General features: G+C 31.2%; 4 protein-coding genes and 1 long non-coding RNA gene across 7 annotated transcripts; all 5 read left to right on the top strand.

Moving 5' to 3' along the window:
* Positions 1-13,536: 13,536 nt before the first annotated feature.
* On the top strand, positions 13,537-39,467 carry LOC18103082 (auxin response factor 3). Of its 3 annotated transcripts, none has more exons than XM_052445260.1 (11): positions 13,537-14,349; positions 14,676-14,732; positions 15,130-15,312; positions 15,436-15,520; positions 15,666-15,756; positions 15,833-15,997; positions 16,987-17,106; positions 17,179-17,254; positions 17,910-18,075; positions 18,175-18,538; positions 39,076-39,467. In XM_052445260.1, the coding sequence occupies exons 1-11, from the start codon at positions 14,041-14,043 to the stop codon at positions 39,314-39,316; spliced, it is 1,857 nt and encodes a 618-aa protein (XP_052301220.1). In that variant the 5' UTR covers positions 13,537-14,040; the 3' UTR covers positions 39,317-39,467. The 3 variants fall into 3 exon arrangements, with proteins under 3 accessions (XP_052301220.1, XP_024437011.1, XP_006377428.1); XM_024581243.2 differs by lacking the exon at positions 39,076-39,467 and adding an exon at positions 19,730-20,073 and having other exon boundaries at positions 13,542-14,349; positions 16,993-17,106; positions 18,175-19,103; XM_006377366.3 differs by lacking the exon at positions 39,076-39,467 and adding an exon at positions 19,730-20,073 and having other exon boundaries at positions 13,544-14,349; positions 18,175-19,103.
* Positions 23,141-27,182, top strand: LOC18103081 (MLO-like protein 12). Its single transcript, XM_006377365.3, has 14 exons — positions 23,141-23,547; positions 23,675-23,732; positions 23,821-23,978; positions 24,069-24,185; positions 24,403-24,463; positions 24,996-25,084; positions 25,184-25,258; positions 25,373-25,461; positions 25,560-25,609; positions 25,717-25,757; positions 25,862-26,035; positions 26,236-26,271; positions 26,373-26,501; positions 26,652-27,182. Exons 1-14 carry the CDS (start codon positions 23,425-23,427, stop codon positions 27,006-27,008), a joined length of 1,557 nt encoding a protein of 518 aa, XP_006377427.3. The 5' UTR covers positions 23,141-23,424; the 3' UTR covers positions 27,009-27,182.
* Positions 39,468-43,883: 4,416 nt separating the features above from the next.
* On the top strand, positions 43,884-47,816 carry LOC18103078 (MLO-like protein 12). Its single transcript, XM_006377362.3, has 14 exons — positions 43,884-44,189; positions 44,317-44,374; positions 44,463-44,620; positions 44,711-44,827; positions 45,044-45,104; positions 45,637-45,725; positions 45,823-45,897; positions 46,012-46,100; positions 46,199-46,248; positions 46,357-46,397; positions 46,501-46,674; positions 46,875-46,910; positions 47,012-47,140; positions 47,288-47,816. Exons 1-14 carry the CDS (start codon positions 44,067-44,069, stop codon positions 47,636-47,638), a joined length of 1,551 nt encoding a protein of 516 aa, XP_006377424.2. The 5' UTR covers positions 43,884-44,066; the 3' UTR covers positions 47,639-47,816.
* A 7,934-nt stretch (positions 47,817-55,750) lies between these two features.
* LOC127903968 (uncharacterized) lies at positions 55,751-58,205 on the top strand. Its single transcript, XR_008056768.1, has 2 exons — positions 55,751-55,908; positions 57,455-58,205. It is a non-coding gene; the product is annotated as an uncharacterized LOC127903968 (long non-coding RNA).
* A 5,523-nt stretch (positions 58,206-63,728) lies between these two features.
* LOC18103077 (glutaredoxin-C9) lies at positions 63,729-64,529 on the top strand. Its single transcript, XM_006377361.3, has one exon. It carries the CDS (start codon positions 63,844-63,846, stop codon positions 64,300-64,302), a length of 459 nt encoding a protein of 152 aa, XP_006377423.1. The 5' UTR covers positions 63,729-63,843; the 3' UTR covers positions 64,303-64,529.
* The last annotated feature ends 7,560 nt before the right edge of the window (positions 64,530-72,089 follow it).

Genomic DNA, 72,089 nt, shown 5'->3' with positions numbered 1-72,089 from the left:
TTATAGGGGGAATGATGGCAAATTTGAAATTTTATGAAGTTTTTTTAATTATTGGACTTTTGAAAGGTTGTCCGATGTAGTTGTCTGTCTTATCTCCTACCGCTGAAAGTTTTTTATTGTATTTGTAAGTGGAGGAGAACTTGTCTTTTATGCTGACAAAAATCTTTGGACTGATAGTATGAAAGGCTAGAAGAAGATAGGCCTAGATGGACTTGCCATAAAGGCATGAGAAGATGTGCATTATAAAAAGAGAACAAAATTAAAAATGGGCTATAAATATTTTTGGCCTCTTAAAACTCCTTTTTTGTTTTTACATAGACACACTTATACGAACACAGGCACAAATGCCTAGGTTTTTTGTATAGGAGGGAGAATTCCAAAACAAACGTATTCGTTTTCATCTTATTAACCAATTATGGATTCTGAAGATGAAGAGGAAATAAAGCCATTTGATTTGGAGTCACTCTGTAAGAGCTTATTCATGATTTGAAGATATTCTTCTTTAGATTTTGCTGCAACAATAAAGGCTGAAGCATTCGATTTTTAAGCTAAAAACTTAGATTGGGGGTTTAAGTCCTTAATCTCAGCTTTTTGATTTTCTTTTAACCATTGTAAGACTGTAGGTTTGGAACTCTTAGATTCCGCAGCAAAAAGAATCTCACCATTTGACTTTAAATCTTATGATGAGAATGAGGGATCCATGTTATGTATTGTAATCAAAATACCATGAACATAGTCAATGAATAAAGAATTTTGAACATAAAAGGAGAAGTGGTGGAAATCGTTTTTTGCTTTTTGTGGCTTTGTAATTTTGTTTGAAAAAAGGTGTAAGCATTTTCAACCATAGGATGAGATTGACGAAGGTCAAATAAAATACCAAAATAGTCCTACCATTGGTGAAACTATTTTGGTAATTTTGAAGTGTTTATGGATTTGATGAAGTAGAATTCCTAAAAATGACTACCCTTTGAGTTTTGGAGAAGGAAAGTATTAAACCATGTTTGTTGGTAATCTCAATAGGTGTAGGAGCGACAAAGGTTATGTAATGCGACTTGAAAAATGAATTTTTTTGTGTAGATCTTCTTTCAAATCAGAAGAGTAAATGATTTTTTAGATAATACATGTAGAATAGATGGGTTGAGAATGATTATGCTGAAGTTTGAAGTGTTTAAATCTGGTTAATCCTGTTATTTCAAGGATTGTCATATAATAAGGTTGGGGTTTTGTAAAATCTCATGGTTTATAATTCCAACATGTAGGAAAAATCTTTAAAGTTGTTATTGAAGCATCAAGATGAAAAAATCCATCTTTAATAGATAAAACATTTTGAAAGTTTTGTTTTACAATATATTCAGATTCTTCTTTAAAAATCTTTTTGTTTTGAGATAAATCAATTTGAGAGTTTCATAAATATTGAAGCAGAGGTTTTTGAGAGGAAGATCCTACTTTAGTTTTGAAGATCAGTTGAGAAGATTTACCTTCCTATGAGGATCTCTGGCTTATAGTTTGTAAAGCCAAAACTAGTTTTAGAGAATTTGAAATGAAATCTAACCAATTTTTTACCTGAGAAGAATGATTCATTTTTTCTTCTTTGGTAACTATATCAATCCATGATTTGATTGGTTTTGCAAAAGAAATAAGTTTTAAAGGGTTTAGGGGTTTTAGAGATTCTAGTTTTTGGTGTAGGGGCTTTGCCTTTGTCTCTGGATTTTGGTGACATCATGACCTATTTCAGAGAAATTCTATGGTTAGTAAAACAGATATAGAATTGGTATCTCCTTTTCTAAATTCTATATTAAAATAAAAAAAATATTAAGTATAGCTTGCTATCGGGAAAAAATCTGTTTTGATGTAATGTTTTGACATCTTTTTTGTAAAACCTCTTTAGCTGATTTGCAATCAATACGCAAAAGAAACATTTGGTTTAGTAAATCACTCTAAAATTTTGTAATGCACATGAAAATCAAAATAATTTTTTTATGGTTGAATAATTATTTTGACAATTATTTCATTATGCAAATGTAAATTGAAGATTTTTTTTTTGGAATTTTTAACTTTCTTAAGGATACCACCATAACCCAACTCTGAAGCATCTGTTTCAACTATTTTAGGAGCTAGGGGATTTGTTATGTGTAAGCAAGGGATTTCTTGTACCTTTTTTTTATTTTTTATTTTTTAATATTTCTAGACTATTCATCAGACCATGGTACAAGATTTTTTCTTAACCTATCATGCAATGGTTTTGCTATACTGCTAATGTTTGGATAAAAGTTTTAAACATAGCTAAGACTCCCTAATAATCTTTGCATCTGGTTTTTGTCAAGGATTATGTTAGGAAATTTACAGGTAAAGGTGATGAATCTTTCTATAGGTGTGATTGTGCCTTGTGAAATATAGTGACCAAGAAAACGAATATGAGTTTGAAAAAGAGAAATCTTAGTTTTTGAAATAAATAATCCATTTTTATTTGCAAGATAGAAGAACGTTAGTAAATGTTTAAATTGTTGTTCTAAAGAGTTTGAAAAAATAAGAACATTATCAGTGTAAATTATGTAAAATCTTGAATATGGATTAAAAATAACGTTCATGATTCTTTGAAATTCTGAGAGAGCATTTTTCAATCCAAATGGCATTATGTTCCATTCATATTGGCTAAAAAGAACTGTAAATGCAATTTTATAACGATCTTTTGGATGAATCTGTATTTGCCAAAAACCTGATTTTATATCAAATTTTGAAAGTACAAATTTAGAATGTAATTTTTGCAATAAATCTTTCTTGTTTGGAATTGGATAACTAATCTATTTCAAAGCTTTATTTAAAGGTTTGTAATCTATGATGAGTCATGGTGTGCCTTTTTTTATTTAAGAATTTTTGTTGACATAAAAAGGTGCACATAACTAAGGTGATTTAATTTTTTGTATAAGACCTTTAGACTGTAAATCTTGGGTTTCAAGTCTACAATGTTGTTCTAGCTCAACATTTATCTGGATAGGTCTAACTTTAATAAGGATTTGTTTTTCATTAAAATTATCACCATAGGGGAGATCAACCACATGTTGTTTTCTTTTTCAAAAAGTATTTAGTATATCAGAACAAATTTATGATTCTATTTCGGTTTGGAAATCTGAAATTCTTTTCATAAAACAGGGTTTTGTAATTATTGTTCTATTTTTATTTTTATTTTTGTAAAAACACACCTTGTTTCAGATGCATAAGCTGAGTACGCTTTTTAAAAATTAAAGCATTTATTTGATGAGTATGAATAGAACATGCTTTGATTAAATTAATATTTATAGTTTTAGTTTTTCTAGGAATGGAAAAACAAGTTTTGAACCATTGAATTTTGAAGTAATGCTTTCATGACTAGTTTTGTAAGGACTGATCATATCAATGAAAGGAGTGTCAAGAATAACAATATGATTGATATAAAAACCATTGTTTGAAATGGATGCTTGAGTTTTGTTTTTTATTCCTAATATAGTACTGTTTGCTGCAAAAAGTTTTTCCAACTTTTTAAAAATTGTTTTGAAACTATTCCTTCTTTGATATAATTTAAATCTACACATGTACCAAATAAGACGATAGTATCTATTTGAAAATCATCTAGAAAAACCAAGGTGATTTTTATGAAATGTTTTTTTGAAGTAATTTGAGTTAAAACAAGGAGAAAATCTTCAAGAATATGCTCAATGTTTGTCAAAGCATGATCTCTTAGATCATGTTCTATATAATGATTAGAAATTAATTCTCTATCAGAATCTGAATCATTTCCTAATTCTATATAAAAAAAAGTTTTAATATGGCATCATCTTTTTGTTGGGCTTGTTTAAGGTTGCTAAGCTCAGTTTTGATGGTTTTGATTTCAAATTATAATTTTAGAATAGTAGCTAGAGGTTTAGATTTTTATTTTTTAAGGATTTTTGTAAGATTATAAGTATTTGTACTGGTTGAATGTAGAAGAGAATGACTTTGAACATACTATAGTAGCTCTAGTTTATCAAAAGTATTTAAGAGTTTGTATAAGTAAGTTTTTTTTGTAGTTAAGGATCATCAAGGCATTTGATGGCTTCAAGGATGAATTATTGGTCTCTAGTAAGGACATTTATTTGTCTTGAAATGTGGCTAGAAGAGTCTTCCAAGTCAGAATTAGATGTTGTTATCTCATCAATTTTTATAGGTTCTTCAAAAGTGTCTGAAGGGTTTGTTTTAGTTTCAAAGGCTTCAATTAAAAGAGAATGGATATGATGAATAACTTCTTCTTCTAATTGAAGTTCATGGAGTTTGGTATTTACACGATAAAATCTAGAAGTATGACCTTTTTTGCCATATTTGTAACAGGTAATGGTTTTGAGGTCAAATATGGGCTTGGATTAGGAGTTTTTTGTTGCTTTTATTTTATATATATAGGAGACTTTGTAGTAAGGTTCAGATTTGATATTAAAATATTTTTTGTATTTGTGGGCTAATTATTTGTGAAGTGGTTTAAGATGTTTTGATTGAGGCTTGGAACAGGTACCACCACAAGCTGGTTTTTTAATAGATAAGTCAAACTGTTGATAAAAACTTCATGATTCATGTCTGGTTTGTTTCATTTCCCACTTAAGATGTTTTTGGAGTTTAAGATTTTGACAGATTTTGAGACCTTCTATTTAGGTGAAGCTAAAAAGTTCATCATATTATGAGTGCTCATAGGGGATAGTTTTATTGCCAGAGGTGTCTTTGATTTTGTTTTTAACTCTCTTTTCTAGAAGGGTATGTAATCAAGCAAGAAATTTTTCTTTCCTAAAAGGTTGTTAAAGTCTTCTTAAAGCATAACACAAGTAAGAATGGTGTTTTTGTATAATTGGAAGTCACTAAGTTTTCTGCATCTAATATTTGAAAGAAGTTCAGCATTTTTATCCTTTAAATGGAATGGATCTCCTACGAATTGTAGAGAAATAGTTAGTATCAAGGTTGATACTACATCTTAGATAGTGTTACCAGATAGGTCAAGGATTGGTGTTTGATTTTCATAGGTTTGAATAAATTGTAGAATCTTCAATTATTAGGTTTCAGTGAGATGACAATACCACCATCCTTTTAATTGACCAGAAAATCCTGCAATTAAAAGTTTAGCTTTGGCTTTGTCTAAGGTTCTAGTCTGAGTTTTGTAAGTATTGGCAGCGATTGTCATTTGTTGTATGGTATTTATGATGTTGTATTTTATTATTCCATCAATTTTCCATTCATAAAGGGAAAAAGGCATTGAACTAATGATGGTTAATAATGCCCGACTCACTTTGGATTTCTATGTCTGGTGTAACAAGAGGTGTTCTGGGTATAGGGTTTCTCTAATAAAGTTTGTTTGTTTTAGGAATTTCTTCTTAGAAGGCTTCTTCTTCAGTAGAAGTTTGGTTTTGTCATGTTATATAGTGTTTACATGGCTTGTGAAGGTTTGAGGGTGGTTACTGATTTAGGTATGTCAGGAGCAATGAAGATGAAAGAGAAAACTTCATGGTGGTTGAGAGTCCTTAATAGCTTTAAGAAAATCTTTTTGTTATTTTGAATTTGATTTTGGCCAACTTTAATGACTTAGTAAGGTTTGAAAACTGGGTTTTTAAGCTTTTGTTCAATAGGTTTTGTAGTTTCAACAAGAAAAAATAAAGACTTATGGTATGTTTTTCTATTATATTAAGTTGTTATCCTATGATGTCGAGGTTTGTGTTTATGAAGTTGTTTTGTTGTATAATGTGTTTGGTATTGGTGGTAACATCTTCATTTGGGAATTTGTAAGGAGAAACTTTAACTATTTGGTCTTTATGAGGGATTTTGAGGTTTCTCAATGGAGGATGTTCAGATTCAACGGGAGAACCATTTGATAGTTTCTATATATGGGTTTTGTTCCTTGTTTTAATAAGACATACATATTTTATAAAAAGATATGCAATATGATTTTTAGAAGTATAATATAACTCAAACCAATCAAAAAACAAGATTTGTATTTTATGTAATGCAATAAAATCATAAAAACATTTTTGTATTTTTTATTGTTGTTTAAAAAAAAATTTGGAAAACCAAAATCTCTATTCAAAGTTATGTTTACTATAGAAATCATATATAAAATATTTTTTTATTAATGAGAAGTTCTTTTTCTAAAGCATTTAGTTCATTTTGGATATTCTTTATTATAGCTGAGAAAGTTGGAGAGGTTGGTGAAGAGGGGCAATCATTTTCTAGGTTTATATATAAAGGCTTGGGTATATTTGTGGTATAATCTATATTTTGAAAACTAGTACTAGGAATATCAGAGGTTGATTTTTTAGATGAATTTATATGGTAAGGTGTATTTATGAGAGAGGGGATCTCAAAGATTCTTCCTAAATTAAGAGTACTAAATGAAGAGGATTCATCTTAGAATCTGGAACTGGTTGAATGTCTGTGGAAGGTTAGTTTAACATTGTCATCACTATATTGAGTTATTTATTTATGTTGGATATTTGATTGTAAAGGTTGTTGAGGTTTAGATTGGGTTGCTCTTTAAAGGATCCAATCTTCTAGTAAGGTCACATATTTCCATTGGATGACTCTGGGTATAACTGTGTTTGATTTTGAAATGTCTGTTTGTAAAACTAAGGTTTCAGCTTTTTGAGATTGAAATTTATGTTTGCTAGTAAAAATAAAAAACATAGCTTTTATAGTGGATTTTGAAGATCAAAACTACTAAAATTAATCCTTCAAACGTATTGTAGTCATGAGTTTTTATTTGTTACTATGTAGTATGTTTTTTTTCTTGGAGAGAGATGATAAGATTTGGGTAACAATCAAATGAGACAGGACCACTACATAAACTAGATTTTATAAAGCTTAATAATGAATCTTGGAAATTATGGCATCTGACATCTCTAGGGACTGCAAGGATAGAAGTGTCTAAGCCTTATTTGGTACGGAGCTTTATTCTTACTTGTACAAAACCAACATGAATATATTTGTAGTTTATGTGTTTGTGTTTTTGTAAGGATTTTTGGGAAATAAACTGGATAGTTTCAAAAGGTTTTGTAAGTTGTATATCTTTTTCTTTAATTTTAATAGTAGAATCAATTTTTTTTTGATCAAATGTAAGAATTGTATAGATAAAAAATAACAAGACAAGCTTGCGGAACAAGCTGGAAACTAGCAGTACATATAGACATACATAGCCAGGCAAAGGGAACAGACTCCCTTGAACAAACCGTAGAAAGACAAGCTTGCGGAACAGAAAGCAAAGGGAACAGACTCCCTTGTACAACCTAAAATCAAAGGGAATAGGCTCCCAAATAGGTAATATGCTCTTGAACAAAAACCAGCAAGTAAGATAAGGTTGAATGGAGAAGTTTGATAAATCTTGTTCTTTTGGACTTTTAGTATTTTCTAATCATCAATATTTTTTTAAAATCCTCAATAGTAATTTCTTTACTATTAATAATGCTTTTGTTCCCAAAAGAATCAAATATAAAGGAGGCTAAAAAAAAACTAATGCTATAGAAAATAAAATCAATAAAAGATTACTTAGGCTATGTTTGTTTCCCGGAATTCACTTTCCGGGAAACCACTTTCCAAACTTTCTTGTGTTTGTTTGCCATTAGAAAAGTTAGTTTATTTCCCGGAATTCACTTTCCAGGAAACCAGTTTCCAAACTTTCCTGTGTTTGTTTGTCATTAGAAAAGCTTGTCAACGGAAAACATTTTCCAGTCATAGAAAAATTTGGCTTGGTTTCCAGGAAAGTGTTTCCTGGAAATTTGGGCGAAAAACACTTTCAGAAGTTGTGAAAAATTAAAAAATATCATATTATTTGCTGATTATATCAAACTTAGTCCTCAAACTTAGTCCTCAAACTTTTGATTGCTCTCTCTCTCTCTCTCTATATATATATATATATATATTTTTTTTTTTGAATATTTATTTTTCAATTTCATCTCTTAAAGTTTAATTTTTATATTAACTTTGGTCCTTATTTTTATAATTGTTATTTGTTTTTTCCTTATCATTTTTTTATTGAAATTTTTTATGTATCAAATTTGGTTCTCATTCTTTTGATTATTATTTATTTTATTTGAAATAATTTATGAAATGTTAATTATTATTATTTTAATTTCTTCATCTTTTATTTTTTTTATTTTTTAGATTTGATCTCTATTATTTTGATTATTATTTATTTTATTTGAGATAATTTATGAAATTATATATTTTTTTAATTTTATTCTTATTCAACTTTTTAATTTGTAAGATTTGTTCTTCATTGTTTTAATAAACTTGAGAAAAATAAAACATTAATAAGTTATTTTCCAGCTCATTTTCCATGACATAACCAAACACTGGAAAGTGTTTTCCAACTTATTTTTCATTACACTGCCAAATATCAAAAAATAATTCACGTTCCTGGAATTCGCTTTAAAAAAAAAAACTACTTTCCAGCAAACAAACGGGGCCTTAGAAAAATAGTCTCCAAATTATATTGGTTTATTGCCCTACTCCACTCTTATTTTTTCAGAATTTTAATGAAGTGAGAATCACATAGTAAAGAAGTGAGATTCAATTTGTCAGAAAAATCAGATAATAAAGAAGTGAGATTCACACACTTAATTGAGAAGGTAATTGCAATTGGTGACCAATTGGTTCTTCTATCTTGGTCCAGACGATTTCATGTGGAATTATGTGGAGAATTAACTTGGATAAACTCGATTAACTCGGTAAATTAATTTATTTTCAAGTTTATATGATTTTTAAAAAGAAGTATCAAAACAATTATTAAAATATTATTTTAAATTAACTCATATCATTCCAAATTTACCGACTCAAGCAGTGACCTTCCAGGAACACAGTTATAACTTTTCAAGAAACAAGCACCATCCCATTACTATGAGAGAGCAAGCTGACTGCAATCAAGGACAAGTGCCTTAAAAAAGCATTGTGTGACCACAGAATAGTAATGCTGAGCTGACCTCAATTTATGCATACAGACACAGTGAAAAGAGTATGTATTATGTTAACAGTTTCCCAACAAAGTGACTGACCATCATAGATTTTGACTTTGAAAAATGGGAAAAAATGGAAGATGAGAATTGACATGGAAACTCATTACCCATTGAAGATAATCTGCTTTTCTGTGGTGAAAAATATTAACGGTTGCGGTTAAACAAATTATCCGTTTAAAATTTAATTTTTTTCATTTTTTTAAATATTTTTATATGTATTAATATCAAAAATAAACTTTTAAAAATTATTTTATAATATATCTTTAAATAAAAAATATATTTTAAAAAACAATTTCTCCGAACTTCCATGCAAAAAGGACAAACAAATAAGCTTAAAGGGCAGTTTGAAGCTTTTAAAGCAGTCGAGCCGCCCCATTTATAAAAAAGCAAGGAGGTGCCCAAATAAGCAGGCCGGCTAATAATGAAACAATCTTAGTGCGGTGGGTGGGGCAAAGTGAAGGCAAAAAGGAAAGTTTGATAGACATAGGAACTCACTCTCTTCTGCAGCGCGTTCCAATATGCCTATGTGATCTTTATTCCCCGTTTGGCATTGTATTCCAAACGGGGTCGGCTGAAATTAAATTTTTTATTTTGTAATTTTAGATTATTTTGATATATTAATATTTTTTAAATAAAAAATATTTTAAAAAATAATTATTATCACATTCCCAAACATTTTTTTAATATACCTTATCGTTTGTCCATCCGTGAAGATTAATCATGAAAAAATATAAAATTAAGAGGAGAAAATCGAGGGATGCTCAAGTTTTATTTAACTGAATTTTATTTATTTAATAATACAACAATAGTGTATTCCTTAATAAACGAACAATCATGTATTGTTATATCCTTTTAAAAAAGTTAATGTTATGTGATATTTATTATATAGAAGATAATCCAAAAGTAAATAATTTGAATCTTATAGCATATAGTTATATAATAACAGTTGTAGAATGTTTTAGCTAATACATTAAAACATTAATTTCCACTAAAATAACTTATAAAAGATTATAATTTTCCTTGGAGAAAGGAACAAAATCTTAATTTAACGCATATGTAAATGGTACATTGACTTTTAAGCAAAATAGATGGAAAAAAACTAACTATAATCAGTAACTTATATGAGATATAAGAATTTAAATGTAGCTCAACTGGTCAGGTTTTAGGTTTGCTTTCTGGAGGTTATCGGTTTGAATTTTATAAATTTCAGGGTTATTGTAAACTTATATAGTTGCTAAGTTTAGGGTTCATAAAATTAGTTGAGGTACGCGTAAACTAATCCGGACACCTATGTTAATAATAATAATAAAAAAAATTTGTACCCACTTTAGAAAGAGGCTCTAAACGCTTGGAACGATAGAGGAGCAACTTGAGCTCCAAGAGAACCTGTAAAGATTCCATAATTGTTTGTAAGAGAATCATTATACAGTGTTTAAAGCTTATTTCAATATAAAATTTAAATTGTTAGGTTAAGTTTGAAAATAATGTTTATATATTTTTTTTAGTGTACTCTCTCAAATAATTCTTTTTTTAAATTTAAAGTTTATATAAGATACATACAGGCAAAAACTAATAGAACAACAACACGAAAAATATAGAAGTTTTAACGAGTAAAAATAGTTCATATATGAACCATAAATTTAAAGTTTTATTAACTAAAAAAAATAAGCATATGATATTTGCCATCTCAATACGTTTAGGATCTTTAAACAGGGCAAAAATTTTTATCTTTGTTAAAAAAAAATTTAAAATTTGAAAGTAATAAGAAAATTAAAACAAAAATATGAAATTCAAATAATAAATCCAAAAAATCCTTGGAAAATAATAAAATTAGTCAAAACAAAACAACTTCTAAATATAATTTTAAAACATTCAACATGTGATTAGCTAACATTAAGAATAAATTTTAAATAATAAAAAATTATTATTTTTAAATAAAAAACATTTTAAAAATACAGCCAAATGGGCATCGAGTTGTAGAGGGTGCTTGAGAGTGTGATTGCTATTGTTTTTCAAAGTGTTTTTTACTCGGAAATGCATCAAAATAAGTTTTTTTTATTTTTTAAAAATTATTTTGATATCAGCGTATTAAAATAATCTAAAAACACAAAAAAATATTAATGTGAAATAAAAAAAATAAAATTTTTCAAAAATATTTTTAAAATAAAAATACAAATAAGATCTAACCCTGTTTTGTCTGAATTATCTGGCTTCAACCTAATTTAAAAAATTTAACATGTGTTTAGCTTAACAATATTATTTTAATAAAAATATTATTTTAATATATTTTTAAATAAAAAAATATTTTAAAAATACAACTATTATTACCACCATAAATACACGCTGAGCGAGTGTAACCCGTTTTGTCCGGGTTATCTGGCTTCAACCTACGAAGCTTTTTAAGCAAGCCTACGTAGCCATAGGCCCAAGGGACTGTGTTCTATACATTCGATGGCTCTGATAAAGACCTGCCCCTTTCATTACCGTGACACATTTGTCCATCCGCCACGCATTTTGACTGATTTACCCTTGCTGCCAAGAGATTAGGCCACGATAAAGGACACGTAGCTTGCTAATAATAAAGCGTACAGGCCTGATTACCCATTTTAGTTCATTCTCCATTCTCTGAGCCCTATGCCTACAGCTCCTCCTAGGGTTCCTTTGAATTTAAGGGACTCCACAGAGTATTTAAGGACCATGTCTTCTCAATTAATGGCTTTCTGACACGTGCTGGTTCGCTTTGGGTGCACTGTTTGAAAAACTATTACCAACAGTTTAGGCTCTTGTGCCCTACATAGTCAACATACAGTTAATTTTGATTTTTTAGTGTCTCCTATGACCTACCTACAGTGTCTGCAGCCATTTCTGAATTGCAGCTAGCCTCTTTATGTTTTTAGATTTTTTTATTTTTAAAATTATTTTATTATAATAAAAACAAACCTAAAAAAATATTAATTTAATTTTTAAATAAAAATAATTTAAAAAATAAATTTAACGTGAAAACAAACACTACTTAATCGACTCATGTTAGGTTGGATATTATTTTTGTACAAGTAGAGAAATCAATATCGATAAAAATAAAGTTTTTTAAAATTAATGTGAAAACAAACACTATTTAGAGAATATTTGACAGTGTGGTTGCTTTTCAAATAATTTTTTCGTACTGAAATGTATGCTAATGATTTTTTTTATTTTTTAAAAATAATTTTTGACATCAGCACATCAAAACGACCTAAAAAATACAAAATATATTAAATTTTAACAAAAAATATTTTTTAAAAATTTTTTGGGAACGCGATTTGCACCGTATTCCCAAACATATTCTTATTCAACTCAAACTAATTTAGCTCAAACTTGAAGATGAACAAATAATATATTTATTTTTCATTTAAAAAATGTTTTTGAAATGTTTTTTATATTTTTTTTATCATTTAGATATACTGATAGTAAAAATAATTTTTTTTAAAAAAGTCATTTTAATATATACCATGAAAAATTACCATACTACCCTCCCAAGTAATTCCAAAGAAAGTTCACATGACAATAAACTAATCTGCTACGAGTATAAAGTAGACTAGGGCACCTTAAATTCACAGTTAAATAAGGACTGATTTCTACTGATTGTGGACTCTAGTTGGCCTAGAAGGAGACACAACTGTGAATGAAAAGAAATGAAATGAAACCAAATAATACAGATTGGTCCCTGCTACTCCTAACAAAGACTAGCCATGGATTAATGCCAATTATTAAAGACTATTATATATATATATATATAGCTTATCCACTCTTTGGCCAGTTGAGGCATAATGACAAGCAGCTAACGTTGCTTTTAGCCTAAGGAAACAAGTATAATTGCCTAGAGGTTCTAGTCCATAGGGCAGAGTCAAAACTTGAAGCAGCAGCAGCAGCAGCAGCAGCGCCATCATGACGGGAAGAGACTCCAGTTGCGCTAGATCTTCAAGGCCTTGGTTCCAGATTCGACCAATTGGATGCTCGAACAGACAACAGATTAGATTTGAGAAATGAAAATGAAAAGCTTGGAACACTAAAAGTGCTGTAAAAGTTCCACAGCAGATGGCAGCAACACTCAAGTTCGGCAAACTGAATCCATTCGAGCTTTCTGTTGTTACCTTTTTTCGATGACAAAAGCCCTGCAAAATGTTTATAAAATAATCACACATTTAAAGCCATTTAGCCTAATTTTTATATTTTAATTATTTTTTTATATTGTTTTGACGTTAAAAATAAATTTTAAAAAAGATTATTATTTTAATGTATTTATAAAAAGACATTTTAAAAGTAATCTCTTTCAAATTCCCTGTGCTCCCTGTAGGCAAGGGACATGAGGGAGATTTGAGAAGTGAAAGGGGACAGAATAGACATCCGCCCGGAAATACAGGGATCCGTACAGGAACTCTTTCACTCCTTTTACTGCTACAAAATTTATGAACTGTATTTTGTTTACTCCTATATTACATTTCATTTATTGTTATTATTATTATTATTATTATGGAAAGGAAGAAGCACTTGAAAAAGAAAAGATAAGAGAGACAGATATAGTTCCCATTAATATCTCTTTTTCTGTCTCTCTCTCTAACACTACTGCCACACATCGCATCCTTGCAGGGTCTTCACAGCATGGCAGCATTGCGGCAGGCACTGCATCTCAGTTTTGCAGATCATGAGCAAGGAAAGAAACCCATGAAAAATTGAGAAGAAAAATAAATAAAAAGTTGAAAGCTTTAATTTAATTTAATTTAATACTAGTACCCTTTAAAGCCTTTGATTTGATATCTTAAAAAAGCAGAGAGAGACAAAGGGTCTCTCTTTTTAAGAGTCTTGACTCTAATCTCCTTTTAGGCAATTGCCAAAGTTGCACTATAATGCAGTCATGAAATCTCTCCTCGCTCACAAAAGCACTTGTCTTTTAATAAACCTTCATTATTGTTATCAACAGTTACTCCTTGTTATTCTTCAAGAACTCTACACTGTTCCTGTTGTTACTGCCTTTGTTTAGGAAAGGCTATAGAGCTGATCAAGGCTAAAAATGGTGGGTATGATAGATCTCAACACTATTGAAGAAGATGAAACTACACCGTCTTGTGGGTCTTTATCTTCTCCATCATCATCCTCTGCTGCTTCTGCTTTGAGTGCTTCTGGCTCTGGTTCTAGTACCTCTTCTGTTTGTTTGGAGCTTTGGCATGCTTGTGCTGGCCCACTAATATCTTTGCCAAAGAGAGGGAGTGTTGTTGTGTATTTCCCTCAAGGCCACTTGGAACAACTCCCTGATTTGCCTCTTGCAGTTTATGATCTCCCTTCTCATGTCTTCTGTCGAGTTGTTGATGTCAAGCTCCATGTAAGTCTTTGCATCATTTTGTATGTGTATGTTATCTATATGTTGTTTTTATCGATGCAATTGTTGTGGCCAAACAAGGTGTTTTTATTTGATGATGCTGCTTGGTTTCATATGGAAATTAAAGGGTTGCATTTTTGGTAATCGGTTTTTGCAATTGCGGAGAATTTCATTTGTTAGTTGTCTAGCATTGTAAATGTGAGGATTTCTATACATGTATTTGGTTGTTTTTGTTTATTTTATTCTGGTTTTTGTTCAAGGGAAATGGAGTGCTATATATGTTAAAGACATATTTGTGGTAAAATCGTGGTTTTTTCCCCTTGTGTCAGGCCGAGGCAGCAAGTGATGAGGTGTATGCACAGGTCTCCCTGGTTCCTGAGAGTGAGGTGGGTGGTTTTCTAATCTTGCTTTACCTTCAGTTGTTGAAAAATGTAAGAAAATTTGGTAGATTGAGTTTTTGGATGATAATATTATAATACTGCTGAAAGGGATTTTTTTTTTTTTAATGTGGGCTTGTAACTTTAACTACCTTATTGATTTCAAAACGTTTAAGATATTAGATTTAAATCTTTATTTAATAAAAATTAAATGGTTCATTAACAAACAGAATGCTTGTCACTTGTAGATATGCATCATTCTTTAAATTTCAAGTGTTGAATTTTAAATTTCAACTACTTTGTTGCTGTAAGTGTATCTTTTGGCCTGTTTCTCTTGATTCATTATGGTGTTAACTGAGATTCTTGAGACGGGGTTCGTTTCTCCTTCAATTGTTGTTGTGCACAGGAAATTGAGCAGAAGTTGAGGGAGGGGATATTTGAGGGGGATGGTGAGGAGGAGGATGGTGAAGCCACTGTGAAGATGACAACACCCCATATGTTCTGTAAGACCCTAACTGCTTCTGACACTAGCACTCATGGAGGCTTTTCAGTCCCTCGTCGAGCTGCTGAGGACTGCTTCCCTCCTCTGGTAAATAAAACTGTATTATTTATTCATGTTCTCTTACAACCATTTATGTGTGTGATTTCATCTTCCGACTGTCCTACATTCTCAACATTGGATGTTGTTGACTTGAGTGGATTCTTACTATAGGATTATACTCAACAAAGGCCTTCACAAGAGCTTGTGGCAAAGGATCTTCATGGCTCTGAGTGGAAGTTTCGACATATCTACAGGGGTATGCTTGTGGCAATTGCACTTGCTTCTTAAGCTTCATACTTTAGTCTTTCTCTCAATTGATTAATAGTTTGCTGACTGATTTTATATATTTCCCTTCCCCTGTTTGATTGTTGAGTTTGCATTTTTCTTTATGGTTTGAGCAGGTCAGCCACGGAGGCATTTGCTCACTACTGGATGGAGTGCGTTTGTCAATAAGAAAAAACTTGTCTCTGGGGATGCCGTTCTCTTTCTCAGGTATGAATCTCTCTCTTCTTATCAATGGGATATAATAAGCCCAACTTTATGATTCTGTATTTGTATCTTCCATCAGGGGTGAGGATGGGGAATTGAGACTGGGAGTTCGAAGAGCAGCACAAGTTAAATGTGGCCCTACATTTCCAGCTCAATGGAATCATCAGCTGAATCAGATCTCTCCTGGGGATGTAGCTAATGCTATTTCTACTAGAAGTTTTTTCCACATTTACTACAATCCAAGGTAATTTTCTTCTTGTTTCGTCTAGTATTTATAGGAAAATAGAACCAACAATCTGATTCCAGTATGTGAAACTATCGGATTGAATTGTCCTAGTAGAATGCTTGTATGTAAATATTACTCAAAAATTTATATAGGGTGGTTGCAGCATCTTTAGATCTTTATGTTGGCTTGAAAACTTACATATTTTTTGTGGTGGCATGTGTTGCGTGTTTTATACAACATTTTGTTCCATAAAGCTCTCACCTCAGTTTTCATCATCTAATTCAAGCCATAACTGAAGATTGAACTGCAATTGAATACACTGTTGAATTTCTCATCATCTGATTGCCACCCTTTCACGGTGATGTTGTCTCCAGTAGTCTTTTTACATATCACCAAAGTCCTTACCCTTCTATTATGCATAACACCGCTTCAAAGGTTTTCCCATTGTTGTTCCTCATGTTTCCCCTCTTACCAAAAAAGTCGTTGCAGAATCCAGATTGGTATGTTGCACAAGGTGTTTTCAACTTTCTTCCAAAATCCTATGTAGTTATCACAAAAGTACTTCCTGTTCTCCCAAACCATTGTATTTTTCATCCATTACTTGAGAATGCACAACTCAATTGCTTATTGAATCTGTCGCTGGTTGGGTGACTTGAGAGCCATTGTCATCAAAACTTAAAATTTTAGTGCACAACATGATACATTTTATTGAGAAAAGTTTACCCTTGCTAGATACTGAGCATGTAGGGGTTGTGGACAACACATCATACTGCTTTTGAGTGTAAAAAAAAAAACTCAGGCGACATTCATTATTGCAATTATAGTCAATTACATCTCTTGATGAACTCTTTTTGGTTCTGAAATCATCTATTTGACTTGAGTTTTTTCCTGTCTTGGCAATTGATGAGTTTTTCAGTTGTTTCTTCTTCTGCTACCCGTATTTTATTACCGTGGATTTATTACTTTCTTCATTCCTGAATTCTCAAGTTCAATCTCTTACTTTGTAGGGCCAGCTCATCAGAGTTCATAATACCTTTTAATAAATTCTTGAAGAGCCTTGATCAATCCTTCTCTTCTGGAATGAGATTCAAAATGCGTTTTGAAACAGAAGATGCAGCAGAGAGAAGGTTCGCCATCCATGGGTTTGTAGCTTTTAACTAATTATGTAAACAAAACATTAACTCAAATACTTTTTGCAGATACACTGGAATAATAACTGGAGTCAGTGAGCTAGATCCTGCTAGATGGCCTGGTTCAAAATGGAAATGCCTGTTGGTATGTAGTTGTTGAAAATCATATTTTATGAAACTTACTTTCAAGTTCCTAAATGTTGGTGGAAACCTTTTTATTGCAAACAAGGTCTGTTTGAGATTAAGTTGTGGGGTTGCGCCTAGACTTGGATCTGCTTTTCTACGTTCCATCTATGTAGGCATTGATGCATTGTTGCCTCATCCTCAGTCTTTTATTATCTAAAGTTTGGAAGATCTACTGAACTGAAATTACAAGCATAACTTGCAATGGTTAAGATACTTTTCCACACTCCATCACGGGACCTTCAATATCTAACCATTGATTAATGTCTTGTTCTTTCTCCATGATATTAGGCCGGGTGTTCTGTAGTTGTACTTTGGGGTGATGATATGTTATGTAGCCATGATTATTACTGAATACCACATGTTTAAAGAATTTTTGTAATTATAGAAATGTAGAAGTGATTTTGCTTGGTTAGTTTAAAAGTGGGATATTTGTATTATTTTTCTGCGTGGCAATCTGGGCATTTTGTTTTGTTCTTTTCTTCTGGATTCCTTCTGTGCTCATGCTCCTAATTTTGCCTATTTCAAAGCATCTTTACAATTTTTGACATTTAATATGTCATGTTAATCGAATGATATGTATTCCGGTGGATCTTTTTTCTTCTTCTTAATCTCAGGTAAGGTGGGATGATATGGAGGCTAACAGGCTCAGCAGGGTTTCTCCTTGGGAAGTTGAGCCTTCTGGTTCTGGTTCTTTTTCCAGTTCCAATAACTTTACGGCACCTGGTTTGAAGAGGAGCAGGTCTGGATTGCCTTCATCAAAGGCAGAATTTCCAATTCCTGGTATGATCTGCTTTCCCTCAGATAAATGCATCACCATTTCCAACTTTTTCCTTGTTCTGCATTCAATGTTACTGACTGGTCTGCATGTTTTTCTAACAGATGGGATAGGAGCACCAGACTTTAGGGAATCTTCAAGGTCCCAGGAGGTCTTGCAAGGTCAAGAAATTATGAGTTTTAATGCTCTTTATGATGGTGTTGATGGTCAGAACCAGCACCCATCTGAAATAAGGAGTTGTTTTCCTGGTTACCACAGTTCTGGGATTGCTGCATTAGGAAGTGGTATCAGAGACTCGATTGCCACTTCAAATAACTCCTACAAGGGCATAGGCTTTAACGAATCTTATAGATTCCATAAGGTCTTCCAAGGTCAAGAAATTTTTCCAAGCTCACCATATGGAAGAATCCCAAATGCTAATGAGGCTCGTGAAAATTGTAGTCTTGGATTCTCTGATGGTGTCCAAAGGTCAAGCTCAAGCTCAAGAAATGGATGGTCTACATTGATGCAGGGCTATAATACTCAAATTCGACCTCCTGCACAAGTATCATCACCATCTTCGGTGTTAATGTTTCAGCATGCTAGCAATCCAGTTCCAAAGCCATCTTCCAATTTTAATTTCAATGATCATGTGCAGCAGACAGCTACCACCCGAAGTTGGTTTTGTGGTCCTGAAATGCAGGGGGGGGATTTCAAGTTGCCTGCACATTCTGAGCCCAGTGTAAAAAGAGGCGGCCAGTGGAGCAATAGTCCTTTTGGTCTGTCCCATGAGCATCTTCAACATGGTGTTTCACAACCTATTGTAGCTCAATCAGCCTTTAGGGGTAGTCAAGATTTGGTGTCGTGCAAAAGCAGCTGCAGACTCTTTGGTTTCTCATTGACTGAGGATAAATGCCTTGTTAATAAGGAGGACAATATGACCTTAATAACATCTCCATTGAATCCTGGATCCTCCTTTCTGCCTCGCGCAGGAGAGCACTTCCATCCAAAGCCTCCAGCAATAAATAATGCAGTTGGGAGCAGTTGTACCGAAGTAAGAGGCCTCTATTCTGATCAAGCTTTTTGATAGTTCATTATATTATATTTCAAGCTAAAAAAGGTGTAGCTTTGCAAGAAAGAGTGTAGTGGTAAAGGGCAACTGAGCTTTATAAATAATGGGTATATAATAGTGACGTATGCTAGCTGGGTATTTACAACTCAAACTAAGCCACAAACTAAACTAGTTTGGTTAGCTATATGGAGCTTGATCATGAACTAGTTCATCAGCATTTACTTGATCTGAAAGGGATTTGATGGTTTACGAGGAAACTTGATTCAAGTTGCTGGATTTTATAAGCATCTGAGCAGTTAGTGCCTGCTCATTTCTGTTACCAATGCTATTTATTCATGGAGTCGTGCAAGAGTGTAAAACCTGTTTGATTCCCAGCCTTGCCACTCAAACAGAAAACTTCGATGTCTGGGGCAGTTAGGGTGGTTTTGCGTGCGTGGTCGATACTGCATTAGTATCAGTTTAGATCTGTAAATCTATTTTCAGTATCATTACGAATGGTTGATCTTATCTTATTTGCCGCATTATCTAATGAAGTCAATAACTGTTCGTGTTCGTGTTAGTTTTTCACCTGTTGGATCTAATCTGATCACATTGAAATTGTTTTATAGGCAATTCTGCAAACCCGTGCTGAAAATTATCGAATATACTAATGAGGCTCGCACAAGGGATGCTTCCTGTTGCTTGGTTTTATATGTATTAGCTTGTGAGAGAATATAATTATTCTCCTAAGGTAACTTGGCTATATCCTAACTCCTTTGACTATGCAACAGAGCTGTTTGTACCTGGTACTAATCTCTGTTAGATTTCCCATGATAACCCACATTCAAGAATGTTCTCTTCATACAGTGCACAATCCAATCTGGAAATGTAGTTGTAATAGCGCCAGATATTTTATATGGTTGTCATCTCTCAATATGTTTTGTTCTATGCTAGCCTACTACATTCCGAACTACTCTGTTCTTGTGCGTTTGTTCCATACATTTTTCTCCTCGTTTGCGTCTAAGATCACGTGTCACGAACTGATTGGAAGGTAAGTCTGATATCCACAACAAACGCAAAGAAACTGCCTGCAGAATAATGTGTTGTGGTTATGGTTTTGGTTCACGCTTTGCTAATCTTGAAAATGGTTTTCATAATTTATTTCTGGTCAACAGCCGTGATTCTCATGCCCATGAGCTTCGAACAAACCAAGCTGAAATTGATGCTATCATCAGTTGCCGGACCAGTTAATTATAAACTTGATGAATAATGGAAATGGCCGGACGCTGTTGTTGACAGTTCTGGTGTATCAAGCAAAAGTTCCAACAGGACCTGTTGGAGCTTGTGAGCTATCACATCTACTGTTAATTTCACTATGACTTCATGTTTTCAACAACATTGCGAACCGCCTAGATTCATGAGCTTTTATTATGACGGTCCCCCAGTACTTTGCATTATTTCGAAGCATGTGATCGTTGGTCCAATTTGTGGACTAACTGTGATTTCGACATCTCGGACTTCACCAATAACATACCTTGAGAATCATTATGGAACTTTCAATTGCACCAAATATATACCTTCTTGAACTTGGAGAAGAGGGTTTCAGATTACTAGGAGAAAAAAAAAATACAGGAACCTTCCCGATCTCTAGTTGCTTGATAGAATAGTAATGGTTTCCCAAAAAAAACTTCGTGGTACTTGTTGATGAACGACCTGGCCTAGGCAAACACCTCCAGCCGCTTCATCAAGCATGCACGTCCGAAGAGGGCGTGGGAGATGAGGCCTACGGCCAACCTTGAGGTGTTGCTCATTTTGGGTGGCAGAACCTTACGGTGTTGCCTTCTCTGTTCTGGGTTCCAATAGTCGAACTGATTCAACCATGGGACCAAATAATTCAGCAGATAGAAACCATGGAGGTCAATGATAGCTAATGTTTTATATTTCTGTGTCACGACTTGGGGTTGGAATGACCTTTGCGTTATTTTGCATGTATCAAGAGACACGATTCATCACTCCAGATTGATCGAAGGAAAGGAGAAGATTGCACAGAATTTTTGTTTTTTGTACTTTATTAAAAAGAAAAGATTAATGGTGACGACTAGCAATGATTCAATTGTTGAAGACGTTCTGCTGGTTGACGACAGACCCCGTGGTTTGGCAGCTTCAATGATGTGTTTGGAAATGTAATATAAATCATATTTTTTTAAATTTAAATTATTTTTTTTATGTCTTTACATCGTTTTAACATACTGAAATTAAAAATAATTTTTAATATATATATTTTGATGTATTTCTAAATAAAAAACACTTTGAATCGTCATTACTATTACGAGTTTCAAGTTTCAACTAGAGTTATTAAAAAATTTGATTTTTTTATGTATTTAATATAATATGTTAAAAATAAATTTTAAAAAATAAAAAATATTTAAATATTTTTTAAATAAAAGATATTTCAAACACCATCAATAATTAAGGAAGATGCTTGGAGGCTGCAAGAGTCTCTAGGCTAGAGAAAGTCCAAGCTTTCATATCTTAATCTAGCTAAAGTGTACGGACACAGCATGCAAAGACATACAATGTACATGTATAATACAAAGTGAGAAACATTAAAAAAAAGGTGTCATAAATCTTAAGATGCGAAGAATTTCTATGTTTGATTTTGATTACGCGCACCGCCTACCACCCCCACGTAGCGTAGTAATCAATATAAAATATATTTAAATTAATATCTGTTTAGTATTTTTAAATTATTTTGATATTTTGATATAAAAAATAATTTTTTAAAAATAAAAAATATTTAATGTATTTTTAAATAAAAAGTACTTTGAAAAACAACCACAACCACACTTCCAAACACAAAAAATTTCATCGAGGTTCATGTGTAGAAATCTTTGCACGGTCCAGGCGTAGAAAATTTACCTTTTCTAATTTCCATGTAGTTATTACCATTTATATAGCTTAAAATAAAGGTTATTATTTTTGGTTTAGTTCAGTTTTTACTTATAAAAACAATCAAATTAAAATTTTTTAAATATAAAAAATAAAACTGAAGCCGGTTCCAACCGATTGGTTACAGTTCGAGTCGGTTTGGTTATTTTATATTAAAAACCGAAACCCAATCGACCGGTTTCGGTTAGGTTCGATTTGGTTTCAGTTTGGTTCGGTTATTTTATATTAAAAACCAAAAACTATATTATTTTCTGGGTTTTTTTTGGACTTTTTAATGGGATTGGTTTCAGTTCAGTTTGGTTTTTAGGTTCGATTTATTTTTAACTAAATCGGTTCGGTTTGGTTAAGGTTTTAGGCTTATGAAACCGAAACCGAACCGAACCAAATATTTTTTAAAATATTCTAATCGGTTTAATCTGTTTTTTTTGTCATAGTTCGATTTTTTATTTTTTATTTTATTTTTTCAGTTTAATTGGTTTGTCGGTTTTTTTCTCACTCCTATCTTAAATCTCATAAAACTTCCTAGTCATAAAAAAAAATAAAAATAAAAATAAATATAAATGAGCAGACACTGAAATCTAGATAGCACCACCAGGTATTTCAACCAAGATATTTTAGAACTGGACCAGACATTACTAATTTCTTAAAAATTAAGACCTCCAAAAGATTAAAAAACAAAAAGAAGTCCGTACCATCACATGGTACGTTACAATTGAGAACCGATCGAGGTGATTATAAATTCAAAATGAAGTATAAAATAGGGAACACATCACAATTTGGTGGGTGGGACCGTCATCTAAGCTCACAAGTTGACTTTCTTTTAACTTATTTCACTGTACACGTCATTTAAAAAAAAAAAAACAAAAAAAACTCCGTACCATCACATGGTACGTAAAACCTAACGTAAAAATCTAATATTTGAATTTGACTTACTGGTTTTTTTTAATTTAAAAATATATTAAAATAATATTTTTTTTATTTTTTAAAATTTATTTTTTACATCAACTCAACAAAATAAAATAATTTAAAATTATAAAAAAATAATTTAAAGTTAATAAAAATAAAATTTTACAAAGCAAACAAACACACTTGGAAGTTGGTTTGTTTGTTTGTGTTTTTTGATTTCTTGCTACCAAATACCAATAACATGACATGCAACTTGGTATATATCAAGGACCCAGAAGTCCTCTGATGTTCTTAGTTCATTTCCACCTGAATTAGAGCTAGCCAGCTACGACAGAAACAGAGGTTCCTTGGCAAAATCATCCTCAAATATTAATTTGTTTCTCTGCGTTGCTAATATAAGCTAGGCAATTGAGGACCCTCCGATATCACACGCAAGAAAGAAAAAGAAAGAAACAGATGGTCAAAAGAGATGGCTGGAGAAGGAGAAGCAAAAACACTCGAAGAAACACCAACATGGGCTGTGGCTACTGTTTGTTTGTTTCTGATATTAATATCTATGTTTATTGAGCACTGGCTTCATCTTTTAGCTAAGGTATACATAAATATATATACACACTACTTAAATTTACAGCACTCGGAAATATTGGACATGCAATTAAGAATAATATTGATCTCCATTCATCTGGCATTAACTTTCCACTTTGTTTTTGGGCTCACAGTATTTCAACAAGAAAAGGAGGAAGTACCTCATTCAAGCTCTGTACAAGATCAAAACAGGTGATGTATAATACACATCAAAATATATATAACAGGAAGATCTTGTTCTGCTAATCACTAAAACTTTATATGTTTTCTGTTCGTATAGAGGTGATGCTACTGGGTTTCATCTCATTGTTGCTGACTGTATTGGAAAAGCCAGTTGCAAATATATGTATCCCAAAGAGTGCTGGCGAAACCTTTCTTCCCTGTGGTGGTGTGGATTCAAGTGATTGGAGTGAAGAAGAAGCCAAATGTGCAGAGCAGGTATAAACTTTGTCCACTAAATGCCTGCATATGTTATATATAAGATCAATATTTAACAATGATATTTGTTTTCACTGGATTCTTGAACAGGGAAAGGCTTCTTTGTTGTCCAGGGAAGGTATGAGGCAACTCCAGTACTTGATATTTGTGCTGGCTTCCTTCCATTGCTTATCAAGCATTTTTACTTTCGGCCTAGGGATGGCCAAGGTAATTTTCATTTTCTTTCTTTCTTATACTAAAACTTTTGATGTTTTCCATGATCTACTGTTAAGTTGTTGACTTTCAAGAACAAAATCAATTCAAGAAAGCCTCCACAAAGAAATGGAAGTTGTATGGGAAGATTCATACCGTAGCAAACCTTGAGTTTTTTAGTGATTGTGAAATGTAAAAGTATGACATGTGTTTGAAAATTTGCTTTTCTTAGATGAGAAGATGGGGATCCTGGGAGGCAGAGACAAGGACACTGGATTATCAAATTTCAACAGGTATGATCGATTGATGGTCACGATCTTGTTTGGTCACAAAATTCTTTGTTGGACCACGTTAGTTTTGTCTCATCAATAAAATAAATGCTGTGGCCGCTGATGGATTAAACATTCAATGAACACGTACAATTCTCGATGGTTCAAGCTCAAACGTTTTTAGCTACAAGCAAACAACATTCATAGCTATGGGAGAATGGAATATTGTCAACATTCTCATCTAAGACTCGAGGGACACACAATATATTGCTACAGCAAGAACTTCATTGGAAAATATCGTATCTGAGAATTAATGTGTTTGTAGTTCAATATCATTTAAATTTTCATTATCAAAGAATAAAATTTAAATTTTGTGATTACATAAGTTGCAAAAATTTAATGGATTTGATCATAATTTCACAAGAAAAGAACACCTACCTATGAAATCAAAGCAACAGAAACTCATCATTCCTCAAAGCATATAAAAAGAAGTAACATAGTGTGCTACTGGGTTATAAAGATTTGTACTTATTTTGCTGTTACTAATCACATACAGATCCCAGGAGGTTCCAGCTCAGTCATCAAACACCATTTGGGAAGCGGCATCTGAGATATTGGAATGAAAACTCAGTTCTTCGCTGGCCGGTTAGTTTTTTTTTTAAAAATAAATAAATTAATATTGATAATGTTTAAATTTCTATCTGATTATTTCTGTAATGTTGTTGTTTTGCTAATCTTTTGCAGGCATGTTTCCTCGGACAATTTTATGGTTCCGTTCCCAAAGTGGATTATCTAACACTGAGGCATGGATTTATCATGGTATATGACAACCACAACCACTTGAAATAGAGACAAATTTATAGCTTTAGGATAATAAACAATTGTTAACTGATGAGATTAACTGGTGTTTTTCTTTTCCTGCTCTTTCTGCAGGCCCATTTTGATCAAGATAACAGCTTTGATTTTCAAAAATACATTAGAAGAGCCTTGGATAAAGATTTTGGCGTGTTAGTGGGGATAAGGTAATGAAAACTAATTTTCAATCTTCAACGATCAGTACAACTCATTAATCCCAAAAACTGTAAACTTAATTCTTTGCCTAAAATCTCTGATTTTGCAGCTTCTGGATGTGGATGTTTTCTATATCTTTCATATTCTTCAATGCACACAGTATGTTCAAATAAGCTGATCACTTAATTTATTCCAATTTTGTTTATATAAATACCCCATCAAATGTTCATGATTCTAATTTATTTCAATGTATCGTATGTGTACAGAATTTTACAGTCATTATTGGCTTCCATTTATTCCACTACTGGTAAGTAAATCGACTCCAATAATTAATCAATATACTTGAGCAAGATTCAAGTAATTGTGCATGAGAAATCTGTACGTTGAAGTCCTTCTTGTTGTGTTTTGCAGATGTTGTTGCTGGTTGGGACAAAGCTGCAAGCCATCATAACTTTAATGTGCTTAGATAGCCATGATAAATCTCTTGTTGTTGAAGAAACTATACTCGTTAGGCCTAGTGACCATTTCTTCTGGTTTGGTAGGCCTAAATTGCTTCTCCACCTTATACAATTCATATTGTTTCAGGTTGTTCTTTAATCCTTGAAACAAATCTTCTCATTTTCATTATACAAATTGCTTCTCCACCTCATACAATTCATATTGCTAGCTCTTAAAACGCTAACCAATTAACAGCACAGCAGCGATATGCAAGTAAAGATAAAGAACAGAAAAACTCTATATGTGGCTGCATGAATTTATTCTAAACTATATTCTGGGCTTTGCAGAACTCCTTTCAATTGGCCTTCTTCACATGGACTTTGGTAAGCATTTATTAGGAGTTCGTTTTTCTTAAAGAATTTATTCTATGAGTTGATTTGAATTAAAAAGAAATTACAATTCTAACGTTGCTTCAAAATTTCAGTACAAATTTGGATTTAGATCATGCTTCCACCGACGAACAGAAGACATTGTCATAACGCTTGTCATGGGACTGTTGGTTCACTTCCTCTGTGGCTATGTGATCCTACCTCTATATGCTTTGGTCACACAGGTATGCATCTACATATATATTTATGATCAACAGATCCTACGTATAAAATTGTTCCTGCCTTCAGAAAACTTGATTAGCCCAAAAAGATTTAACTTCAACTGTATATGATTATGTATTCAAGAATTTAAACCTAAATGAGAATTGCAACAGATGGGTTCATCAATGAGGACAGCTGTTTTCACAGAGAATGTGGTTGAAGGTCTGAAGAGATGGCGAGCAAGAGCAAAGGCTAGGAAGAACCTGAAAATTTCCTACTCAGCCCGCCCCTCCCTTGATGCTTCAGTTGACCCCTCACTTCCCTTTGACACTTCTCCTTCTTTCAGCCTCAGTGCTTCATATTCTATAGACCCAAATCCTCCATTGGACAGAGATCATGTTACCATTGAAGTACTTGATGAAGCAAAACACAACGATGAGCAGCCCTGGGAGCTTAAAAGAAATGGTTCATTTGAAGGCTTTAACGTGAGCAATGCAGCCCCGGCAATGGAAAAACAAAGCCGTTTATAAATACTTGCAGCTATAGTGACCTCTTTGCGACAAGAGATTCTGTTGCTTGATTTATTGTACAGTTGTTATTTGTTATTGTTCCTTCATTTCTTCTGTCATTCTTTTGAACATGAAGCTAGCAACCTCGTTTGGATGTTTTATGGGTACAAACTTTGCGATTTTGTATTCTGCCATGTGTGTGTGTGTAGTCGTTCAAGCGCAGGACAAGCAAAGTTCTCTCTTTTATAATCATAATTCTATTTTTTTCTAGCTAGAAATCTACATGTCTAATGTAGAAATCACAAATTAAAAAAAAAAACAATATTTCACTCCTGGTGATAGCTTCTCCTAAGTAATTTATTTCATTTCCAAATGAGCATCTATTGAGGTCTATAGCTGTTATGACTAAAAGTAAAAGAAACTACTTTTAAACTATCTATGAATTAGGCCAGTCATTTTCAATTAGAGTGGTTAATCACCATTGGCATATTCAAGTTGCTAATTATGCCAGGAGTTTAAAAAAATTAAATGAATGAATTCATCATAATACAAAAAAAAAAAAAAACTATAAAATGTATCAACTAAATTAAGATCAAATACTAAGCAAAAAAAAATAATTAAAATTTTGTGCATCTAAATAATTAGAAATTTAAAAACCCATAATTTCCAAAAGCAAAAGAAAAAAAAATGAAACTTATTAGAAAAAGAAAATAGTTTAAAAACATAATCGGAGTGACTGAATTAAAACAAAATAAAATGTAAGTAAGAAATAAAACATTAAATCATTAAAAAGAGTGTAATTAAACTATGTTATAATTTCATACATCAATGAATTAAATGAAGGAGGAGGAAGAGAAACTCACGATTGAGAATTGGGAAAGAACAATGAGAATAAAGATACAATGAATATTTATATGAGAGAACATATATATATATATATATATATATATATATATATATATATATATATATATATATATATATATATATATATATTTTATGTATAAGAACGTGTTAACAATATGTAAAGGCTAAAATGTTTATTTTACTGCTAGAAAATTGACAAACAACAACAGAAATATTGATAATTTTTTTTTATTAGTAGATATTGATAGAAATAGTAGTGGAAAAGTTCAGTCGATAATTATCAATGAAAATATTGACGAGATATTTTTCGTTGGTATTTTTTTGATGGAAATTATGATGGAATTTTATAAAAAAAAAATTTGTGGGAAATTTTATCGATATTTTGACATGTCAATAAATTCCAATGGAATTCCTAATAGAAACTCTATTGCAAATATTAAGATGAATTAAAACCTGCCACTCCTCTCCTCTTTTCATTTCATCTTCTTCTTTGAATTAAAATTATAGCAACTCTCTCTCTAAAAAAATCTGGTAAGGCAGCCCTCATCACAAATCAGGTCACCCAACACACATGTCAATAAACTGAAAGTTAAGTTGAGGAACACAACCTCCTTCATGTCACTTATAAAATGTGATCGGTTTACTACGTGTTGTATGGAGAAGTGTGTCTTCGATTGAGTAGAAAGGGAGAAAGAAAAGTAACATGTGTTTAATCGTCATTTTCTTTCTTAAAATTATTCTGTTTGGTTTAATTTCTATAGATTTTGTTTAATCTAACATTTTGTTTCTAGGGTTTTGATAAATAATTGGGGTTTTGGCTTCCAATTTAGGAATAAGATTGGGAGGGTGAGAAGAGATGAGCTATCGAGAAGAAAACAAAGAGGAAATAATTGGAAGTGGTCAGTTCTCTCTCTCTCTCTCTATTAGTCATTCTGTCATTTTATTTAGGTCTCGATTTATCCTTCTTCTTTTTATTTCTTGCAATTTCTTCTTTGTGTTAAAGTTTTTATAACTTTACATGTCACTAAAAGAAATCTTGTTTTATCTGCTAAATTTGTTTATTTTAATTCGACCAAAGAAACAAACAAACAAAGAATCCTATGTTATTATTTTCCCAATTGAAATATTGTTTACAGATTTTTATTTTGGTATTTGATCGTGATTTTGATTAATGATTATGTAAAACAAATAGATGTGTGCAAATATACTTATTGGAAAGGAAAGAAATAGATGAGGGTTTTTTTCTCTTCTAAAAATTCTCTTATATCTAAGAAAAATTAAAAGCTGGGTTTTTGCAATTTGAAACACTTAGAACATAATGAGTTTTTATGCAACTCATATAAGATTATATCAAAGCCGACGTCTAATGCTAACTTGTTTATTGATGGGTCAAACTTGAAATCAGTGATTAGTTTATGAATTAAAACCAAACTAGTTGTAAAACCAAACAAGTCAAAGAATTATAATATTATATAGTTTTCAAACTAGTTACTTTAGCTCTATGTTGTTTTATAGATATAGCCATATGATTTGTTTAAATATCTACATCAAATTTGTTAATTGATTGTTTTTATCCATCATTTTACAATGATTGTTCATCAACAAACTTAATCATGATGTTTAAATATCTTTATAAGTAAACTCGATAAACATTTGAAGAACTGTTCATCAACAATGATGATATAAAGTCATTATGTTGCAAATATAATCAACACTAATTTCCTTATTCATGAAAATGACATAAAACAAAAGGTTTTAATACCTCTTTGTACAATCTTATCTCCCCTACTAATTTTGATATTTCTACAACGCAATTCATAAGAGCAACCTCGATTACCTGATATTTGACATAGAATGATTAGACTGTAATTAATTGACGTTAGACTATAGAATTTTGATATCTTGAAGGTATTTGTATAACATTTTACTTTTACTGATAGTTGATAGTATGATCTGGTATATCTTTTCATCTTTGGTGTTTTATGTATTTTCATCTGATAGGGTGTAGTATGGTCATTAGTTCCTTTGAATGCGAAACATTTCTCTCGATGAAGAATTGGGAGTCTAATGAGTTTTTACCTTGAAATTTTTCATTCTTTCATCTGGTAGACTCATATCGATTGCAACAACTTCTGTTTTCCTTATGGTTTTGTTAACTATATGTTTTTTGGTCTTAAAAACATTAGTGCACTATAAAAAAATAGACTTGCTTTAGGTTTTTTTGTAATAAATTTGAAATACCGACAAAATCACCAATAGATTTTTTAGATTTTTCGATGGTTATTTGATCTGTAATTGCATCAGTAATTTCCAATGCCAATGGATTTTTTAATGGAAAATGGGCGGTAAAAGCACACTCTCGATGATGGAATATTCCATCAATGACTCTGTCGGTATTAGAAATAACCGATGTAATTTCTAATGAACTAAAATCCCCAACGCTCGACTTTTCGACGACTGTATACCGTTAACAATTCCATCAGTGATTTATAAAACCGACAGAATCTTCTTTAACTATCGATGGAATATTTCATCGGCATTCTCTAATTTTCTGGTAGTGTTTTTTCCATTGATATATAGCTAATTTATACCGTATGGGATAAATATGAGTTTTTAATACATAATGATTTTGAGGCTATAATAAAGGTTTATAGGTTTTAATCAAGGTGTAGTTTTCTAAATATGCTATTTGGATAAAGATAAAGGACAATTTATTCTAACTCGCCCTTAAGTTGGTGCATAGATATCTTCAATGCTCAACTTGTCATGTGATCTTCACTAAGGTAATGCATAAACTGACTCATCAGTCTTAACTATATAAGCTATTTTTTTTGTGTGTATAGGACAAGTAGATTAGTTTCCCAACTAGCCGCTCATATCTCTTTATATTAGCATGAATCTCATCTAGGTATTTTCTTAAACCATGATTTTTTACTATTAAAGTATCAACTAGTTTGTAGTCCAGTATGCTAGTATTTGAGAGTAAGTCCAATGCATACTTCATTTATGATAAGAAAAATACCTTTTGTTGTTTTGGCTACTTCTATATGCCTAAAAAATATTCACAACCCTTAAGATTCTTCATTCCAAATTCAGCTACTAAGTTTCCTTAAGTCTTAATATTTTTTATATATCATTGCACGTAATTATCATATCATCACCATAAATTATTGTTACCTTTTCCTATCTATGTTTTAGGAACATGGTATGATCTAAATTACTTTGTCTGAATCTATATTTCATTATAGCTAAACTGAACAGATCAAAGCATGCATGAGGTGACTGTTTTAACCCATTCAAAGCCTTTTGCAGTTTACACACTACCCCCTCTAATGAGCTTGTAGTGCACCCAGGTGGAATATCCATGTACACTTATTCCTTAAGATATCTATATAGAAATGCATTTTTTTACATCAAATTGATGTAGCAACCAATCTAGGTTTGTTGCTAGAAATATCATAACTTAGACTGTATTTAACTTTGCTACCACTGAAAAGATCTCTTGGTAGTTTATACCATACGTCTAAATGTATTCTTTTACCACAAGTCTCGTTTTATATCTTTCAATGGTCTCATCTATTATATGCTTGATAAAGAACACCTATCTTCATCCTACATTCTTATTTCCCTTGGGTAGAGGGATAAGACTCCTTGTTTCATTCTTCTCTAATTCCTTCATCTTTGTCACTATTGCTTTGGTCTATTTTGGCGAGGATATAACTTTATATAGAGTGTTAGGAACTTGTATAGATGAAAGCTAGTTTATAAAGGCTTATAATGGTTTTAACAGCTTCTAGGATGATACATGTTGGCAATTGAATACTTTGATTTCTTAACTATCTGATCTAGATAATATTGTTTCGATGATTTCCTATGATTATGCCTAAAAGGTAGATTATATCCAATATAAGTATCTATTATATTAGAAGATGAAGTGAAGTTTATTACCTTAGGATTATTCTCATTAGACTAGTCTTCTGGTATTGTGAATAGGGGAAGGTCTTCTTTCCTAGTCCCAACAAATTATAACTAGATTGGTTTCAAACTGGTGCTAGTGACTTTCTTTTCTATACCATTAAAAAAAAAATTCTCAACTTTTCTTTTTCATTATATGTCTCATCTTGAAAATGATAAGTAAATGAGGATACCAAGAAATAATGTTCTGACTATAAAAAGGTAACATTTACAGTGATATACATGTGTCAGGTAGGAGGGTGATAATATCGATATTTTTTTTAATGCATTCCATATCCAAAAAAAACAAAATGAACGGTATATAGGTTGAGCTTGGTGCATTGATTTTTATAAATATGAACAAATACAGTGCAACCAAAGACATAAGAATTAAGCATCAATAAGAATATGAGTTTTATACATGGAAATGACTTGTATTGGAGTCTTAAAATATAATGCTCTTGAAAGCATTTATTTCATAAGACACCTTATAATGACAACCGTCTCATTTAAGTGATGGTGAGACACGAGTGCTGCAATAAAAAAAGAGCTTTAGTTATTTCAGGATATGTTTGTTTTTTCTTCCTGCAATGTCGTTATACTAAAGTGTTTGAATATATATATTTTTTTTTATAAAGAAAAGAAGTATTTGTGAAAAAACCTAATTATTTTTTTATTACTTATCTTAAAATATATTGCACCCATTCTCTATGTTTTTTAGTATGGATTGAATTATTTTTATTACAATAACAATTAAGTAATCCTCTGACATAATATGATCAGTGAAGTTTAGTCATAGAACTTGGATAGAAGTTTTTAGCTTTGTTTTATATCTTGACATCATCATTATCACCATTTATCTTATATTCATTCTCGGATTGAGAGGTATCATCTAAAGTAATATGAAAATGAATATTACCTTCTGAGTTATCAATCTACTCATCTTCAGCTTCTTTTAAAAAAAATCAAATCCATCCTTATCACAATGAATATAATTATTATCTTCTTCCTCATTATCACCTTTGTCATCTTCCTCATATTCATTAACACCCTATTTATTTACACTAGAAGTGTCAATATCAACCGTATCACTTTCAACATTGATACCAAAAACACCGCACCCACATCAACACTAGAACTACCAATGCAAAACTCATCATTACAACAACATCATCATCTAAATCAAGACATTCTTCCTTAATAAGTAGTACCACTTTGTTACTATTAACATCATCATCACATATGTTGCAAAATATTTGGTTCCATGTGGCTTGCAATAATTGAGTTTGTTTAAATAACACTTTGATATTCTTAATGTTAGAGAAGCAATAACAAGATCAACATCAATATATTGACGAATCTTATCTTCACCTATGAGCATATTAAATACCTGTACTGTCGAGGTATCATAAAAATTATATTTCCTCTTTTATCCTTTATCTGAAAGCCATTTAAATCTATGTTGAAGATTTTTTTACATATAAATATTATGTCTAATTAAGATATATGATTATAGTTGCAATTTCTTTTAACATATGAAGAACCATCATGATGATATCTAATTAAACAATGTTTGTATATGTGTTAAACATTAATTAAACATGTTTTAAGCTAATAAATTAAAATTGGGGTTCCGTGAACAGTAACTTGTAGGCTTCAATTTGAGGATTTGTTAGATTTTAAGAAAACATGTCTAATTAGGTTAAACAAAGTTAATATATGGGTTAAACATAAATTAAACATGTTATAAGCAAAGAAATTAAACATGTTTTAAGCTAATAAATTGAAATTAGGATTATGTGAATAATAACTTGTAAGCTTCAATTTAATGATTTTTTAGATTTTAAAAAAACATGCCTAATTAGGTTAAACAAAGTTAATACATGAGTTAAACATAAATTAAACATGTTATAAGCAAAAGAAATTGAAATTATGGTTATGTAAACATACTGTGAACTTCAATTTTGTGGAATCATCACCACAACTTCTAGAAGTTGGCTTCTAGAACCTTCCAAAATATCAAACGTTGTCTCCTTTTTACGATGAAGTATCAACCTTTCATATATATATATATACAAGATGGCATACTCGCGCGCTGCCGCGAGTTTTTTTAAAAAATATACTTGATAATGTTATAATTGTGAATCAGCGCTAGATAAGTAATAGAAACTAAAGGTATGATGGAGCCAATATTTCATGACGGAAAAAAAAGTTGTGTTGGTGATCAAAAACTTAGAGATTGAACAAAATAATTTGTAGCAATCCACAGTATTTTGTGAGGAAAGATACAGTGCTTATACCACATGATTTAGGTTTTCTGTTAATAAAAAGCAAAAAACATTACAAAGCTAAATTCTCTACCAACTTAATATTAAAAAAAAACCAAGAAAGATAATTTTGGAAGGAAAAAAACCCATGAGGAAAAACGTTGTAGCAATTGACAATGTTTTGTGAGGAAAACTACAGTGCTTTCCCCAAAAAAATAAAATAAAAAACCATTCAGAGAAATACTGTAGCAATCCATAGTGTTTTGTGAGAAAAACTACAACGCTTTCCCCATATGATTTAGCGTTATTGTAATTATAATTCTTAACCAACTCAATATTAAAAAAAAATCGACAAAGATAATTTTGGAAAAAATCATAAAAAAATCATACGAGAAAACACTGCAACAATTCGCATTGTTTTAAAGAAAAATAATTACAAAGCTAAATTCTTAATCAGCTCAATATTAAAAAAATCAAATCGACAGAGATAATTTTAGAAAACAAAAAAAACAAAAAACAACACAAAAAAAGGGGAAAAAAACCATGTTGGAAACATTATAACAATTCACAGTGTTTTGTGATGAAAGCTACGGTCCTTCCCCACATGATTTAGCCTTATTTGTAATAACTTATAATTGTAATTCTCAACCAGCTCAATATTATAAAAATAAAATTGACAAAGATAATTTTAAAAAAATCATAAGAAAAAAAATCATTTGGAGTGACACTGTAGCAATCCATAATGTGAGGAAAACTACAGTGCTTTTCCAATATGATTAATCTTTATTACAAAGTTAAATTTTAACCAACTCAATATTAAAAAAATAAAATCGACAAAGATAATTTTGGAAAAAAATATTACAAAAAAGAAACTGAAAAAAAATCATGTAAGGAAAAACTGTATCAATCCATAGTGTTTTGTGAGGAAAAACTTGTATTTACTTATAATTGCAATTCTTAAACAGCTCAATATTTAAAAAATAAAATTGACAAAGATAATTTTAGGGAAAAACATAACAAAACAGAAAAAACCATGTGAAAAAAAACACTGTAGCAATCCACAGTAATTTGCGAGGAAAAGTACAATGCTTTCCTCACATATTGTAACTGTAATTTTTAACCAGCTCAATATTAAAAAATAAAATTGAAAAAGATAATTTCGGAGAAAATCATAAAAAAACAAAAACAAAAAAACACACGGAGAAACACTGTAGCAATCAACAATGTTTTAAAGAAAAAAAATTACAAAATTAAATTCTCAATCAGCTCAATATATAAAAAAAAAATTGACAAATATAATTTTAAAAAATTAAAAAATAAAATAGAAAAACTATGTGGGAAAACACCGTAGCAATCTACAATATTTTAAAGGAAAAAAATTACAAAGTGAAATTTTTAACCAGCTCAATATTTAAAAAGTAAAATCAATAAAGATAATTTTAGAAAAAAATAAAAATAAAAAAAGATAAAAGATAAAAGATAAAAGTTGGAAAAAAAGGAAAGTAATTTTGACAAAAAAAAGAAAAAATAAATGAAAAAAAAAGTAAAAAGGGGAAAGTTGGAAAAAAAAATGAAAAAGTGCAAAAAAACAAACATGAAAAAAAAAAAAGAGGAATGCATTGTGGATTACTATTGTAATCCACAGTGAAGTTAAATTCTAACCAACTCAATATTAAAAAACTAAAATCGATAAAGATAATTTTTGAAAAAAATATTACAAGAAAAGAAAACACAAAAGAAACTGGAAAAAAACCATGTGAGGAAAAACTGTATCAATCCATAGTGTTTTGTGAGGAAAAACTTATATTTACTTGTAATTGCAATTCTTAACCAGCTCAATATTTAAAAAATAAAATTGACAAAGACAATTTGAGGGAAAAACATAACAAAACAGAAAAAAAAACCATGTGGGAAAAAACACTGTAGCAATCCACAGTAATTTGCGAGGAAAGTTACAGTGCTTTCCTCACATATTGTAACTGTAATTTTTAACCAGCTCAATATTAAAAAATAAAATCGAAAAAGATAATTTCGGAGAAAATCATAAAAAAAAAACATGAGGAGAAACACTATAACAATCAACAATGTTTTAAAAAAAAAAATTACAAAACTAAATTCTCAATCAGCTCAATATAAAAAAAATTTGACAAATATAATTTTGAAAAATTAAAAAATAAAATAGAAAAATTATGAGGAAAAACACCGTAGCAATCTACAATATTTTAAAGGAGAAAAAATACAAAGAGAAATTTTTAACCAGCTCAATATTTAAAAAAAAATCAACAAAGATAATGTTTTAAAAAAAACAAATAAACAAAAAAAAGAAAAGAGAAAAGTGGGAAAAAAAAGGAAAGTAATTTTGACAAGAAAAAGAAAAAAGAAAAAAGGGGAAAGTTGGAAAAAAAAATGAAAAAGTACAAAAAAAAATAATAAAAAAAAGAGAAATACACTGTGGATTATTAATGTAATCCATAGTTGCATGAGTATGTATAAATAGTAATATCGCCATGTAATTTAGTTTTATTGTTTAGACTTCTCAGCTCCTTTTTTGGTTGAAATTTTCAGTTTGATTTTGATGGGAAAGAGGCTAAGAATTGCTAATTTGCTAATGCGATATCTTGTTGAATTTGAGGGTGTGAGTGTGATAATTGTTATTTTTAAATTTTATCTTTTGAAATATTTATAGTTTAAAAATATATTAAAATAATATATTTTTATTTTCAGCATATTAAAATAATTTTTAAATTATAATTTCCCAACACATAAATTTTTATATCTCTGTTAACTAAATATTACTGAAAAATTTATATAGGGTGGTTGCAGCAGTTTTCGATCGTTATGGTGGCTTGAAAACTTAAATATATTTTGTGGTGGCATGTGTCGCGTGCTTTATACAACATTTTGTTCCATAAAGCTCTCACCTCAGTTTTCATCATCTAATTCATGCCATAACTAAAGATTGAACTGCAATTGAACACACTGTTGAATTTCTCATCATCTGATTGCCACCCTTTCATGGTGATGTTGACTCCAGTATTCTTTTTACATATCACCAAAGTCCTTACCATTCTATAGTGCCTAACACCGCTTCAAAGGTTTTCCCATTGTTGTTCCTCATGTTTCCTCTCTTACCAAAAAAGTCGTTGCAGAATCCAGATTGGTATGTTGCACAAGGTGTTTTCAACTTTCTTCCAAAATCCTGTGTAGTTATCGCAAGAGTACTTCCTGTTCTCCCAAACTATTGTGTTTTTTATCATCCATTACTTGAGAATGCACAACTCAATTGCTTATTGAATCTGTCGCTGGCTGGGTGACTTGAGAGCCATTGTCATCAAACCTTAAAATTTTAGCGCACAACATGATACATTTTATTGAGAAAAGTTTACCCTTGCTAGATACTGAGCATGTAGGGGTTGTGTACAATTTCTTACCTTGTAGGGCCAGCTCATCAGAGTTCACAATACCTTTTAATAAATTCTTGAAGAGCCTTGATCAATCCTTCTCTTCTGGAATGAGATTCAAAATGTGTTTTGAAACAGAAGATGCAGCGGAGAGAAGGTTCGCCATCCATGGGTTTGTAGCTTTTAACTAATTATGTCATCAAAACATTAACTCAAATACCTTTTGCAGATACACTGGAATTATAACTGGAGTCAGTGAGCTAGATCCTGCTAGATGGCCTGGTTCAAAATGGAAATGCCTGTTGGTATCATGGTATGTAGTTGTTGAAAATCATATTTTATAAAAATTACTTTCAAGTTCCTAAATGTTGGTGGAAACCTTTTTATTGCAAACAAGGTCTGTTTGAGATTAAGTTGTGGGGTCGCGGCTAGACTTGGGCCTGCTTTTCGACGTTCCATCTATGTAGGCATTGATGCATTGTTGCCTCATCCTCAGTCTTTTATTATCTGAAGTTTGGAAGATCTACTGAACTGAAATTACAAGCATAACTTGCAATGGTTAAGATACTTTTCCACGCTCCATCACGGGACCTTCAATATCTAACCATTAATTAATGTCTTGTTCTTTCTCCATGATATTATACCGGGTGTTCTGTAGTTGTACTTTGGGGTGATGATATGTTCTGTAGCCATGATTATTACTGAATATCACATGTTTAAAGAATTTTTGTAATTATAGAAATGTAGAAGTGATTTTGCTTGGTTAGTTTAAAAGTGGGATATTTGTATTATTTTTCTGCTTGGCAATCTGGGCATTTTGTTTTGTTCTTTTCTTCTTCTGGATTCCTTCTGTGCTCTTGCTCCTAATTTTGCCTATTTCAAAGCATCTTTACAATTTTTGACATTTAATGTGTCATGTTAATCGAATGATATGTATTCCGGTGGATCTTTTTTCTTCTTCTTAATCTCAGGTAAGGTGGGATGATAGGGAGGCTAACAGGCTCAGCAGGGTTTCTCCTTGGGAAGTTGAGCCTTCTGGTTCTGGTTCTATTTCCAGCTCCAATAACTTTATGGCACCTGGTTTGAAGAGGAGCAGGTCTGGATTGCCTTCATCAAAGGCAGAATTTCCAATTCCTGGTATGATCTGCTTTCCCTCAGATAAATGCATCACCATTTCCAACTTTTTCCTTGTTCTGCATTCAATGTTACTGACTGGTCTGCATGTTTTTCTAACAGATGGGATCGGAGCACCAGGCTTTAGGGAATCTTCAAGGTCCCAGGAGGTCTTGCAAGGTCAAGAAATTATGAGTTTTAATGCTCTTTATGATGGTGTTGATGGTCAGAATCAGCACCCATCTGAAATAAGGAGTTGTTTTCCTGGTTCCCACAGTTCTGGGATTGCTGCATTAGGAAGTGGTATCAGAGACTCGATTGCCACTTCAAATAATTCCTACAAGGGCATAGGCTTTAACGAATCTTATAGATTACATAAGGTCATTCAAGGTCAAGAAATTTTTCCAAGCTCACCATATGGAAGAATCCCAAATGCTAATGAGGCTCGTGAAAATTGTAGTCTTGGATTCTCTATGGTGCCCAAAGGTCAAGCTCAAGAAATGGATGGTCTACAATGATGCAGGGCTATAATACTCAAATTCGACCTCCTGCACAAGTATCATCACCATCTTCGGTGTTAATGTTTCAACATGCCAGCAATCCAGTTCCAAAGCGATCTTCCAATTTTAATTTCAATGATCATGTGCAGCAGACAGCTACCACCCGAAGTTGGTTTTGTGGTCCTGAAATGCAGGGGGGGGAATTTCAAGTTGTCTGCACATTCTGAGCCCAGTGTAAAAAGAGACGGCCAATGGAGCAATAGTCCTTTTGGTCTGTCCCATGAGCATCTTCAACATGGCGTTTCACAACCTATTGTAGCTCAATCAGCCTTTAGGGGTAGTCAAGATTTGGTGTCGTGCAAAAGCAGCTGCAGACTCTTTGGTTTCTCATTGACTGAGGATAAATGCCTTGTTAATAAGGAGGACAATATGACCTTAATAACATCTCCATTGAATCCTGGATCGTCCTTTCTGCCTCGCGCCGGAGAGCACTTCCATCAAAGCCTCCAGCAATAAATAATGCAGTTGGGAGTAGTTGTACCGAAGTAAGAGGCCTCCATTCTGTTCAAGCTTTTTGATAGTTCATTATATTATATTTCAAGCTAAAAAAGGTGTAGCTTTGCAAGAAAGAGTGTAGTAGTAAAGGGCAACTGAGCTTTATAAATGATGGGTATATAACAGTCACGTATGCTAACTGGGTATTTTCAACTCAAACTAAGCCACAAACTAAACTAGTTTGGTTAGCTATACGGAGCTTGATCATGAACTAGTTGATCAGCATTTATTTGATCTGAAAGGGATTTGATGGTTTAAGAGGAAACTTGATTCACGTTGCTGGATTTTATAAGCACCTGGGCAGTTAGTGCCTGCTCATTTCCGTTACCAATGCTATTTATTCATGGAGTTGTGCAGGAGTGTAAAACCTGTTTGATTCCCAGCCTTGCCACTCAAACAGAAAACTTCGATGTCTGGTGCAGTTAAGGGTGGTATTGCGTGCGTGGTCGATACTGCATTAGTATCAGTTTAGATCTGTAAATCTAATGCAGTATCGGTTTAGATCTGTAAATCTATTTTCAGGATCATGTCAGACAGGTGTTTTTTTCGAATGGTTTATCTTATCTTATTTGCCGCATTATCTAATGCAGTCAATAACTGTTTGTGTTCATGCTAGTTTTTCACCTGTTTGATCTAATCTGATCTCATTGAAATTGTTTGCATTGTTTTGCATTCAATTCTGCAACCCCGTGCTGAAAATTATCGTATATACTAACGAGGCCGCACAAGGGATGCTTCCTGTTGCTTGGTTTTATATGTATTAGCTTGTGAGAGAATATAATTATTCTCCTAAGGTAACTTGGCTATATCCTAACTCCTTTGACTATGCAACAGAGCTGTTTGTACCTGGTACTAATCTCTGTTAGATTTCCCATGATAACCCACATTCAAGAATGTTCTCTTCATACATGCTTGCACAATCCAATCTGGAAATGTAGTTGTAATAGCGCCAGATATTTTATATGGTTGTCATCTCTCAATATGTTTTGTTCTATGCTAGCCTACTACATTCCGAACTACTCTGTTCTTGTCTGTTTCTTCCATACATTTTTCTCGTCGTTTGTCCTGCTTACGTTCTTGTTTGCGTCTAAGATCACGTGTCACGAATTGATTGGAAGGTAACTCTGATATCTACAACAAACGCAAAGAAACTGCCTGCAGAATAATGTGTTGTTGTGGTTTTGGTTTTGGTTCTCGCTTTGCAAATCTTGAAAATGGTTTTCATAATTTATTTCTGGTCAACAGCCGTGATTCTCATGCCCATGAGCTTCGAACAAACCAAGCAGAAATTGATGCTATCATCAGTTGCCGGACCAGTTAATTAAAAACTTGATGAGTAATGGAAATGGCCGGACGTTATTGTTGACAGTCCTCCTAGTGTTTCAAACAAAAGTTCCAACAGGACCTGTTGGAGCTTGAGAGCTATCACATCAACTGTTAATTTCACTATTACTTCATATTTTCAACAACATTGCGACCCACCTAGATTCATGAGCTTTATTATCATGGTCCCCCAGTACTTTGCATTATTTCGAAGCATGTGATCGTTGGTCCAATTTGTGGACTAACTGTGATTTCGACATCTCGGACTTCACCAATAACGTACCTTGAGAATCTTTATGTAACTTTCAATTGCACCAAATATATACCTTCTTGAACTTGGAGAAGAGGGTTTCAGATTACTAGGAAAAAAAAAAATAATACAGGAACCTTCCCGATCTCTAGTTGCTTGATAGAATAGTAATGGTTTCCCAAAAAAAACTTCGTGGTACTTGTTGATGAACGACCTGGCCTAGCCAAACATCTCCAGCCGCTTCATCAAGCATGCACGTCCGAAGAGGGCGTGGGAGATGAGGCCTACGGCCAACCTTGAGGTGTTGCTCATTTTGGGTGGCAGAACCTTACGGTGTTGCCTTCTCTGTTCTGGGTTCCAATAGTCGAACTGATTCAACCATGGGACCAAATAATTCAGCAGATAGAAACCATGGAGGTCAATCATAGCTAATGTTTTATTTTTCTGTGTCACGACTTGGGGTTGGAATGACCTTAGCATTATTTTGCATGTATCAAGAGACACGATTCATCACGTCAGTTTGATCAAAGGAAAGGAGGGGAAGATTGCAGAGAATTTTTGTTTTTTGTACTTTATTAAAAAGGAAAGGTTAATGGTGACGACTAGCAATGATTCAATTGTTGAAGACGTTTAGCTGGTTCACGACAAACCGTGTGGTTTGGCTGCTCAACTCAGGGGGTGTGTCTGCGAGTTTTAAAAAGATTTTTTTAAAAATTTTATTTTTTTAATATAATATATTAAAATTAAAATTTAAAAACAAAAAAATATTTTAATATATTTTTAAATAAAAAATACTTGAAAATAAAATATCCACAACTACTTTTTCATATAACCATCCATAGTTTTAAAACCTGGTCCGGCCTGGCGGGTCGACCCAGGACTCGGCTGTCCTGGGGCTGAAACTGAGTCGAGTTTATTAAAAAATAAGGGTTGTTAAAAACTCAGTTAACTCGGCAAAACCTAGTCAAAAACCCGGTTACAACCCATTGAATATATATATATATATATATATATATATATATATATATATATATAAACACCAAAAGATATCGTTTTGATTTATAAAAAAAACTAAGATTAATCTAAATAACCCGATCAATACTCATTACCCGAGTCTTGGACCAGATGGATCATCTAGCCGGTTTAAAAATAATGATACCACCAATCAAATCAATCAATAATTAAGGTTGATGCCTGGAGGAGGCTGCAAGAGTCACCAGGAGAAAGTCCAAGCTTTCATATCTTAATCTAGCTAAAGTACAGGGACACAAAGTATGCAAAGACATGCAATGTTCAAGTATAATACAAAGTGTGAAACATGAGAAAATTGAAAAAAAGGTGTCATAAATCTAAAGATGCGAAGAATTCCTCTGTTTGATTTTGATTACGCGCACCGCCCACCACCCCACGCAGCGTAGGAACCATTATGAAAGGTTATTAAATTCGTCACGGTCCATGCGTAGAAATCTTTGTATGGTCCATGCGTAGAAAATTTTCCTTTTCTAATTTCCAATTTAAGTATAGGAGTCGGTCTTATAGTTGTTACCCGTTATATAGCCTAAACCTCATAACCACAAATATATATATATATATATATATATATATATATATATATATATATATATATATATATATATATATATATATTGAACCAAAATATTTTAGAATTGGACCAGTCATCACTAATTGTTTTATTAACGTGGGTATCCGGACCAGTTTGCACGCACCTCAACTAATCACACGGGCCCTGAAATTAACGACCATGTAAACCTCCAATGACCATCATATTAGAAACCACAGGGCTCAAACCTGAGATCACAGGGAGAACAAACTCTTATCACTGAACCACCTATTAGATGATTAAAATTATACTATTTGTTTAGTGTTTAGAGGAGTTATTCAGTAAATTAGAGGCACGTCTGTCTTTTACATAAAAAAATATCTATAAATAATTTCATGATAAGATTACATATATATATATATATATATATATATATATATATATATAAAGTTTTTTTTTTTTACTTAGTTTATATAGAGGACTTGAAAAAATATATTTTTTGTCCTTATAAATGCAACGATTTTAGTATAAATAGTCCCCTTAAGACATAATTAAGGAGGGATTTAATTGTTTGGATGATACTCCCTTATTCTTAAGAATTAAGACGTACAAAAGATTAAAAAAAAACAGAGATAAAAGTCGTCTCAAACAAATTAAAAGCCAATAATACGTTTACATTTGAGAACCGATCGAGGTGATTATAAATTCAAAATGAAATCTAAAATTGGGGAACATATCACATATCATAATTTGATTATAAGTTCATAAGCTGACTTTCTTTTACCTTATTTCATTATACACGTCATTTTAAAAAAAAATACTCCGTACCATCACATGGTACATCTAAAATCATTGTATAAGTAATATTTAACTTATTTTTATTTAAAAATATATTAAAATAATATATTTTTTTATTTTTTAAAATTTGTTTTTAATATTAGTAAACCAAAACAATTTAAAATTATAAAAAAAATTAAAATTTTCCAAAGCAAGCAAAGACGCTTGAAGTTGGTTTGTTTTTTTTTTTTGTTTTTTTTTTTATTTCTCGCTACCAAATATCAATAACATGATATGCAACTTTGGTATATATCAAGGACCCAGAAGTCCTCTGTTGTTCATTTCCAGCTGAAATAGAGCTAGCTAGCTACGACAGAAACAGAGGTTCCTTGGCAAAATCATCCTCAAATATTAATTTGTTTCTCTGCGTTGCGAGCATAAGCTTGGCAATTGAGGATCCTCCAACATCACACGCAGGAAAGAAAAAGAAAGAAACAGATAGTCATAGGAGATGGCTGGAGAAGGAGAAGCAAAATCACTCGAAGAAACACCAACATGGGCTGTGGCTACTGTTTGCTTCTTTCTGATATTAATATCTATCTTTATTGAGCAATTGCTTCATCTTTTAGCTAAGGTATACATAAATATATATACACACAACTTAAATTTACAGCACTCGGAAATATTGGACATGCAATTAAGAATAATATTGATCTCCATTCATCTGGCATTAACTTTCCACTTTGTTTTTGGGCTCACAGTATTTCAACAAGAAAAGGAGGAAGTACCTCATTCAAGCTCTGTACAAGATCAAAACAGGTGATGTATAATACACATCAAAATATATATAACAGGAAGATCTTGTTCTGCTAATCACTAAAACTTTATATGTTTTCTGTTCGTATAGAGTTGATGCTACTGGGTTTCATCTCATTGTTGCTGACTGTATTGGAAAAGCCAGTTGCAAATATATGTATCCCAAAGAGTGCTGGCGAAACCTTTCTTCCCTGTGGTGGTGTGGATTCAAGTGATTGGAGTGAAGAAGAAGCCAAATGTGCAGAGCAGGTATAAACTTTGTCCACTGAATACCTGCATATGTTATATATAAGATCATTATTTAACACTGATATTTGTTTTCACTGGATTCTTGAACAGGGAAAGGCTTCTTTGTTGTCCAGGGAAGGTATGAAGCAACTCCAGTATTTGATATTTGTGCTTGCTTCCTTCCATTGCGTATCAAGCATTTTTACATTCGGCCTAGGGATGGCCAAGGTAATTTTTCATTTTCTTTCTTTCTCATACTAAAATTTTTGATGTTTTCCATGATCTACTGTTAAGTTGTTGACTTTCAAGAACAAAATCAATTCAAGAAAGCCTCCAAAAAGAAATGGATTGTACGGGAAGATTCATACCGTAACAAACCTTGAGTTTTTTAGTCATTGTGAAATGTAAAAGTTTGACATGTGTTTGAAAATTTGCTTTTTTTAGATGAGAAGATGGGAATCTTGGGAGGCAGAGACAAGGACACTGGATTATCAATTTTCAACAGGTATGATCGATTGATGGTCACGATCTTGTTTGGTCACAAAATTCTTTGTTGGGCCACGTTAGTTTTGTCTCATCAATAAAATAAATGCTGTGGCCGCTGATGGATTAAACATTCAATGAACACGTACATTCTCGATGGTTCAAGCTCAAACCTTTTTAGCTACAAGCAAACAGCATTCATAGCTATGAGAGAATTGAATATTATCAACGTTCTCATCTAAGACTTGAGGGACACACAATATATTGCGCAACAAGTGTAAGAACTTCATTGGAAAATATCGTATCTGAGAATGTGTTTGTAGTTCAATATCATTTAAATTTTCATGATCAAAGAATAAAATTTAAATTTTGTGATTACATAAGTTGCAAAAATTCAATGGATTTGATCATAATTTCACAAGAAAAGAACACCTACCTATGAAATCAAAGCAACAGAAACTCATCATTCCTTAAAGTATATAAAAAGAAGTAACATAATGTGCTACTGGGTTATAAAGATTTGTACTTATTTTGCTGTTACTAATCACATACAGATCCCAGGAGGTTCCAGCTCAGTCATCAAACATCATTTGGGAAGCGGCATCTGAGATATTGGAATGAAAACTCAGTTCTTCGCTGGCCGGTTAGTTTTTTTTTTTAATAAATAAATTAATATTGACCATGTTTAAATTTCTATCTGATTATTTCTGTAATGTTGTTGTTTTGCCAATCTTTTGCAGGCATGTTTCCTCGGACAATTTTATGGTTCTGTTTCCAAAGTGGATTATCTAACACTGAGGCATGGATTTATCATGGTATATGACAACCTCAACCACGTGAAATAGAGACAAATTTATAGCGTTAGGATAATAAACAATTGTTAACTGATGAGATTAACTGGTGTTTTTCTTTTCCTGCTCTTTCTGCAGGCCCATTTTGATCAAGATAACAGCTTTGATTTTCAAAAATACATTAGAAGAGCCTTGGATAAAGATTTTGGCGTGTTAGTGGGGATAAGGTAATGAAAACTAATCTTCAATCTTCAACGATCAGTACAACTCATTAAACCCAAAAACTGTAAACTTAATTCTTTGCCTAAAATCTCTGATTTTGCAGCTTCTGGATTTGGATGTTTTCTATATCTTTCATATTCTTCAACGCACACAGTATGTTCAAATAAGCTGATCACTTAATTTATTCCAATTTTGTTTATATAAATACCCATCAAATGTTCATGATTTTAATTTTTGTCAATGTAAATCCTATGTTTACAGAATTTTACAGTTATTATTGGCTTCCATTTATTCCACTAGTGGTAAGTAAATCGACTCCAATAATAATCAATATACTTGAACAAGATTCAAGTAATTGCGCAGGAGAAATCTGTATGTTGAAGCCCTTCATGCTGTGTTTTGCAGATGTTGTTGCTGGTTGGGACAAAGCTGCAAGCCATCATAACTTTAATGTGCTTAGATAGCCATGATAAATCTCTGGTTGTTGAAGGAACTATACTCGTTAGGCCTAGTGACCATTTCTTCTGGTTTGGTAGGCCTAAATTGCTTCTCCACCTTATACATTTCATATTGTTTCAGGTCATTCTTTGATCCTTCAAACAAATCTTCTCATTTTCATTATACAAATTGCTTCTCCACCTCATACAATTCATATTCCTAGCTCTTAAAATGCTAACCAATTAACAGCACAGCAGCGATATGCAAGTAAAGATAAAGAAAAGAAAAACTCTATATGTGGCTGCATGAATTTATTCTAAACTATATTCTGGGCTTTGCAGAACTCCTTTCAATTGGCATTCTTCACATGGACTTGGGTAAGCTTTTATTAGGAGTACGTTTTTCTTAAGGAATTTATTCTATGAGTTGATTTGAATTAAAAAGAAATTACAATTCTAACGTTGCTTCAAAATTTCAGTACAAATTTGGATTTAGATCATGCTTCCACCGACGAACAGAAGACATTGTCATAACGCTTGTCACGGGACTGTTGGTTCACTTCCTCTGTGGCTATGTGACCCTACCTCTATATGCTTTGGTCACACAGGTATGCATCTACATATATTTATGATCAACAGATCATACGTATAAAATTGTTCCTGCCTTCATAAAACAAGATTAGCCAAAAAGAATTAACTTAAACTGTATATGATTATGTTTTCAAGAATTCAAACCTAAATGAGAATTGCAACAGATGGGTTCATCAATGAGGACAGCTGTTTTCACAGAGAATGTGGTTGAAGGTCTGAAGAGATGGCGAGCAAAGGCTAGGAAGAACCTGAAAATTTCCTACTCGGCCCGCCCCTCCCTTGATGCTTCAGTTGACACCTCACTTTCCCTCGACTCTTCTCCTTCTTTCAGCCTCAGTGCTTCATATTCTATAGACCCAAATCCTCCATTGGACAGAGATCATGTTACCATTGAAGTAATCGATGAAGCAAAACACAACGATGAGCAGCCTCGGGAGCATAAAAAAAATGGTTCATTTGAAGGCTTCAACGTGAGCAATGCAGCCCCAGCTATGGAAAAACAAAGCGGTTTATAAATACTTGCAGCTATAGTGCCCTCTTTGCGACAAGAGATTCTGTTGGCTGATTTACTGTACAGTTGTTATTTGTTATTGTTCCTTCATTTCTTCTGTCATTCTTTTGAACATGAATGACATAAATAAACCGTGTGGTTAATTAATTAATGCAATTTATTGGTTTTGGGACTTATTATTATTTATGTTTAAAATACATAAGGTAACCGAAAGCAAGTTCAATTTTTGTTTCCCCTCCCGTCTTCATTGATTATGGTTGAACCATGTCTAACCCAGTAAAATAATTTTTTTTTAATTTTTAATTGTGTTTTATTTAAAAAAACTAATATTTAACATTATTTAATGACACTATATAATTATATTAGAAGGAGATCGCATAATGACATAACATTTGTAGAATTTAATCGCAATCCCAATTTTATTCCTAATAATATTTTACATGATGTTGTTGCACGCTCAAGAAATCATGGAAACTGTAATCCTTATCGGATGAATTTCATACGTGATAGAATTGCAGATAGTTTAATGGAATAATAAAAAAATACTCTATATAAAGTATTGTTTATTTCATGATGTAATAACAGTAATTAAATCTAAAATATTTCAATTAAAAATCATCAATATTAATATATATCTTTTTTATTTATTTTATAACCTCAATTTGAAAAGTATTCTTAACAAAACACATTAAATTACTTTTTGTTTAACCTCAATTTCAACCACAGTTTTAACCAAACATATATTTTTCCAAACCAAACCAAATCAATTTTAACTAAAATTATTTTTCATAAAATAATTTTTTTCAAATCATAATTACAACAATATCCACAGTATCAAACACACTTCAAGCTAGCACCAAGCTAGCAACCTCATTTGGATGTTTCATGGGCACAAACTTTGCGATTTTGTATTCTGCCATGTATGTGTAGTCGTTCAAGCGCAGGTCAAGCAAAGTTCTCTCTTTTATAATCATATTTTTATTTTTTTCTAGCAAGAAAATTACATGATAATTTTTTTCTAGCTAGAAATCTACATGTCTAATGTAGAAATCACAAATTAAAAAAAAAAAAACAATATTTCACTCCTGGTGATAGCTTCTCCTAAGTAATTTATCTCATTTCCAAATGAGCATCTAGTAAGGTCTATAGCTGTTATGACTAAAAGTAAAAGAAACTACTTTTAAACTATCTATGAATTAGGCCAGTCATTTTCAATTAGAGTGGTTAATCACCATTTGCATATTCAAGTTGCTAATTATGCCAGGAGTTTAAAAAAATTAAATGAATGAATTCATCATAATACAAAAAAAAAAAAAAAAAACTATAAAATGTATCAACTAAATTAAGATCAAATACTAAGCAAAAAAAAATAATTAAAATTTTGTGCATCTAAATAATTAGAATTTTAAAAACCCATAATTTCCAAAAGCAAAAGAAAAAAAAATGAAACTTATTAGAAAAAGAAAATAGTCTAAAAACATAATGGGAGTGACTGAATTAAAACAAAATAAAATGTAAGTAAGAAATAAGACATTACATCCTTAAAAGAGTGTAATTAAACTATGTTATAATTTCAAACATCAATGAATTAAATGAAGGAGGAGGAAGAGAAACTCACGATTGAGAATTGGGAAAGAACAATGAGAATAGAGATATAATGAATATTTATATGAGAGAACATATAGTTTTTTTTTATATATATATAAGAACGTGTTAACAATATGTAAAGGCTAAAAGGTTTATTTTACTACTAGAAAATTAGCAAACAATAATGGAAACACCAACAATTTTTTTTTATATCAGTAAATACCGACATAAATGGTAGCGGAAAAGTTCAGTTGATAATTATCAATGAAAATATCAATGAGATAAATTTTATTGGTATTTTTTAATGAAAATTATAATGAAATTTAAAAAAAAATAAAGAAATTTTTGTTGATAATTTCATCGATATTTTGACATGTCAGTAAATTCCAATGAAATTACCAACAAAAACTCCATTAGAAAATTTTAAGATGAATTAAAAACCGCCACTCCTCTCCTCTTTCAATGTCATCTTTCTTTTTTTTGAATTATAATTATAGCAACCCTCTCTCTCTAAAAAATTCTGATAGGGTGGCCCTCCTCACAAATCAGGTCACCCAATACACATGTCGATAAACTAAAAGTTGAGGAATACAACCTCCTCCCTATCACTTGTAAAATGGGATCGGCTCACTACGTGTTGTATGGAGAAGTGTGTCTTTGATTGAACAGAAAAAGGAAGGGAGAAAGAAAAGGTAACATGTGTTTAATCTTCGTTGTCTTTTTTAAAGTTTATTTTATTCTGTTTAGTTTAATTTTTATAGATTTTTTTTATCTAACATTTTTTTTCAAGGTTTTGATAGATAATTGGGGGTTTTGGCTTTCCAATTTGGGAATAAAATTGGGAAGGTGAGAATAGATGAGCTATTGAGAAGAAAACAAAAAGGAAATAATAGGAAGTGGTTAGCTCTCTCTCTCTCTCTCTCTCTCTCTCTCTCTCTTCATTTTATTTAGGTCTCAATCTATCCTTCTTCTTTTATTTCACGCGATTTCTTATGTGTTCAATTTTCTATATTGTAACTTTACATGTCACTAAAAGAAATCTTGTTTTATCTACTAAATTTGTTTATTTTAATTCAACCAAAGAAAGAAAGAAAGAAAGAAAGAAAGAAAATCCTATGTTACAGCTTTCACAATTGGGATATTGTTTACTTTTTATTTTGGTATTTAATCGTGATTTTGATTAATAATTATGTAAACCAAATAGATGTGTGTGAATATACTTATTGGAATGGAAAGAAATAGATGGGGGGTTTTTTCACTCTTGAAAATTCTCTTATATCTAAGAGAAATTAAAAGGTGTGTTTTTGCAATTTGAAACACTTAGAACAATATGAGTTTCTATACAACTCATACAAGATTATGTCAAAGCTGACGTCTAATGCTAACTTGTTCGTTGATGGATCAAACTTGAAATCAGTTATTGGATTATGAATTAAAACCAAACACGAGTCAAAGAATTATAATATTATATAGTTTTCAAAGTAGTTGTTTCACCTCTATGTCATCAATATCAATGGGCTGGATGTTTTATAAAATAGTTCTGATCCATCCTTTTATAATGATTGTTCATCAACAAACTCGATAATGATGTTTAAATATCTTTGTAAGTAAACTTGATAAACGTTTGAAGAACTGTTCATCAACAATGATGATATGAAGTCATTATGTTGCAAATATAATCAACACTAATTGCTTATTCATGAAAATGACATAAAACAAAAGGTTTTCATACCTCTTTGTACAATCTTATCTCCTCTACTGATTTTGATATTTCTATAACGCAATTAATAAGAGCAACCTCGATTACCTGACATTTGACACAAAATGATTAAACTATCATTAATTGATGTTAGACTACATAATTTTGATATCTTAAAAGTATTTGTATAGCATTTTACCTCTAATGATGAGTTATAATATGATCTGGTATATCTTTTCATCTTTGGTTTTTGATGATGGTGTAGTATAGTCATTAATTACTTTGAATGCGAAAAATTTCTCTCGATGAAGAATTGGGAGTCTAATGAGTTTTTTGCCTTGAAATTTTTCATTCTTTCAACTATCAGACTCATATCCATTGCAACAACTTCTATCTTCCTTATGGTTTTGTTAACTGTATGTTTTTTGGTCTTAAAAACATTGGTGCACTATAAAAAAAAAAATAGACTTGCTTTAGGTTTTTTTTAAAAATAAATTTTAAATGCCGATAGAATCACTAACAGGTTTTCTAGATTTTTTTATGGTTATTTGATCTGCAATTTCATCAGTAATTTCCAATGCCAATAGATTTTTTGATGGAAAGTGGGCGGTTAAAGCACACTTTGGATTATGGAATATTCCATCAAGAACTCTGTCGGTATTAAAAATAACTAATGTAATTTTCAATGAACTAAAATCACCAACGCTCGACTTTTTTACAACCGTATTTCGTCAGTAATTCCATCAATAATACCAACATAATTTTCTTTAAATGCCAATGGAGTATTTCATCGGCATTTTCCAATTTTATGGTAGTGTTTTTCCCATTAATATATATGGCTATTTTATACAATATGGGATAAATAGGGGTTTTTAATACATAATGATTTTGAGGCTATAATAAAGTCTATAGGTTTTAATCAAGGTGTAGTTTTCTAAATATACTATTTGGATAAAGGACAATTCATTCTAAAGTTAGTGCATAGATATCTTCAATACTCAACTTGTCATGTAATCTTCACTAGGGTTATGCATAAACTGACTTATTAGGCTTAACTATATAAGCTATTTTTGTTTATGTATGGGACAAGTACATTAGTTTCCCAACTAGTCGCTTATATCTCTCTTTATTAGCATGAATTTCATGTAGGTATTTTCTTAGATCATGAATTTTTACTATTGGAGTGTCAACTGGTTTGTAGTCCAACATGCTAGTATTTAAGAGTAAGTCCAACGCATACTTCTTTTATGATAAGAAAATACCTTTTATTGATTTGGCTAATTCTATGCCTAGAAAACATTCTCAACCCTTAAGATTCTTCATTTCAAATTCAGCTACTAAGTTTCCTTAAAGTATTAATATTTTTTTATGTATTATTGTATGTAATTATCATATCATCATCATAAATTATCAGTATTGTTACCTTTTTCTATCTATGTTTTAGGAACAAAGTATGACCTGAATTACATTGTCTACATCTATATTTCTTCATAGCTAAACTAAATCGATCAAACCATGCACAAGGTGACTATTTTAACTCATTCAAAGCCTTTGCAGTTTACATAATACCCCCTCTAGTGAGCTTGTAGCACCTAGATGGAATATCCATGTATACTTATTCCTTAACATATCTATGTAGAAATGCATTTTTTTACTTCAAATTGATGTAGCAACCAATCTAGGTTCGTTGCTAGAAATATCAACACTTAGACTGTATTTAACTTTGCTACCACTAAAAAGTAGGGGTGATTATTTTCGGTTCGGTTCGGTTTTTATAAAAAAAAGTAACCAAATCGGTTTTTTTCTAAAAAACACTAAACCGAAATTGGTTCAAACTGACCAGTTTCGATTCGATTATTTTAGAAAAAAACGGTTCAAACTGGTTTTGCTCGGTTTTTTTCGGTTTGACTTGTTTTTTCCGGTTTTTTTCGGTTCGGTTCGATTTTTTTGGTTTCAGGCTTATAAAACCAAAACCGAACCAGTTGGTTTTTTCAAAATTCTAATCGGTTTTTTTTCATGGTTCGATTTTTTCGGTTATTTTTTTCTGGTTTTCTCGGTTTAATTGGTTTTTTCAGTTTTTTTGCTCACCCATACTAAAAAGGTTTCTTGGTAGTCTATACCATGCATCTAAATATAATTTTTTACCATAAGTCTCGTTTTATATCTTTCAATGGTCTCATATATTTTATGCTTGATAAAGAACACCTATTTTCATCCTACATTCTTATTTCCCTTGGGTAGAAGGATAAGACTCCCTGTTTCATTATTCCCTAATTCTTTCATCTTTGTCACTATTGTTTTGGTCTATTTTGGTGAGGATTTAGCTTTATGTAGAGTGTTAGATTCTATATAATTATTATCTTCATTCATTTATATAGATTCTTTCATTTATATAATTATAACTATTTTGGTGAGGATTCATCTATATAAATTCTTTCATTTATATAGATTCTGCTGCAAAAAGAATCCCACCATTTGTTTGGAATTCTTAGATTCTGCTGCAAAAACCTACTTATTTTTTTATTACTTATCTCAAAATATATTGCACCTCTTCTCTATGTTTTTTTTTTAGTATGGATTGAATTTTTTTATATTATAATAATAATTAAGTAATCCTTTTACCTAATATGATCAGTAAAGTTTAGTCATAGAACTTGGATAAAAGTTTTTAGCTTTGTTTCATATCTTGATATCATCATCATCACTATTTATCTTCTATTCATTCTCAGATTCAGAGGCATTATCTAAAATAATATGAAAACGAATATTACATTTTGAGCTATCAATCTACTCATCTTCAGCTTCTTAAAAAACAAAATCAAGCCCATCCTTATCACAATGAATATAATTATTATCTTCTTCCTCATCATCACCTTTGTCATCTTTCTCATATTCATTAACACCCTTTTTATTTACACTAAAGTGTCAACATCAACCATTTCACTTTCAACATTGACACTAAAAGCACTCATATTAGCACTAGAACTACCAATGTTAAACTCATCATCATCTAAATTAAGATATTCTTTCTTACTAAGTAGTACCACTTTATTGTTACTATTAACATTATCATCATATGCTGCAAAATATTTGGTTTCATGTGGCTTGTAATAATTGAGTTTGTTTAAATAAAACCTTGATATTCTTAATGTTAGAAGAGCGATAACAAGATCAATATCAATATATAGATGAATCTCATCTTAACCTACATGCATATTAAATACCTGTAACGTCAAGGGATCATAAAAATTATATTCCCTCTTTTATCTTTTATCTGAAAGCCATTTAAGTCTTTGTCAAAGACTTTTTTGCATATAAATATTATGTCTAATGAAGATATATGATTATAGGTGCAATTTCTTTTAACATATGAAGAACTACCATGATGTGTAAATATATCTAATTAAACAATGTTTATATATGTGTTAAACATTAATTAAACATATTTTAAGCTAATAAATTGAAATTAAGGTTCTTTGAACAATAACTTGTAAGCTTCAATTTTGAGGATTTTTTGGGTTTTAAGAAAACATGCCTAATTAGTTATACAAAGCTAATACATGGGTTAAACATAAATTAAACATGTTATAAGAAAAGAACTTGAAATTGTGGTTATGTAAATAGTCTGTAAACTTCAATTTTGGTTTTTTTTTTCTAGGGTTTCCAAGAAAACATGCCTAATTCTATTAAACAATGGTTAAAAAAAAGTTAGTAAAAGGCTTCAATTGACAAATTAAACATGTTATAAGCAAATATTTTAAAATTATAGATTTGTGAACGGTAACCTATAAGTTTCAATTTGGGTTTTTTTATGGTTTCTAAAGAAATATGACTAATTAGGTTAAATAATGACTAAACTATGTATGAGAGTCTAAATATTATTGGTTGAACAACCAAAATTAAAATTTTTAGGTTTTTTCTAACTTTGGGATTAACTTTTCAATAGTAAAGCATTTGAGAAATTTTAGTTAAATCGAATAAAAATAACCTATATTGTAATGAATTAACAATATTTAACATCTAAAAACACCAGCAACATATTTTGATATCTCAATTAAAAAAAAAATTATAATACCTCTATTTTGTTTAGTTTTTGACGAGAAAAGGAAAAGATTCCAACAACGTGAGATGAGACAAATCATGTATGAATCAATAACGTACATTGCAAGAAGGGAGAAATTGATTAGAAAAAAAATTGATATTGATTTTGAATTGGGTTCGATCATCGAGATAAAAGAGAGAGAATGTTGTCTAAAAAGAAATCATGACTTGGGGAGAGAGGATGTTGGATATGTTGTTTGTTTAATTTTTTGATATATTATAAACAAAGTAATTTAGATATTTTGTTTAATTTAAGATTTTTGTTTGACTGAGGATGTATAGTGTATTTTTCAAAAGAATAGATGTAAAGTGAAAAAAAAATAAACTACAAGATACTTAGTGTAATTAACCCTAAAAAAAATTCATGTTTTAGATTTTTATTATCAATAAAAATTTTATTTGACTGGAGAATGTGTGCATACATTCTTTTTTCCACAAGGTGTGCATTTGGGCATGATTTGATTTTGTGAAAAGAGAAGGTTGAATTAACGAGTCTAGACAAACATCGATGATGTAATCCATGTGAGTTTTTAGGTTTCCTCATATTCCCTCCATTGTGGTAAAACAAATATAAATATAAAAAAAATCTAAAAAAAAAACTTATATAGAAGTATAATATTTGTTTTTACTTGATTGGGCTTGATTGGGCTCAATTCAATGGATCTAAATTGGGCTAGTCCACGCACCTAACTCCTATGAGGGCAAAAACCGATATTTAGAAGAAAAAAAAATGAGGGACAGTTAATACTTAATAACGCAAGCTTGTCTTGAAGAAGAAAAACAAAGCCATAAATCCCACCTAAAACCCCTCCACCGCTTTTCTCTCTTCATCTTCGGCTTTGAAGCAAGAACAAGAGGCAGAGGTAGATCGATCGAACCTACAAAAGGTACAATCATTCTGACCATTAACTAATTATCTCAATTTTTTGTTGAAATTAAGTAATTAATCTCACTAGGTTCCAACTTCCAAGTATGGTTGTCATATGATGTTGAACTTAACTTCACTTTTGATAATGTACAAAATCGTTCATCCTCTAAAATAATGGAAATTTTGGTGTAGATTTTTCCTTATTTAAGCATTTATAGAGTGAAACTAAAAATTGGTTTGATATGATTTTTTAGATAGGATGGAGTAAGCCATGTATGGTTCATTTTTTTGCGTTTGTTTGGCAAAGTAATTTGTTTGCTTCTTGATTGACAATTTATTATCTGTTAAGTACCATTTTCTTTTGCATTGCTCAAGAAACCTTGGAAATCCCTTCTGCTTTTGTTGAGATTTCTAGTACTGTTGAATTTATAAGAGTATCATCACTTCATGCTTGATCATTATGTAATTTTGGGTTGGGCTTGCCTGACCCTTTCTTTCGTATTCAATCTCGGTTGGTTTTGGTTGTGAAAGAAGCGATTAACATCAAACAGTTCTATTGTGATGTTGAATTGTCTTCTAATTTCTATTAGTTCTGCTAGTCCAATTGCTTGCCACTGACTATAAGGTTGTGATATTTTTTTTTTTTCCTTAATGAATTGTAGTTCTATTTCTGTCATTGTTTTTGCTTTTTTATGTCATGGCACCGTATTACGCAGTGGAGCCTGTAACTTGATGTTGTTCTTTCGTTCCTTGGATTTAGAAATCGCATTGAATAGATCCGCTACTTGGTTATGTTTTGCTTACTTCACTGTCTCTTATAGATTTGCATACGTACTTTTCCAATATGATTTGCATATGTTGTATATGTACTTTCGTTCCATTTCTTAACTATAGTTGTTATATATCGCTTAGGAAGTAAATACCTTGTAAGGGAGTAGAGCCACTTTATTACTTGCTAGGATTGGCTTATTCCCCTTGAATAAAGTATAGGATATTGGAACATCATCATATTAAATTGAAAATTGAAAAATAATTTTGAGTACTTTTAACAATTATATTTGTGACCTTGAAATTCTGAGAATATTTGCTATTTCGTCTAATAGTTTATGAAATGCATTCAATTCATGGAAATCACATAGATTTTTCTGCGATTTTACTAATATTGTTGTGACTCTTATTATCCAACAAATTCAATGAGGTGTGTTCATTCCATGGAAATCATTAAGGCTTGCAGATTCTACAAATATTTTTGTGCATCATAGCAATTTAATACATTCTTCACTTGAAGATTGAAACTATTTGTTCAGGTTGTCTTTGTGGCATGTATTTCCATTGTTTGATGTTATTCATTGGAATAATTAGTGAAAATATCCAGAACTCTATCTGGAATTACCATCTCCAAATGCTGCAAGTGTTGCAGGCTGGTTATTATATTACATTTCCTTTAAATTGGCTACCGCTCCTGTTTTGAATGATCCCCTTGTCTATCAATAATTCATCTCGATTTTCATTAGGAGGGAGCAGCTTTCTTGCCTACTAACTCCTTGAATGCATCTTCACAACAGGTCAAGATAGAGCTTTGGTTCTTTACTTGTTCTGTGGCAGATCGAGCTCTTGGTCCAAAATACATTGAGAAAGTCCTGACTTGGATAATCCATGAAACACTTATCTCCAGGGTGAGGCCAAGACTGCTGAAGTGATTTCTCATTCCTTGCACCAAGAAAAAATGATGCTGCTAGAGAGATTGCTCTGGTTATATCAAATGCGAAGAACAAGGTGTTCTAGAATGCCGGTGGCCTTCTGCTGAACCTTCAAGAGATGGGTTTGGCAAACCCAATCAATAGAAAATAGTTAGCAGTGAAGTTAAAGCTTTTGGTCTATGCACTTGTTTCAGTATTCACGTTATGAATGACTAGAATATTGAGGAACGATTGATACAACAGGATGAATACAAATGGCAAGACAAGTGCATGTGGGGCACCAAATTTCCTTGCACCCATTTTTTCTTAATTCCCCGTTAAGTTTTCAATAGGATTAATAAATGATTTCAGATGCACAGGCTTCCTGCTGCATGTTTTAGGAAAATCTTGATGGAATAAATGTCCAAACCAAATGGGAACTTTAAATCCCCCCTGTGGCTTCTAGAATCCATCTTATACGACAGAAATTCTAGCTCCAGAGAAGACTTGCAGGGACTTTTGCCCTTGAACACTGTTGTTTTACCTGGAAAGAGCCCCAGTTTGTGGACCAAATTTTTGAGGTTGGATGCTTTTGTAAGAATGGAATTTATCTTCCAATTTTATCATCTGCAAGGTATGAAGTTGTCTGAGAGTCAAAAATTGCGGACAGAAAGGAGACCAACTCATTAATTTCTTAGAATTCACGTTGAGCACAAGGATGTTTGTTTTTCTGACTTGCACAGCAAATGGGGATCTCTGATGGACCCCGGAAATCATTGATGTCTTCACTGATGAGGTCATTTATAACGAATTAGTCCATCTCACGCCAAATCAATTTTATTTATTTGTCCATCTCGATTTTATAGTGCTAGTGGTTTTAGTTAAAATAGTTTTTTATTTAAAAATATATTAAAAAAATATTTTTAAAAAAATTATTTTTGATATCAATACATTAAAATAATTCAAAATTATAATAAAATAATTTAAAATAAAAAATATTTAAAGAATTTTAAAAGTGTTATTCCAACGTGAAAATATATTTTTTAATTACTTATATGTTATCTTTGCTCAATGTTCATGAAATTTGTTATTCGTTAAAAACTCACCGTAAACATTGGTCTAAATCGTTATGTATTGTGACAGCGGTTGTTTTTTAAAGTATTTTTTATTTGAAAATATATTGATTTTTTTTAATTTTTTGAAATTTATTTTTTATATTAGTACATCAAAATAATATAAAAATACAAAAAAACTAATTTAAAACAAAAAAAAATTTAAAAATTTAAAATTTTTAATAACACTTTTAAAATGCAAAAATAAACTAAAACATTTGATTCCGCATCCAAAGCCACTAAAGTCAGAGGAATGGACTTGGACATCCTTCTGCTACATCAAAGAACTATATTGGCATCTTTTTGCTAGTCCATTAAAACAAAGGAGATAATTTATTATTATTATTGTTATTATTAATATGAGTGTTCGGACCAGTTTGTATGTACTTTAACTAATCACACAGGCTCTAAAATTAACGTAAACCTAAAATGGTCTAAAACTCAAACTTATAACTATTAAAAAACAAACTCAAAATCTAATTAATTAACTTACCATCGATATTATTAATAAAAGAGATAATCTTATTGGTGTGGGTCATGCTCCGATTGTCCAGATTAATTATTTCTGTCAATTAAGCACCTAAACAAGCTATAATCAAATTGCATGGCAATTGGCAGGCATAGCATTATAACTTGATTAGTAGGGCCACACACTGACACGTGGGTATTACACGGTAGTGGCAGGCAACTTTAGAGTGTTCTTTGCTGTCTGCCGTGGGTTGTATGGATCTCCTTTGAACAAATCTTGATAGAAAACCCGGCTACAGTAGGCATGAATTTCTTTTTCTTTTTCTTTTTTTTATAGAGATTAATTGGCCTGATATTTGCTACCTGTAACGTAAAGTTGACCGACTAACGGCCCTCAAAAGTCAAAGTAAACCCAGACTTGTAATTTTCCTCGTAATTCCGTGATTCACTTATTTCCCCTGTTTTATTTTTCTCTCTCCATCAACTTAGTTTTTCTTGTAAAGTGACGTCAGGTCTCTCTATGAGCAGACAAATATTTAAACAACGAGCTCCACATTTTCCCCTCGAGTGAAGTATATCACATAAATTATAAGTAGAACATTTTCCCCTATTTAAACTATTTAAAACAAATATTAACATATTATATTTGCTTTAAATCCTTAACAAAAATAGTTTTCGATTTAGTATTTTATTAGAATATCTATATTTTAAAAATCTTACTTCACACATTGTTGGGCTCCCAAGCATATTTAGAAACGATTAAAAGTTATTTTACATTCTTATTCTTTTAATTTGTATTAATTTACCTTATCAATTTTTATTTATATTAATATCAATTTATATATTTTCAAAATCATCTTTGCTTGCTATATCAATTGATATTTAAACAGATGAGAAACCCTCATCTAAATGTCAAAACCTTCAAAATAGTATATAATAAATGGTAACGAGCTTTGTTATAAATTAAAATCATTAAAGAAAAAAAACCTTATAACTTTGAAGAAATATCCAAAATATTTAATTTTCTTCATCAAAGTTTTCTTGTCAAAAGATTATTAAAATACTTAAAATAGAAAAACTAGAAAACTCTAATAATAATAAATAAATAAATAATAAAATTGAATAAAAATAAAAACCTAAAATTATTACTAATTTCATAATAAATTATTTTTCTAAATAAATAAATAAATAAATTCTTAGAAAATCTTAACAATACAACTATTTAAGGAAAACAAATCATTCCTGCATCAATTTATACCATGAGCATTAATCATCGTTTTGATATTCAAATATAAAACTTTCATTAAGATTTGATCATGGATCACTATGATTATAAAATCTATATATATAAAATTTTCTTGAAGCCTTATATTGATTTTACTAGCTTATTCCCTTGAATTTTAATAAGTTTTGTAATTGTTGAGCTAGTTCTTCCAAAAATCGTTATTGTTTCGTATTAGCGACTATCTCCAATAATTGTGACATTGGAGTTCTATTTTTCATGGCTTGCAAACTCTAATATTAATTATAATAAACTTGAAATATAACAAGGTACTTGAAAATAAAATTTAATAAATTGATTACTAAATGGAGTGGTAGAATTGAATAGAAATTAGTAAAACAAAAAAGAAAAAAATATACTGATTTGAGGTAGTAGGGGGGCCTCCCAAGATTAAAATTAAATATTGAATTTTTTCACAACCCTAAAATTCTTCTTAGCTAATACTTAAATAAAAGAGAAATTCAAACAAATCCAAAGAAAGATTCAAATATGATAACTTTCAATCCAAATAGGACTAAATCGAGTTGATGTGTCAATTGCAAGTGCTCTCATGAAATCCAGTCATTCATTCTTATTAATTCTCCAAAGAGGTATCCTAGTCTTTCATTTCACCTTTAACACCTTTCAAAACCTTTCTTTTTGACTAAAAATATATTCTTCTTCTTTTTCTTCATTGTATCCTCGCTCTTAACTAGAAATGTTATATGTTGTGTTAGAGACCCATGATTAGAAAATCTGTACAAAAAAAAGTTAAGAATCCATGATGGTTGGCCTATATACAAATTTTTTTTTATGATGAATAATAGTTTTTGATTAATATCTGAATTTAAAAATGATTTTCTTTTAACATGGAGAGACTGATGAATAAAAACTAAATATTTTAAGTGTTTTTCTATAATTATAATATTCTTAATTTTTAGAAGATTTAACTTGTAATAAGCTTTATTATCCTTTAATCTCATTTGCGTTAAATTAGAAATATATTAAACATCATTATTCAAAGTGTGAATTGCATCCGTCCAAATTAAACATAAATAAGAATCAAATATAATAACAAATCAACTTTACAGCTTCCTAATTACTTATGTATCCCAAACTACAGCCTACAAGTTTACCACTTATTATATTACAATCTACATTCTACAATTTAAAGTTTCGGTATGGTTTAAACTTGAAAAAATAATCTGATAAAAAAAATGTTATATTCATAAAAAAATTAAAAATTTAAGATATTCGAAAAAAAATCATCCAGAAGAATCATAGCGGGCAAATCGAAAGATTAGGGGTAGGTCCCATGTGATAATATATATTATTTTGTCTGTCTTCCAGACGTGAAAAAAGAGAGGGGGACATTAGCATAAATGATCATTAAAAGCCAAAATCCACGTGATATTATTACCCTGTGAGTCACGAGGTGATGCATCGTCAGCAATTAGAAAGTGGACCGGGTTCTAATGCGTGTCAGAAGATGAAAGGATCTGTTTTAAAAATAAGTGGGCAGCCATGTTGGCATCGTCAACGAATATTATCCAATTCCACGTGGCACATCAAGATGATGCAATGTGGTCCGGTGTATGATGCTATATGTGATGTCACTAGCAACCCCTTGTTTTTTATGGATGACCTGTACACCGCTCACCGTCCTGGAACTGCTTCTGTCTTCGATGAAAATGTAAATGTGATGGATATAGAGGTTAAAGATGGTATTCTCTAATCTGACGGATATTCATAACTGAATTTTCATCTAATATTTTTTTATATTTATATATAATAATTTGTGTTTCTTTTTTTAAAATTTCCTAGAGAGCTTTTTGAAGATATAAGCATGTACATCTCTCGTCCGCTTCCCCTTTTTAGCAGGGATGGGGCAAAAAAAGATCATATGAAAAAAATAAGTTTATTGTTGAGTCTATCTAAATTATATATATATATATATATATATATATATATATATATATATATATAGTTAAATATAAATAACTGAGAGAAAAAATCAATAAAAAATTTTATTTTTAAAATCAACTGTGCAAGAAATAAATTTGAGAAAATATATGTGTGTCGACCGGGTTTGGTTTTTTTTTTTTTTGTTATTAAAGTTTTGTTTGTTTCTACTGTTAGAAAATATTTTGATAAAAAAATTTTTTTTTTTAATTTTTTTAATAAAATAATATTAAAAATAAAATTTTAAAATAAAAAATATATTATTTTAATTAATTTTAAAAAAATATTTTAAAAATCATCCATACCAGTAACAAAAGAAAGAAGTGAACACTAAGGAGACCAAGTCCTTATTTTTCTTCAAAATCGTGCTCATCAAAGGTGGGGATTTCGTCATCCCTAGAAGGGAGGTGGGATTCCTTAAAATACGTACTCTTTCCAGGAGATTAAAAAAAAAAAAAAAAGGGTTAGCTAGTTAGTATGGCATTGGCCTGAAATTAATTCCTAATGAATCTACTGATATATTAAATAAAAAATTTAATCTCTTTGGTAATTCTTGGCTCTTCCCCTTTTAAGAGAACTTGGAAATATTAATTTATTATATTCATATGGAAAATAATTGGATTTTTTACTTTTCATGTAAAAATTAAATGACAACTTAATTTTATGGTGCTAAATAGGTAATTAGTGTCTTCTTATTAATTATTTTATGAGATTCACTTTAAAAAAAATAAAAAGATATAAATAAAAAATTCTTAGATGAAAATATTGTTATTATTTTTAGTAAGTTATGATTTTTTTATATATTTATTTTTTAAAAGTAAATTTAAGAAATAACTAACATGATATCATTAGTTATTGTAATATTATTTTCATTTCATAATGTTTTTTTTAAATAAAAAAAATATTTTTGTTTATTTTTAATTTTGAAAAATTAAAAATTTGATATCGGGATTTCAAAAATTTTCAAAACCAAATAAAATGATTGTAAAAATAGTGATAGTATTTGTTAATTTTGCTTTTATTTGTTCATCAAAACAATTAAAAAAAAACAAGTTTTTTTTTTTATATTTCTAAAAATTCGTAAAGAAATTAAAGCATAAAACCAATTTCACAAATGGTACTAAACAGCCCATTTAGTTTTATTATATATATATATATATATATATATATATATATATATATAAAGAAAGAAAAGAAAGAAAGAAAGAAAGGGTCATGTTCATAAGATGGAACGACAGAGAATCCGTCCACCAAGCAGTGACGTAAGGACACGTCACACACAGTCCCTGTGACGTAAAAGATCGCGTAACTGCCGTTGACGTTAGAGTCTTCTCATTTCCCCTACTAATCCCCCAATAAAATGCCTCCTCCTTCCCTCTCTCTTTCGACGCATTACAAAACAAAATAATACACCCTCTCATAATTCCAATCTCTTAACATTGTCACCCTCACACCATTAATTAAAAATCCTAATGCAAGAAGCAATCCCATTTAGAGCCTACTCTCCGGCCACCACTTCCGGCAACCGGAGACTCCCGGCACGCGATCATGGTGGTGCTAATACCAGCAGTGGACATGTGCTAGTGGTGACCAATGGACATGAAAATCATGTCCAGAAATTGGTGTTAGAGAATTCTGTCATAGTATTTGGCAAACGTGGGTGCTGCATGTGTCATGTTGTGAAGAGGTTGTTGCTAGGGCTAGGTGTTAATCCACCGGTCTTCGAAGTGGAAGAGAAGGAGGAAGATGATGTGATTAAGGAGTTGTCAATGATTGATAGTGATAGAGGAGGGGAGGGTGTTGATCAAGTGCAGTTTCCGGTGGTTTTTGTCGGGGGGAAATTGTTTGGTGGATTGGAAAGAGTCATGGCTACTCATATTACTGGTGAGTTGGTGCCTATCTTGAAAGATGCTGGAGCTTTGTGGCTATGATCTCAATATTTTTTCCCTTTCTTTCCTTCACTATCTCTGATGATTTTAATGTACCATGTTTTACTTAAGGTTCTTTAATTCTCTCAAGAAAATTTTGAGGTAGGGCTACAGGGCACCTTATTTTCCTCTGTCTATCTGTCTTTAGTTTAATTTGTCCGTTCATGGAAATTATGTCAAAGAAATAGCGAAAAGTAGACCTTGTAAATCATAATCTTACTTTTGATCTTGATGTAGAATTAGCCCTGCAACATTTCTTTGGAACATCATGAATACGCACGACTATCCTGGATCATGTGTGTTCAATTCCCTGCTTCCTTGACCACATCTTTTGTGATGAATTCCTTAATTACATCTTTCATTTTCAAATGGGGACACTTTTTTATGGTGCTTTGGTATATATGAGATATTTTTCAATTTTCCTTTTGGATGAGGGGTTTCACTTGCTTTCCCCCATCTTTTGATGAGATGGCTGATAGATCGAGTTAGGCCATTGCAAAAAGATGCACAGGATTTCCCAAATTAAATATAAAAAAAAGACTTGCACAAGGTCTTCTTTACTCTATATATATATATATATATATATATATATATATATATATATGGCAAATACTAGAAGCATTGTATCTTACCCCAATTTGGAAAGAGATTGATGTATGTATAATTTTCACAAAAATAACAAATATATGCAAGTGTGAATATTCACGACCAAATTGAAGTAAGGCTCAGAAAACAAAGAGTCATGACCACAATTATGATTTGAATTAGCTGAATCATGTTTATTGTGTATCCTTTTTGCTCTACAAAATAAAGTTAAAGACATAAATGTATGGGTTCCACACTCATAGCCTGGACTGTAAAGTCATGTCATAATCTGTTTGTTAGATCAATTCAGTTCATATTTTTTTTTTCTCCCCCACAAATGAAAATCAGAAACTTCGTAGATTTTTCTGACAAATAAAATAAAGACACAGGAGGAGTGTTTCAATCTTGAATTTTTTCCAACATATCCCATGCAGATTTTTGGAGAATTTGCCAATTAAACAATATTAGGATATTGGCTCTCATTATGCAATAAGTCAATAATAATTTTTATTTTAAATGTAAAAAAATATAAAGAGTGATTTTAAATGTCTTGGATTTGGTTGCGGAGGCCAAGCCGGACCCAATAGCCTTGGGTCTGGTTGGTTGGGTCCGGTTGCCCAACCAGACCCAAGATCGGTGGGTCTGATTGAAAGCCGAACCCAATAACCTTGGGTGTGACTGCGAGCCAGACCCAATAACATTGGATCTGGCGGCCAAACCAGACCCAACAATATTTTTTGATTAATAAACAAAAAAGACAACGCCCTCTAAGTGCTATAGTGTCGTCAACAGTGCAAATATTTTATGTCTACAGTGTGGTCCGCAATGCAATGAGCCTATGTTCATAATACTGTTTTTTAAAAAATATATTGAGATAATTTTCTTTTATTTTTAAAATTTATTTTTTATATCATCACATCAAAATAATACAAAAACATGAAAAAAATATTAATTTGAAGTAAAAAAAAAAAAAAAAAATTTCTTTTTTAAAGTCCATTATATTACATGTTTCTTTTTTAATTGTTTTCCTTGCAAAATAATCTCTATAACTTCAAAAACCTAGCTAATGATTTTTAATAATTTGTATTGATGAGGTTATAAATCTTTAGAGACAAATGAGCTTCCAAGTTTAAGGTGAGGTGCTTGGGATTCTTGATTGGAGAATGATTATTGGGACTGAGAACTTGCCAAACAAGTTTTTTTTTGGATTAATAGGACCCTTTAAAGATTAAAATAGTAAGGGAATTATGTTTAAAAGTCGAGAAGGGCTACATGTGTATTTTATAGAAAAAGTACAAAAAAAATAATAATAAAAGGTTCTAGAATAAGAGTGTTTAACTACTAGAAATTGAAATCTTTTACATGATGCCATATTGACATTTATATAGCCATGAGTTGTACCAATTTGCATGAAGATGAGGGAAGAGAAGGAAAAACAATGTAGAACCTATCACTTTATATAGATGTGTGTATGGAGGATCTAAAGTCTATATATGTAAGAATTTATAAACCTTAGGTATAGGGTGGTTATTCCCTCAAATCTAGTCTAGATATGTGCATTTGAGGTATGACTTTTAACCTTGAATGTGATTTTGTTTAGGAATTCAAAAACATAAGGAGACTTAGACTTATTAGGATTCCTCTTAAGTAATTGGAGATTGTTTAGAGGTTGATTGTGATCTAAGGTTTAATCTTTGTACCTTTAAAAATATAGGTATGCACGTCTTACCATTCTTAATTCTTTTCATTCTAATATGATTTTTCATTGCTTAGTGTGAATTATATAAGAGTTGTATATGGGTTAATTTATAACTTTTTTCATAAAGACAAGTTGTAAATTAGAAGGTTGAAGAAGAGAATGTTAGCTCTTAATATGTTTGCAAGTGAGTTCTTTTTCTTACTTACATGGTGGTTCATGAGAGTTTATATATACACAGGCCACGTCCACTTACATAGAACAATGGAAAAATATGGGAATAAACTCTATAGTTAATTATAAAGGTAATTATACAAGATAACAGCTAATAGTGGTAAGGGGTCCTAATGTTTAGCGTGAGAAGAGACGTCTTGGTGGGTCAAGTTATAGAAAAAGCATGTCTTAACACCTTACATGGCTTTTATAATAATAAGGGAGTCATGTTAACATTAAATTCTAAGCACCGACCATACAAAAGGTTGTGGGTGAAATGGATCCGAAATGTTAAATCAAAACAAATCTATGTTAGGTTTAGGCATGGTTATCCTAGCCTAACTAAGGGAAGGCCCTAACTAAGGGAAGGCCAAGAGATAGTCTTGGGTTCGAGCATGGTTTACCCTAGCATAACTGAGAGGAGGCTAAGAGATGGTCTTGGATTCGAGCATGGTTTGGCTCAGTCCAACTAAAAAGATGCTAAAAGATGGTTTTGAGTTCGGGCATAGTTTTTCCTAGCCCAACTAGAAAGATGGCCTTGATTTTGGGTATAGTTTTTCATTGTCCAAATAGGTTGAGAGCATAAGATGGCTTGAGTTCAGGCATGATTAGCCTAAATTAAACTAGGAGGAGATCAATAGATGTCTTGTGGACTACATCCAAGGATGAGAAGACCTCATGACCGTATCCTTGACTTAATATTTGAACCTGAATAGTTGTGAAATAAGCAAAAATTTGCTTTTTTTTAGACCAATCACCATCCATTTTTGAATTATTCCAACTAATTGCTTATTAAATGATTTTAGAAAATGGCGCGCACACACACACACACACACACACACACACACACACACACACACATATATATATATATATATATATATATATATATATTAGAAATTACAGAGCTATTTTATAATTTTATAGTTGTGAAAAGATAAAAGCAAATTAAAACAATGCCTCTAGATTATTTCTATATAAAGGCGCTATAGAATTAGCCCTACCATGTGATCATAACTTGTGTGCTATGATAAAAAAAGAAGAAAAAAAAGGACAAGGTGGTGGAAGAAGAAGAAAACATAGAACTTATAAATAATCCCAAAGTAATTTAAGTCGAATGTTTATACATAGAGTTGTGTAGTCTAATATTAATTAAGATCCATTAGATTTTGCAGATAATGATAACAATTCAATCTGAATATCATGGATAATGACCTGACCCAACCCGAATGAGTGGATATTTTTTGAACCTGATGAAAAATGAATAGGGCATGAATATTATTAAACACGACCTAAACCCACCCAAAAAAAAAACCTAACCCGAAATATGTATTTATATTATATAAATATATTTGTAGAGTATTTAGATTTTTTTTATAATGCAATATGATATATACATACCTTAATATAGACACAAAACACACACACACACACACACACACACACACACACACATATATATATATATATATATATATGAATAATATTTATCATTTACTACACACACACATACACACACATATATTAACTATTTTATTTTTTATTGATTAATAAATAATAGTAAATAGTGAATGCCCATTTATTACCTGAAATCTAATAGGTATTATAAATATCTAAATTCTTTACTCGATCACTAATAAATAAAATTTGAATATTATTCATTATGAATATTAAAAAATTCAACCCGTAAATATGCATTGTTCATTTTTCTTTTGTATTTAGTTGAAGTGAAAGTGAGTACCTTCACCTAGAAGAAGGGGAAAATGTGATGAGATACATGAGCTGAGTGTATCTCAGGATTTGTTTGGTATTTACCCAGTCTTTTGGCAAGCAAAAAGGAGAGAGAGAGAGATGGCTATCCTGGAACCCATTGGTTTTCTCATATTAGTAAAATATATATATATATATATATATATATATATATATATATATATATATATATATATATATATATTGTTTTTGAAACTAAATTTACTAGTAATAGAATTTCTTATTTGAAAAAGAAAAGAATATCTCCTTTAATATAAAATATATCATTTCTCGTGAGGAAAATTCTACGCTAGTCCCAACGAGCTAAGTTAGAAATCCTACTCAATCAAATGCCTACATGTCAAAACTGCTATTCATTTCTTTTATTCGACAAATAAACCCATGTTTTTCTACAAATAATGATTTTTTTTCTCCAAAACCAAACAGCATAATATAATTGATGTAAGTAATTTCTTAACTCAATCATACTGAGATGTTTTTTTAACGTGGTCCAAATTTATAATCTATTTGAATCAATTCATTATTAAAATTAAAATTTATTTATAACGCTAAAATTAAATTAAATTTAATTAATAAATAAGTTGAATTTATTTATTTGAAAAATATATTCTATTATTGAATTTAATTCACCATCTTGTTCTTAAAAAGATCTCTCGATTCTCTGTTCTTTTCAACAAAGCAATTACCGTCTTCAACAATCACAATCTCTCTCTCCACCTCCGATTCTCATCCACCATCATTATCATAAATAACCCACGGAACCAAACCCAAATACTCATTACAGAGCCCTATTTTCTCAAGGCTATAAAATCCACAATGATATAAAAAAAACTTGAACATTGGTTAGGACAATTGATAAAATTCAAACTTGGCTTCCCTTATGAATTTGCTTCGACTACAACAAAGATGTCATCTTCACGTTATTGAATAGATAGGTATAACTCAACTGATTAGATTTTAAATTTATTTTTAAAGATTACTAGCTTGAGTTTCATAAATTTTAAGGTCACTAAAGGCTTACATAGTTATTAATTTCAGAACCCGTAGGATTAATCGAGATATACACAAGTTGTTCGGATACTCATATTAATAAAAAAAAAAATATTATCATGTAAATACCATTGTAATTCCCTTTAGTGTCTTGTTCTAATACACATTTTAATTTCTATAAATAGAAGACAAATGGTATTGGGAGCATCGCCCACGAATTGACAAAAGATTAAATTAATGGGCATATCTTATTTCACAAACGTTTTATTTCTATTCTTTATTGTCTTGATTCATTGGATAGACCTAATCCTCGTCGAGTATTTCCACTGTTTCAATGATTTATTTGGGAATCAGAAGCAGAGTTCTCTTCTGTCTTGGCCTCTCCACACAAAAGTCATACATAGAACAGAATTATTCGCATGCTGATGACATTGATGACGCAGTTTCAGACCCTTTTAGCTTTTGACCCATTAGTTTCATTTTGTACCTTTTATTATTATTATTGTATATTTATCTAATTACCCACCTAACTAATCATTTGCCGAATGTACATGATATCAGTCCCATTTATCACATGGCATTCATACTCAGCACTGTCAAAAATATTTTTTTAACATATGAAATATATAATATAAACTTAAATTATAAATTTGAATTGTAAAATTATAAAATCATAAATAAAATATTTTTACTAATTATATATTGATAATTCCAGTTAAGTAATAAATAATAATATAACACAATTAAAGTAAAAATGAAATAAACAATACAAAAATCTATATATAGTTTAAATAATTTAAAAATACAATACAATACAATGTACACAACAGTAATATTATGAAAACTTTCTTGTTTTCGAGGAAGCTAAATAATTATATTCCTATGTTTGAGCCACATTTCCATGTTTAATATTTAAGTTAACAAGCTTAGCATAGTTTTCACGTAAATGTAGTTTTCACGTAAATGTCTTTTCCCTGCTCAAGATTGTTCTTGCAAGCAAAATAAAAGTTTAAGAAATTATTAGGTCAGTAACTTGACCCATCACCTAAAAATCTATTATTATCTTTCTTAAGAAGTAGAGAAGCCAATAACACCATAATAGCTCTCAACAATGCAATTGTAAAAAATATGAGTAGTTCTAGGAGCAGGCCCGTGGGTTATTACATAGGTATAATCTTTAGAGAGCTCAATTTCACTAGCAGAAAGACACCCAGAGAAGACCTTAGTAGAATTAGGAATTTCCATACACAAATTAGCTGATCCAAATAATGATTTCTTCACTGGAGAAGGGGAAAACCCAAAAGAGAAAGAACCCAATTGAGAGTTTCTTTTTTTATACCAATTCACTTGGAGATTTGGGAGATTGATTTGTTGGTGAAAGAAATGATGGGGGAAAGGGAAGACTGGGACTAAGGAGTGAGTGATGGACGGGGAGGGGAGTCGATTAATTTCCTTTCTTTTGTCAAACTCGTTAACTCGGTCCGAGTTTACCGAGTTGACCGAGTTTAACTGAGTTTGATGGTTTTCGAGTTTTTAACCTGATTTTGCACGTTATATATAGATTGACTTGTAAAAAAGTACGATTTTACGAGTCAACTCGCATATCTACTCGAAATTAACTCAAAAAAAGCCCACAATCTTTAAAATTAGAGTGGCAGCACCTTTTGGCCGTATTTGATTCTAAGAATTCATAGGCCTTTCTTCTTCTTTTCTTTTTTCGTGTGAATAAAACCTCCTAATCCTAAATATTTGGCTAAAACACATTAACCTATAAACATTTACCCAAACCACTTAACCAGTACACTTTTCTCATCCCATCTAATTGCTCAATGATTTTTAATAGTCCTGTCTTATGCACAATTATCTTTCATTAAAATCTTTATATCTACGCTGATGATGTCCCTATAAATATTCAAGTGACTTAGGAGCAAGACTTATGTGTTGAATAATCAGTTAATCTCTTGATTCTAGCAATCTAATTCATTCTCCTTAACTAAGGTGACTGGTGAATGGTTCCTAGTTCTAGGTAAGCCAAGGTGAGTGGTGGCTAGTTCTAGACAAGCCAATGTGGTTGTTGGCTGATACGTACAAAAGATCTCCTTTTGGTAGTTTTGAAGACTCTCAAATGCATAAGTAAATATTTTTTTAGAGAGAGAGTGCAATGATATTTTAAAGAGAGATGCTATGAAAATATGCATGTAGTAGAGAATGGAGATTCCGAACCTTTTACATGGTGATTCAAGGGGTATTTATAGCCTCCAAACCTTATCTTTTTTATTGGAAACGGTGGAGTATCATTTCCTCATGAGAGCATTAACGAGAGAAAAAATATCTCTTACATAATATTAATGTTGATGGGAATATCTCTTACACAACATTAATATTGATAAAAATATAGTAGGGTTTTAGAAGACTTTTATACACCTAAGGGTGTAGAGAGATGAATATCATTGACCTTAAAATTTTAGGTTAAGGGTTATAAGAATAAACAAACAAAGTCTTGTGACCCAATAAGGGGTATAGAAAGATCGTCTAT

Source organism: Populus trichocarpa, chromosome 11, assembly GCF_000002775.5.
Source record: "Populus trichocarpa isolate Nisqually-1 chromosome 11, P.trichocarpa_v4.1, whole genome shotgun sequence".
Taxonomy (NCBI): domain Eukaryota; kingdom Viridiplantae; phylum Streptophyta; class Magnoliopsida; order Malpighiales; family Salicaceae; genus Populus; species Populus trichocarpa.
The sequence above is the reverse complement of the archived record's forward strand: the minus strand, read 5'-3'. Positions and strand labels throughout refer to the sequence as shown.

Coding starts and splice junctions, on each gene's coding strand:
- LOC18103082 (XM_006377366.3), top strand. CDS start 14,041: ATGGTGGGTATGATAGATCTCAACACTATTGAAGAAGATGAAACTACA. Junction 14,733..15,129: donor CCCTGGTTCCTGAGAGTGAG/GTGGGTGGTTTT, acceptor TGTTGTGCACAG/GAAATTGAGCAGAAGTTGAG. Junction 17,255..17,909: donor CAAAATGGAAATGCCTGTTG/GTATGTAGTTGT, acceptor TCTTAATCTCAG/GTAAGGTGGGATGATATGGA.
- LOC18103081 (XM_006377365.3), top strand. CDS start 23,425: ATGGCTGGAGAAGGAGAAGCAAAAACACTCGAAGAAACACCAACATGG. Junction 25,085..25,183: donor ACTCAGTTCTTCGCTGGCCG/GTTAGTTTTTTT, acceptor AATCTTTTGCAG/GCATGTTTCCTCGGACAATT. Junction 25,758..25,861: donor TTCCATTTATTCCACTACTG/GTAAGTAAATCG, acceptor TGTGTTTTGCAG/ATGTTGTTGCTGGTTGGGAC.
- LOC18103078 (XM_006377362.3), top strand. CDS start 44,067: ATGGCTGGAGAAGGAGAAGCAAAATCACTCGAAGAAACACCAACATGG. Junction 46,249..46,356: donor CATATTCTTCAACGCACACA/GTATGTTCAAAT, acceptor CTATGTTTACAG/AATTTTACAGTTATTATTGG. Junction 46,911..47,011: donor CATTCTTCACATGGACTTGG/GTAAGCTTTTAT, acceptor TCAAAATTTCAG/TACAAATTTGGATTTAGATC.
- LOC18103077 (XM_006377361.3), top strand. CDS start 63,844: ATGCAAGAAGCAATCCCATTTAGAGCCTACTCTCCGGCCACCACTTCC.